The following is a 61,261-nucleotide window of genomic DNA, read 5'->3' as shown; positions in this document are numbered from 1 at the left end:
CACTTCTTCTAGTTAAAAAATCTGCCTAATTTGGAAATCTCTTTAGCTCTAATCCTAATTTTAAAATTAGAGATCTTTAGCTCTCTCTAATCCTAATTTGTCATTCTTTTGTAGTTTCCAGCCCATTCTTTTTCAATTGATAAGGGAGGTGATCACTCTCAAATTTTGAGAATTGTATTGTGTAGGAGTCTGACAGGGGTCTCAGATACAGCTATGTCTTGGCTGGGACTCTGCCTGGCAAGGAGGGGAGAGGGGACGTGCGCTGAAGTGAGCTGGACAGAGAGCTGAAAGTCCCAGTATTCTTTCCGATTTTTCTGTCTCTGATTCTGCCATCTCCTTCTGAGCTGGTTCTGCTAATACTTCTGTCCTGCCAGATCTGAAGGCCTGGCCTAACTTAAATGCCTAAAAGGCAATTCTTTAATGTTGGGAGTCTTCACTCTGCCACTTCACTCTTTTTTCCCCACTCCATTGCCTGGGAAGGGGGGAGCCTCCACTGATATTTAGAATGGAGTAAATAAATACCTTCTCCAACCTCTAGAGTTCTTGGAATTGAAACTCACATTCTGGGATCCTGGATTGATTAGTGAATACATCTCCACTTTCTGTTTACTTAGGATTTTCCCCAACACCAAGGCAGGTGTTATTAAGGAGAACAATTCTAAAGAATGCTGAGGTGGTTCCTACCAGAGTCCAGGGTAGGGTTCAATCTGATGGAAGAGGCTTTGCCTTGTTAGAAAGTTTTCAGTTCAAATTCCAGATCATTCATTCTACAAATATTTCAAGCAGCTAGGCTGTTTTGTGCCAGGCCCTCAGCCACTAGATTTCTTTCACTGAAGACAGAAAAAAAGAAAATAATTTGGAAAGGCTACAGGAGGGGTTGGGATGAGATACTGGAAATGATTTCCTGGCCCTTGTGGCGTTCTAGTTAATCAAAAGAAGATGTGACGCTGCCTGTGGATTCTGGTGGGTTCTCTCTGAAAAGCTTTAAACTTCGGAGAAACTTCCATTGCCAGGAAAAAAGTTAGAGACAGCAGGAGGAAGGCCACAGCGGTGCGGACAAGTCAGGAAGACCAAGCTAACAGAACCGAGGTAAGGAGTGGGACACCATTGCAACTCAGAGCAGACCTTGAACTTTTCCCTTCAAAGGCAAGAGCGCAAGTGTGAGGGTCTGGTCTGGGGCTAGGTTCTGATGGTTGGTGGTTTCACTCAGCCAGAGTGCCATGACTCCCAGGCGGAGAGAGGTGGACTCCTCCCTCAATCGCTCTCTCTCCCACGGGACGCTCGGCACATGTGAATACACGAAACCACACGTAGGTACACATAAACTCAAAACGCACACCAAGGGAACCCACGCAACACCCACACCAAAGACCTGCCGCCTCCGCCTGCACTGCACTCTACACACGCACTCACACCAACTCGCGCGGGGCGCGCACAGCCACTCTTCCTGGGCGCCTGGGTGCGTGTGCCCACCCTTGGGCGCTTCTGTCTGTGTGCGCCCCGGGCTTCCAATCGCTCCTCTGGGAGGGGGAGGAGTGCCTGCGAAGAGTGAGAGAGGAGCGGGCAGGCAGAGGAGAAGGGAAGGGTGGCAGGGGGAGGGGAAGCCGGCCGGGGGAGGAGGAGAGACAGAGGAGGCGGCGGCGGCGGCGCGGAGAGCTTGGACTGGGAGGCCAAAGCTCGGCTGGGCAGCGGGAGAGGAGGAGCCGGAGGAACTGCAGCTCTGCCAGCTTGGGCCAAGCCTAGAGACACCGGCTTGGCTGGTCCACGCCAGCCGCAGGTGGGAAGGGGCTGGGATGGGAGTGAGGGTCTTCCGGTTAGGATCTGAGGCTAAGCCGCAGTGCTGTCTCCTCCATAGGCAGAGATTGAGCATGGAGCTGTCCCCTCGCAGCCCTCCCGAAATGCTGGAGTCGGATTGCTCGTCGCCCCTGGAGCTGAAGTCAGCCCCCAGCAAGAAGATGTGGATTAAGCTTCGGTCGCTGTGAGTCCCCGGCCCGGAGTGGGGGGAGGGGATCTTAGGGAGCCTGGAAACGGGCAGGGGGCGGGTAACTGGAGTCGAGCTGGTGGATTCTCTCCCGCACACATGTTGGCAAGTGCGAGGGAATAAGCTGCTCTGACACGAGTGGCCAGGCCACATGTGCAAGGCATGTGCGGAACGAGCTAGCTGGTTTAGAGTAGGTTTTAAGAGTTACAAAGCTGACGATGCGCCTGTGGACCACCCGGTGACACGCAGCGTGGAGAGGAGGCACAGGATGTGCGGTGCAGTGTGGCGGGGCTGCAGGCGGACAGCGAGGACAGCATTCAGGAGGCGCCAGGCTGACTCACACGTATGCATGTGCAGTGTTGTGCAGATGTGAGACACATCACGTGTGTGTGCATGAGTGTCTGTGGGTCACAGAGGTGTTTGTAGAATGATTGCACACAACTGTCAATGTAGTGCATGGGGATATTTGTGCCAACCTGTGGGTCATATATATCTCTGATGGGGTTGATGGTTTCTGCCTCCTGCGTCCTACATGGGCTAGGGGGAGCCCCATACCTGAGCTGCTCATCTCTCTTGGAGCTTGGAACCCCACTTTGCATATTAATGGTAGGGAACCCTCCTGGGATCTGGAGAACTGGTGAAACTTCTACCTGGGAGCTGGGTGGTGAAGAATGATTGATAGGGGCAAGAGAACTGTCAAAGACTTTCTGTTGTATAGGGTCTCCCAAGGGTCTCCAAGCACATTTAGGCATCTTTTCTTATTGTTGCAGGTTGAGGGCATGTGGGGAGGAATAATGAGGAGAGGCATCCCATACTCCAGTTCCAAGGGAGGAAAGGAACTTTTCTTCCTGCTCCTTAGAGATCTGGTCAAAGCCATGCACCTTGTTTATCTCCCAGTCAGCTGCCAGCAGTAACCTCTGCAGTCCATTGATTCTTAAGCAGAGAACTAGGGAAGGTGCTCCTCTTCCTGATATGACTCCTCATGGAGCCAAGAAAGAGGAAATATAGGAAACCTCGCCCCTAAACCCAGTTCCTCTCCAGTATCCTCTCTAGTGAGCACTGAAGCTTTCCATTTCTAGGCTCTGGCAGAGAGTGATGGGGTAGGAGATGGATAGATGCATATGATTGTGTTGTTTTTATCACCTGCAGTGACAAGATGATGCCTTTTTACTGGGTGGGTGGGTCTGATTTATGTACTAGCTGCTTAGAGAGGCCTGAGGGAGTACTGAGGCATAGTGGCAACAAGGCTTGGAATCCAAATATGCTTTGCAGTTCATCCTCTTTGCTGCCTCCAGCCAATGCAATTTGCAGGCTCTCTGAGTGCAGCCTTGGAATGAGTTCTGGAATGGAGAAGTAGAAAACTGTATGGAATTGATTTTTGTTGGGAAGAGCACTGGTTGGTTGATTCTTGATAGAAAACTGATGCTCTGTTAATGGTAACTAAGCTGGGAAGAGGGGCAGGTAAGGAATTAGTTGAAAGTCAAAGAAGGGGTCTATAAATGGGAGAATTCAGGGTGTCCTGGGATGACTCCCCCATAGCTCTAGTGGTCATCATATACTCCCCTGCCTCTATTCCAGGTAACAGGTCCTACAAAAGGACAGGTTTTACCCTCTTCCACACCTTTCTAACTAAAAGTCTTTCCTGGAAGCAAATTGCTCTTTCTTCCTTTGGTGTGAGAAGTTCTCAATGGTGAGAGAGGAGAATCCTCAGAGGAGATGTGGAGATCTGGGGAAAGAAGGGAGCAGAGGCAGCTACCCTTACAAAGGGTGCTAGCTGACATGTCCTTACATGAGATGATGGCGGCCAAGGATCACTAATATTATTGATTAGATTATTCTGGTCTTCATTCATTCACTTTAGCAATCTGGACCTTAAGAGTGTTGCACACAACTGCCAATGTAGTACATGGGGATACTTGTGCTGACCTGTGGATCATATATATCTCTGATGGGGCTGATGGTTTCTGCTTCCTGCATCCTACATGGGCTAAGGGGAGCCCCATACCTGAGCTGCTCATCTCTCTTGGAGCCTGGAACCCCACTTTGCATATTAATGATAGGGAACCCTCCTGGGATCTGGAGAACTGGTGAAACTTCTACCTGGGAGCTGGGTGGTGAAGAATGATTGAGAGGGGCAAGATATATGTAATAACTGATCCAAAAAAAGTTCCATCTTCTCACTGCTAACCACCCAGCTTGATTCCCAATCTCACTTTCTCAAAGCAGAGAAAGATCTCTCAGTATCAAGGGAGATCCTAAGTTGATGGCTTACTGGATTGGCCTTGTTTGAATACTGGGGAGGGTTTGCCTATCAGATGAAGGGAAATAAAAGGACTTAAGACTTTTGTTGGGTAAGAGAGAGAAACTCCCCAACTCTCAGGGTTGAGTGGTTTCTGAAGAGGTAAACAGAAAAGGCCTTCTCTCCTTTACATGGAAATAGAATACTCCTTCCTCCAAACCCCAGACACTACCTGGTCCAAAGTGGGCTTGGGTGGGAAGGGGTTGTTTAGTCTGGAAATGAGGGGAGATATAATTATTAGAGGACTGGGTACTGAATAGATATGAAAGCAGATGGAGTGTATATATAATAAATATATAAGGGCCTTGATTCCCCTACTCAAAATATATTCCATATCCATTACCCCCTCCCCCATACTCTTATAATTTCTAGGACATCTAGACTCTTCAGGGAGGCCTGATGTTTTTGTCTCTCACTAAAGAGCTGTATAGTATAATTGTGCAGGGCAGTTTCTTTTTGGGAAGGGCATCCAGGAATTCTGTTTCCCACACTAGAACTCTGCCAAAGATAAATTCAGACTCTGGAGCATATGAGCTAGAGAGTCTCTAACTGTGGGACTCACCTTTACTTAGCAGGGTTAGCAGGAAATTTTTCCTAACTAAGCAGACTCCAGCTGGGACACGAGAGAGGCTGGGGCAAGCAGTCTGGAGATGGTGGGCTGACCAGGATGATTTCCTGTATCTCTCACCCAAAGATGAAGGTTTGGACTTACCTGCTGCACTTCTCTGAGACCAGGGGGCTTTCAGGAGTGGGGAAGAGGGTCAGGAGTAGTAACGGGTTTTGTGTGTCTTTTGGGAATCAAGAAAAACTATGAACAGAAACTGATTTGCTATCCTTAGCTCATTCATTCATTCAACAATTATTAATTGTCCCCTGTGGGCCACATGATGTGCTGGGTGTTGGGAACACGATGCTGGACAAAATGAATATAGTTCTTGCTCCTATGGAGCTTATAATTTGGTTAACTCCATCAAGTAGGGTGGAGAGTGGAGGAAGCACCTGTTCCTCATTTTGATACACCCACCCAAGTGGTAAAATTCTACCACTCTGGTTTTGGCTAAATCTTTTCCTTTAGGGGTTACACACAAAAGCATATATATATATATATATATGTGTGTGTGTGTGTGTGTGTGTGTGTGTGTGTGTGTGTGTGTGTGTATGTATATATATACAAGTTCTCTCTCTGCCAGGATAGTACAAGCATCACTCCCTTCTCTCTGCTCCAGTTTATCCTTGAATTTTTCAGATGGTATAAACACCATCTCTTTCTCTTCTTCTTTCTCCACATGGTACACACTCGGGACTCTCAAGGTCTAGGCTCAATGTCCTAAGTTGTGATTCAAGGTCATTACAGCTGAGCCGGAGCAAGGTTAGTTGAAGATTATTTTTGCCCATCTTTGTTTCCTCAGAGTCTAGTGTGGTACCTGAAACATAATAGGACTCAAAAGAATGAACAAATGATTTAATGATTATATGAGTATGTGTCCCAGAGCCCCGTACTGACTCTAATTCTGTGGTGCGTGTGTTCCTGCATGCAGAAGGGGGAATAGAAATGGGGGTGGAAGAAAGGGAGATGTTGTTGTTTTTTGAGAAAGTGATGTTTAAAAGGTGTGGGGCTTGAGTACCTCAAAACAGAGCCTGGGACTGAAGGAGTTACAGAGAGGATACATAAACGATATTGTCTGTATGTGTGAAAGAGATGTATCAGCATGATTGTGAATGCCTGACATGTATACGTACGTGTCTGGGTAAAGGTTGAAGTACATGCTGGGGACAGTTTGTAGAGTCAGAGCTCTATAACGATGTCTCTGTTTTTATGTTTATAAATGGCATACATAATCATAAATATGATGGAAAGGTATTTGGGTATGTTGAATACCTGAAATTGTTCTAAGTATGAATGAGACGTATAAGCGTATGTGAGTATGTATGTCAGTAATGGGATAATATGATGTGTGATTTTGTGTGTGTGTTTGTGACAGTCATGTTTTTGACAATCCTGAGAAAGATCAAATGGGCAGGAGGAGGAAGCTGAGGGGCCATACTGGGTGTCTCACTGATTTATTCTACCTTTTGTTTTCCTTTTGTGTATGCCTCATGAGTGTTCTTCTGTGACTCTTACCCGTTTTGCAAACTATGCTGCTGGCCTCCTTTCTCTGCATATGGCTGTGGAGCAGCTGTGAAGATTGCAGGGTATACTGTGGCTCCCTGGACCTCTGGAGAAAAAGGAGCATTCTGTCTCTTAGACCTTAGAGAGGATGATTTTTAGTCCCTTCCTCCTTAGATCAGCCCTTCCTCCTTTATTTCTAATCATAGCAAAGGGACTGGCTCTCTGTCCTTGGGTTTATACCCCACTCTCCCATCAGAAGGCTTTCATCTCTCTATTTCTCCCACCAGCTTTGTCTTGAGTGAGGCATTCCAGATGGCAGAGGGTGGGAAATTTCTACAGTAAGCTGAGGGGAGGTGCAAAGATAGGGGAAATCAAATTCATGCCAAAGGAAGAACTCCACAACCCTCTGGTCAGAGTAGGTGCTGGAGGGAATCAGGCAGGCAGGTAGTGGTCTCAGATGATCATTGTGAACATAGGAGACTAGAGCTGGTGTACATGTTTTCACTCTGCATGATCTTAAAGTCAGATAGTCTCTCTGAAGCTCAATTCTTCATTTGTTATCATCCATATGAAAGTGGCTTTTATTTTTTTATTTTTATTTTATTTATTCATTTTAGAGTAGAGAGGGAGTGAGAGAGAGAGAGAGAGCGAGAGAGAGAAAGGGGGGAGGAGCAGGAGGCATCAACTCCCATATGTGCCTTGACCAGGCAAACCCAGGGTTTCGAACTGGCGACCTCAGCATTCCAGGTCGATGCTTTATCCACTGCACCACCACAGGTCAGGCTGAAAGTGGCTTTTAGATGATACAGTCTGGAGTTCTTTCAGCATGGGAGAGCTGTGCAAAAAACCAGGGGAATAGGAATGAATGGGTGACCACTGGCTTGGATGGGGAAAAAATAAAAGAGTCAAGAAGCAAGAATATAAATTACTTAGTAGGTTTGAGTCTCAGTGTCTGGAACATGATTTGGAAGTCTTGTTGATGAATGATTGTCTGGGGCTGGTGAAGCAGGTGTCTGAGCTTAGAGAATAGAAGGCTGGGTGGGGCTGATTTAAAAAGAGTGTGGGTCACTGAAGTCAAAAGAAAGAGAGGGTCTTACTTCTTATTACCTTCTTTTCCAAGTGAAAAAACTAGAAGTGGATGGAACAATTGTAGTTCTAAGACAGGATGGGTGTGGGGAGCCCAGGGGCTGTCACTGGTGAGTTGTGTGAGCTTTGGAAGAATTTTCATGGGGCATTTTTCCTTTGGCTTGGGTGATACAACCCAAGGTATGATACAACCTATGATACAACCAGGTATGCTACATCCTATTTTAGAGAATCTCTTAAGTCCCTTAGAACCCAAATATCATTCTGCCTGCTCAGGAGCCCCAGGAGGCTGGCTGAAAAGACAGGGAGGAGATCCCACATTTTAGGTTGCATTTATCATCTTTGCCATGTGAAGAAGTAGGCTGGGGATGCTATGAGACTGGAGGCCAGGGAAAAGACCTCGTGGGAGAGGAGGCTGGATGCCCCTTTCCACCGCCCACCTGCTGCCCAGGGAGTTCCTGAAGTTAGTGAAGTGCTTGTTTTCCATCTTGCCCTGTCCTTGGGGTCACTCCATCAGACTGCGATGGAGGAGATGGAATCCTTTCTTCTCTTAAGTCTTTAAGACATCATCAAGGGTTTATTTCCAACTTCTCTGCTCCCTCTGTTTTCTTTTTCTTTGATTCTTCCTGCATGCTTTCCTCTGTCCCTTCCTTCCTTTGTTCACATCTTTCTCTGCTGAGCTCCACTTTGCTCTCTCTCTGGCCCACTTCCTCTCTTCCTATTCCTTTTGACTCACTCTCACTCTCCCCTTCAGTGCTCCTACTCCTCCCTCCCCTTGGCTAGAAGTCAGAAAACTCCTGGAGCTCCCCCTTCACCCAGGTGTTGTGATGACAGTGCAGGGTGTTTGCTGAAGGAAACCTTTGGGGCCATCTTTGGAGTCCAGCCTCAACCCCTATAGTCTGCATGGCCTTTCTTTTGCCTTCTCAGTGACCTCATCCTCCCAGCGCTTCTAGGGGGAAAGCAAGTAATTACCTTAAGATCTCGGGGGTAGGGTTTGGGGTGGTGGTGGTGTGGGGACATCTCCTGACCAGGTGGTGGTGCAGTGGATAGAACGTTGGCCTGGGATACTGAGGACCCAGGTTCGAAACCCTGAGGTTGCCTGCTTGAGCACAGACTCATCTAGCTTGAACACGGACTCACCAGTTTGAGCGTGGGGTCACTGGTTTGAGCATGGGATCATAGACATGACTGCATGGTGGCTGGCTTGAAGCCCAAGTTCACTGGCTTGAGCAAGGGGTCAGTGGCTTGGCTGTAGGCCCCCCCCCCCTGCCCTGGTCAAGGCAGATAGGAGAAAGCAATCAGTGAACAACTAAAGTGCTGCAATGAAGAATTGATGCTTTTCATCTCCCTCCCTTTCTGTCTATCCCCCCCGCCTCTAAAATAAATAAGTAAATAAATCATCTCAGGGGGCTGGTTTTTCTCAGGTATGGAAGTTAAGTAGCTATTTTCCAGCTCTCTTCAGGACAGCAACAGAAAAAGAGAGGCAAAACCAGGCAGCAGGTGAGGTGCAGGTGAGACATCCAGGAGACCGGGAGTTGTTAGATAATGAGGTTGTCTCCTAAGGCAGGAAAACTTCATGGTCTGGGAGAAGTGGGAGAGAATGCTAGGAGTACTGAGTGGGGCAAAGATGGGGATTGAGGGGGAAGAAAGGCTATTGATATTGGGAAGGAGAAAACCAAGATGTTATCTATTCAGTGCAGGGAGGCTCCCGGTGCCAGTGCTCTCGCCCCTCTGTCTCTAGTGTACCTCAAGCTAGATGAGTCTGTGCTCAAGCAGGCAACCTCAGGGTTTCGAACCTGGGTCCTCAGTATCCCAGGCCAACGTTCTAGTTTACCCCACCCCCAGTGCCTGTGGTGCTCCTTTCCCCTCAGCTCCGGCTGCCCCTATAGTGCTCATTCCTGTCCGGGAAGGAAACATCATGTTAGCCTGCTACTTCTGCATCCCAGACCTGGCAGAAATCCACTGAGGGAGTGGGAGATGCAGGATTGGTGAGAAAAGGGCCAGGGTATATCCAGGGGGGAGTCCTGGGAGCATGAACTGGGAGAAGAGCTAGAAACGAGGGTTCCAGTGCTGCTGCTGTTGGATACAGCCAGGCTACCAGGTCAGTTGATTCCACAGCTGCAATAAGAGGTCAGATTTGCAAATAATTTTGGTGGCTGCAGTGAAGTGATTAGGCTGCCAGCTGGTGTTGGCACCATTTAGGTTGAGAAGGGAGCTTGGCTTTGAGGGGGCTTAGTGATTTTCTGGCAGGCAGGACATGGGGGCTAGAGAAGCTTCCTGTTTCATTCTAATTCCTTTGTTTCCTTGCTCCCCTGTTGATCAGCTCTTGCATATCTAACTTGGCACCATCTCCTAGTTCTCTCCTTTATGCCCACCTTCTTTGGAAACTTCTGGGGCCTGGATTGAATGAGCACACATGCCAACAGTGTTGCCAAGCTTCCTAAACTTGGACTGTCTCTCTATCAAGCAGCAGCTTTAGAAATTCCAATCTGAAAGAAATAAAAGAAATAAAATTGTACCAGACTTATTCCCATAGACTTCTCCATCCCGCCTCTTCTTTTTGTTTTTCTTTGAAATGCCAAAAAAAATTACTATTGTTTTGATCGCAGCAAGATGGATTAAAGATAGACATGCAGGAGAACTTCCTGGACAGTTCATGGATGTTAGAATGTGACTTTTCTAGGACAAAGAAGGAAGCCATTCTCCTCCTTTAAGAATCAGGTTAGGGATGAGTCAGGGGAAGCACTGATGAACTTGAACCCAGGATGAATCAAGACCCGGACAGTCTACTTCCATAGTGTCTCCAACCCAGGCACTGCATCTGAGAAGTATAAAGTGTTACAGAGGAGGAAACTGATGCCCGGGATAGTTGGGCATCAGTAAGGTGAGGGGCAGGGCTGGAACCAGAAATTCCAATTTAGTGCTGTTCCTGTCACACTTGCAGTCAGTTCCTTGCCAAGTTTCCAACTCGCGTTCCCATTCCAGGCTGCCTTTTACATCTGTTAGGTCCCCTGGAAACTGGGCTTCTGATGGCAACATCTGGGATGTGGTTTGGAGGGCCAGTGGGGTCCATGTGGAGGTGGTTAATGAACAGAATTAAATAGTGCAGGGAGGGAGAAGAGGGGTGGACAACAACCAGAGAAAGAATTCTTCTGGACTGAGTCCTGGGTGCTTTTTCTCTGACTCACCTTCCTCTGACTTTCTTGATCACCCTTCCCAGTTTCTTCTTCTCTCAAAAAGAGACTCATTTGTGTGCTGGGCTGGGAGCTGGGATATGGGGTCCTTATTAGTCTGGACCAAGGCTCACGCTGCTTAGATTACCCGCCTCCTCATCTGACCTGAGCTGTGCAGGGCTGTTGGAAGGAACACCTGCTTCTGGTCCGGAGGCAGAGGGAGTCTCCTCTTCAGACACTGGCAGGAGGTGAGCTGACATTTTTCCATCTTCTTTGTGTTTCTCAGACTGTCTTCTGCAGCACCTTTCAAATTTCTCTTCCTTCCTTCCCTGACCCCTTAGTACCTTCTACTCTTCTCCCTCAACTCCCTTCTCTCACCTGGTTTCTGCCCTTCCCCCACTAACCCCCAGACTTCCATAGGCTTTGCCTTATTATCCCACCACCCTTTTTCCACCCAGCTCCTCAGGCTAGTGCTTACAGATCTCTGCCATGTCAACCTGAAGCCTGCCACCTCCCAGGATGGCACCCCAGCTCTGCCACTAGGGGGCTATTTTTATCTCCGGCGCCACCTCCGCCACTGTGCCCAGCCAGCTGTAAGAACTGTGGCTGCTTGAGTAGCAATAGGAAGCCAGGGGAGTGAGGGAGCACCAGCACTTGGATAAGGTGAAGATCTGGTTGTTCTTGGCTTCTGGAGTTCCATGCTCTGCATGTTCCCCGGCTTCTGCTTCCACTGCCTCCTGGCCCATGTTCAGTAGGGAGCTAGGGAGAGGTCCCAGACATCTGGAGTGGTGGTAGCAGGGCTTTCCCACATCAGGGGTCCTGAGTACAGGAGTGGGCCTAGGGGACTTTATTCATGGAGGACTCTTAACTAACATTTGCTGAACTAACTTAAAGGATTGGACTAAATAATCTTTTACATTCATGCATCACTTTATAGTTTCTCAGATGCTCTTCGATGAACTCATTTGATCCCTGTGAGAATTCTATGAAGCATGTACTATTTACCCATCTTACAGACAAGGAAGCTGGAGCTCAGAGTGTGTTGCCCAAGGTCACACATAGTGATAAAATCTAGGCAAAAAGCTCCTGATTTTAATAAATGTCCTCTTTCTATTGGGTTTAGAGAATTTCCTTGGTTTTTCAATTTCTGAGATTTTGAAGCCTCAAGATGAGTCACTTAATCTCTCCCCCCAGAACCCCCACTTTTACCCTACCCCCAGCTCTCCCCAACTTCTCCACCCCTCCCTTACACCCCTCTTCTCTGACAGAGGCAGTATCTCCCATCCTTTGTCCATTCTATTGCATCTCCTATCCTTCAGTGCAGGTGGGCAAAGCTGAGGACGGTTTGGGTGGGACGCATTATTGTTGGGCTCCTTGCTATTTTAAAACTGAATTTAAGGGCTAAAGGAAAATTCATGCTGATCTCTTTGCAGTAGTCATCACATCTATCACCTGCCTACCACCCAGAGGACATTCTCCGTGGCTTGGACAAAGGTAGAATGTGGCATGTGTATATACATATGTGGGTGAGTGGATATATGTAAAAAATTTTTTTTCACCAGGAAGGGATGGTTGGTTACTGATATCCTTCTTTATTAGGAATAGTTAATAATAATAAATAATAATAGGCTGGGATGAGTGATACAGCATGTATGAATATGGGGGTTAGGTGGTAAACAGTCATTTGTCCAACCAGCTTTGGTTCTACCGGGCAAGAGAGGAGAGGGATGGATATCCTCTCCAGAGCTTTTCTAGTCTAAGAAATCTCTATCTTTCAGTAAGAAGCTTGAGGTTAGTGCCTACTTGGCTAGGGTAGCAGGGCCTGAAGTAAAGACCTGGAGTCAGGGGAGGGAGGGGAGCTGGCCTGGTTTGGTGTTTGTTACTATACCAGGTTGTGTGCAGCTGCTCCCACTCCCATCTCCATCTCTAATCCTCCAAGCAGGCATGTCTGCAGACTAGGCCAAATGACTTGTCCCTCATCTGTTGGGTGGCAGTTCTTTGGGTCTAGTCCTTTCTTTATAAAACACTAAGAAGTGTGTGTGTGTGTGTGTGTGTGTGTGTGTGTGTGTGTGTGTTGGAGGGGGGAACAGGGAGAATGAGATGGACCCAGAGAGTGTGAGTTTCAATTTTTCCAAGCTCTGAAGCAGCTTTGCATCATGGCTACCAGGAGTTCACTAGAAAACGACTTGTAGATATTTAACCTCTATTCCTTTCCTTGCTGTGGAAGCCCACTTGCATTTGTCCCAGTACTCAGTGGAGCTGAGAAACAGCAGGTTCCAAAATTTCATTTGTTTATAGTCTTTCAAGGTTTTGGCACAGTGACAAGGTATATGAATTTCTGCTTTTGGGGAATGGAGGTGGGGGGTAGATTTCCTGTCATAAAATCCTGGCTCTTGGCCTGTTTCTTTTCTTTTCCCTTTTTTCTGTCATACTAACCCCCATTACTCCTCTGTCTTCATTTCCACATTACACCTGCCCTAGACCCTAGATTAAGGCAATTGTAGCAGCGCAGAACTCTCTTCCCTGGATGTGCTGGGCTTCACCCGCTGCTTTTATTTTTAGCCACGCCCAGCCCTGCAGCAGACCAATCGCAGCCCCAATGCACTTGTATTGGTGACGTCATCTCTTAGCCAATCCGAACTCGGGCTGGGCTGTATGCGGCTGGGCTGTATGCGCACTTCCATCTCGAAATGCAAAGGCTAGGGTCTCCTCCCAAACCTGAGCTAGAGCAAAGGCTGGAGACCCGAAGAGGGAGTCTCGGACCCCAGGCCTCTCCTTGGCCATCTGTCACTTTTTTTCTTCCTTTCCAGTTAATTCACACTTAGCTCCAATCCCCGTTTTACAGATGAGAAAACTGGGGTGGGAGTGTTAATATAACTTGCCCAGCCTCTTGGTTTCTGTGAGCAAGTTCTCCTGATTTTCATTCATGCGTGGGGGTGGGGACGGGGGCTTCCCTCCTCATAAAGGTCACTGGGTAAGGATCCCCTGATCCCTAGCTTCAGCAAACCCTTCCCCTGTAGTTTCTAATTCTCTTCCTGTTTTGCTTCCATTCTTTCAGGCGGGTTAAAGCTCATTTTGAAGACTGGCCATAGAAAAAGACCATGGGAGGGACCTGAGCCTTGGTCCTTCTGGTGTGCCTTTGCAGGGTCTCTTCCCCTCCCACTACAGACTTTCTCAGTAGGACAGACTCAGGATGGTTCCCTGTCCTTGCACCACTAAGTCTCCTACAAATTCCTTCTCCTCAAAGAGGAGTCCCACCTCCTCAGCAGGGGGTTGGCCTGTGCTATTTCAGTCCCTTCTGGGATTCTTCTGAGAACAGATTCTTGTTTCCAGTCTGATTCAGATGTGAAACTTTTCCCCAGGCCTCTCACCCAGTTGCTGTGGGCTGGGTTTCTGCCTCATCCCTCCCTGCTCCCTCCTTCCAGGCTCCTGTTCTTCTCTCAAAAGTTCTCCATGGTAGGTCACCCAGTTCTGCTAAGACCTGGATGAAGAAGTCAGGGGCACAAGAGCAAGTCGTTCCCCTCAGGGGCCCTGGGTTTGGGAGGCAGCATATTGATACTCCAAAGTAGGAAACTGATTCTCATGGCAAGCCCTATTCCTGTACAGAGGAGCCACCTCCAGGGCCCCATCCTCCGGTAGGCACCAGGGAGGAGGACCGAAGAGGACAGTTTGCTGTGCGTCCACCAGCTGTAATTTGGTGGAGGGGAGGGATCAAGACTTGACATTCCCCACACCCCACAGGGTGTGTGTGTGTGTGTGTGTGTGTGTGTGTACATGTGTGTGTATTTCTCCACCTTTTATGCCATTCAACTTGCCCTTTACCTTTCCCCGTCCTTATCCATCTCCCTTTCCTTTTCATCATTTCTTCTTGACTACAATAGGTGCTTTAGTAAAGTTTTCTCCTTTTCTCTCCTTCTTAACCCCTCGTATCTTTAGGACCTCACATTCCTCTGAAATCTCCTGTTAAGAACACGAAAGGGAAGTAGGATTCTTCTCACAACTCTCAGCCCCCCTGGCTTAAGGCTGCCTGTGCTGAGCCCCCTATTTACAGTGATCTTTTGGGGAGTGTGAGTTCTGAAAGTAGTGGCAGGGATATTTGAAAATCACCAGACTATCAGCCACATGGTAATCCAAAAAAATGAACTGGTGGCGTCTGAGGAAGGTGAGCTCTTCTGGGGTGTTGGGATCATTGCCGTCTGGAACCTGCCTTTCCAGCTGGCTGCCCAGTGTTGGAAGACACTGGGGCCTCCCAAGGGTCAGGATCTCAGGTTTTCCCCATGGCACAGGGAGTGAAGATAAAGGATAAAGAAGTAGTGGTGGTGAAACAGGGTTAGTATTGGAGGTGAAAGGAATGCTGGGGAAGCTTCCAGTTCTCTTTAGGTCTGGATGAGGACTGGGCAGCATTGAGCATCCTGTTTTGCAGGTTAAGGGTCTATTCTTTGCAAGATTCTCCAAGGATTAAATCAGAGGGGTGAGTTAAAACTGATGTGGGGGTCAGTAGATGAGTGAATTAAAAAAGCTGTGGTACATTTACACACTGGAATACTACACAGTCATAAAAAGAAAGAAATCTTAACCTTTTGTGATAGCATGGATGGACCTGGAGATCATTATGCTAAGTGAAATAGGCCAGTCAAAAAAAAGACAAGTACTATATGACTTCACTCATATGTGGAATCTAATGAACAAAATGAACTAACAAGCAAAATAGTAAGACTCATACACAGAGAGCAAGCTGACAGCTGTCAGGAGGTGGTAGTGTTGGGCAAGGGAGGTGGAGGGATAGGGAAAAAAGGACAAAAAAAGAGAGAAACAATTCACGGACATGGATAATAGTGTGGTGATTGCCAGGGTGGGGAGGGGAAGGAGAAGGGTATAGGGATGGATAAATAATGATGGACAAAGACTTGACTTGGGAGGGGGATGAGCACACAATATGGTGTACAGAGATGTGTTGTAGAATTGGGCACTGGAAATTTGTCTAGTTATGTTAAACCAAAGTCACCCCAATAAAGTTCAATAGAAAACTGATGTGCATGTGGGGAATAGGATTTCCTGCAGAAGAATGGTGAGGTGAAGACTTTGGTTGGATCAGGGGAGATCTTAACTCTGAAGGACTGTAAAATCAGAGAGGCCCCTGCTAGGCAAGAAAGTGCCATGTGGGGTTATGTAACTTGAGGAAGGTGAAGTTCAGCACCTGGCTCCTTCCAGCTGCCTAAGTCCAGATTTCCTTCTTGGACTCCTCATTTGTCAAATATATTCTTTAATCTTTCTGTCCTTCTCTCCTGTGGTGTCTGGATTGTTGCTGGGTTCAGATTTCAGCAGGAGCTATTAAAGAGCTCCTGGACAAGATCTAGAGGTGGAGGCAGGGGGAACTTGGAGGAACGGGTGTGTTGAAAGCCAGCCCACAATCTCACTCTTCTCCCCATGCTCTCCATTAGAGAGACACCTTGGCTCAGAGATCTCAATTGTGAGCTCTGGCAGATAGTTCCTCACTTAATTAATCTGCCTTCTTTCCCATTTATTTATTTAACGAACATCTACTGAGCACGTATTGTATGTTCTGTACACAGCAGCCAGGATAAACAAATCACTGTCAGTGCCATCAAGACACTTGCAGTCCACTACAGGTTGGGTCGACAGGCACCAACACTTCCTGAGGGATGGATAACTGAAATTGAAGAAGCTGTGATAGAACTGTTTAGCCTCTGTCCAATATAATTACATGACTGAACTCCCTCTGCCCCATGCCTTTGGAGTTTGGGGCACAATTAAAACTACAGTAGTGTGAATTGTAGGCTTGCCACCCTGACTGAGATCGACAAGTTGTGTGACCTTGAACACGTCACTCAACCTTCCTCATCAGGTGATTGTGAGACTCTAATGAAGTTTGTAATTGTAATGGAGAAGTCTGTGAACATTTTCATTCTCCCATTTCCTCTGTTTGGGGACTTTCTAATTACCAGTCTCTATCTAAACTAGACTCATTTTCTGGACTTGGGATAGAGACGGCAGGTGCTGTTGAATTTGAAGGGAGTGAGCTATGAGCTGGGTAGAGCCAGCATGGTGCTGGCCAGTTAATTCTTATTCAAATCACATTTGTAAAGACCCATTGTATGTCCCAGGCTTTTTGCATACATAATTTCATTTAATCCTTCTATTAACAGCCCTTCACAGGTAGTTCTTTTTTTTTTTTTTTATCATCCTCACTATTTTACAGATGAAGGAATTGAGGCTCTAAAATAGTAAAGCGTCTCAAACTTAAGTGTGCATGAGAATTTGAGATGTTCATTAAATGCAGATCCCTAGACCAGGGGTTGGGAACCTATGGCTCGCGAGCCAGATGTGGATCTTTTGATGGCTGCATCTGGCTCGCAGACAAATCTTTAATAAAAAATAACATTAAAAATATAAAACAGGCCCTGGCCGGTTGGCTCAGTGGTAGAGCGTCGGCCTGGCGTGCGGGGGACCCGGGTTCGATTCCCGGCCAGGGCACATAGGAGAAGCGCCCATTTGCTTCTCCATCCCCCCCTCCTTCCTCTCTGTCTCTCTCTTCCCCTCCCGCAGCCAAGGCTCCATTGGAGCAAAGATGTCCTGGGCACTGGGGATGGCTCCTTGGCCTCTGCCCCAGGCGCTAGAGTGGCTCTGATCACGGCAGAGCGACGCCCCAGAGGGGCAGAGCATCGCCCCTGGTGGGCATGCCGGGTGGATCCCGGTGGGGCGCATGCAGGAGTCTGTCTGACTGTCTCTCCCCGTTTCCAGCTTCAGAAAAATACCAAAAATTTGCAGGTGGCTGGAGCCAATCACATCTGTCCGCCAGGACAACACCAAGTTTTTATTGGATAATGCCTAACGTACATGGGTTGTTGTATCGCTCTCATGGAATTACATTTTAAAATATGTGGTGTTTATGGCTCTGTCAGCCAAAAAGTTTCCCAACCCCTGCCCTAGCATACCCTTAGATAATCTCATTCAATAGGTGTGCAGTGAGATATAGAATCTAAAATATCCTGATACCAGTAGTCTATAGGCCACATTTTGATAGATACTGATTAAGATAGTGACTTGCTCAAAGGCTCAGGGCCAGGAAAGGGATATAGGTGTGTATCCAAGATTATTGCTTCCTAGAACTGGATGGAGCTTTGATTTCTGCTTTGGAAATTGAGATAGCAATTCCTTCCCACCAGTCCCTCTCTCCCCTCCCTCCCACCTTCCCTCTAGGCCCATTGTGAGGATAAAATGAGATAATGTAAGAGAAAGCGCTTTTAAGAATGTAGAGCTCACAGCATTGTTAGCAATTATGCAAATACATGCAAATACGAGTCAATGGGCTTGACTATCTACTTTGGGAACCTGTGCTGGGATGTGTGTTTCAAGATGTGGCTTGAGGGAAAAACTTTGGTTTAGGGCATTGACCCCAAAGGGCAGTGTTTGGTTGTAAAAAGGGCTGACAAAGTGGAAGATCAGGGCTAGGATGAAAATCTGAGGGGAGAAGGGACAAAAGGCCTTTCTTCCTGGATTGTGTGTCCCCAGATTTGAGGGCCCCTGGCCACAGGGACTGACTAGAAGGAAGCCTGGTTTGAGCCTGGGCCCCAAAGGCAGAGGGAACCTCTTTGTTCTATGGTGGCTGCAGGCAGCACTCTGGGAGACGCTGGCTCAGGTCCCCCTTTCTCGCTCATTGCCTGGAAAGCCTTTTCTGTTGTCTAGCCTCTCTATTCCCCCTACCTGTGGAAGCCCCAGCTGGGTCTGAGCTTTACTGAACCCAGTGTCTGTGCAAATGGAGCGTGTGCGGCAGCAAGGCTGGAAGTCATACTTGAAGACAGCACACCAAGGAGGCTGCAGTATGGCCCTTTCATTTCCCCTTTCCCTCTGCTCCATGTGCATTCAGACATGCGGGTCTCTGAGGTGAGGGTTGGCCTATGATGCTTCTGGGGGCTGGGTATTTGGGGCACCCCTATTCTAAAGTTGCTGAAACCCGAGGATTCTAAAGATTCTGTTCAGGAATGCCACAGTCCTGTCCTGTCCCGTCCAGTCCCCCCCCCCTCCCATCCCTGGGAATTGATGCTAATTTCAGCCTCTGGTCCCTGACTCATTCTCTTCTCCTCCCTGACTCTGAAGGTGACCTTGGGTTTCTGAAGCCCCTTTCGGTGCAGAATTGTAATGGCCACCATTTCACTTCCACCTAGGTGGGGTGGGACAGGGCTGGAGGAAGGGGTGACAGGGGAATGTTTTGTCACTTTCTTTAAAATCACCATCTAAAGTTAGAAAGCATTGTTTGCTTTGTAGATGCCTGAGCTAGAATCAACAGGCTTCTAAGAGGCCTACCAGTTAATCACTTACCCCCAGAATTCATGGGCGCAAACACTGGGGGATTGTCTCTTCAGGCAACACATTCAGTAGGTGAGACCCCTGGACCCATCGCCCACCCCTTTGGCTCTGGGGGAGGCTGCTGCAGGGCTAAGGTAGGGGATGGGTACAGTCACCTTTTGCCAGAGGTTCTCTCTGGTACTGGGCAAGCAAGGGTTAATCCTGCTTTGTCCTGGTTGAAGGATTCTGGATCATAATCCATTAGCTCTGCCTGGATTGAGGGAGGCCAGGCAAAAGCTTTCAGATTGCTCTTTGTTCTGTGTCTTTGCTGTCCCTGCCAGGGACAGAGGCACTGTGAACATGTACCTCCCTCCCCATCAGGACCAGGAAACATACCTACCGAGAGAATCGTTGGCACTCTTTTGATTGCTGTTGATCCCAAAGCCCTCTCTCCTGGAGGAAATAAGCAGTTTCAGCTCTTGGTTATTCAGACTATGAAAGGGATCATCCCAAAAACATCACCCCAGGGGTTTGTACCTGCCTAATTCTGCCGAGCCCTGGGCAGTCTCAACAAGAATATTCAGGAAACACTGACAAAAGGGAGTGTTAAAAGGTCAGAGGTGGCTGGGGGCAGTGGTGTCAGGAAAAGCCTGTGATTAAACTGGGGGAGGGGTGGAGGGTAGATAAGTTTAATACAGGCCGTGGCAGTAGCCCGAGATAAAAAGCCTTAGCTGCTATTAGTCTCACTGCTAGAATGATTAATGATTTATGGAAGCCTAGAGCTGTTTCTATATGAAATAACTTAAGAGAAGGTATCCTGGTCATCCTGACAAGGTAGCAGTGCCTAAGCAAGGTGTCTGTGTCCCCACCCCACCCCTTCCCAGGCTGCGCTACATGGTGAAGCAGCTGGAGAATGGGGAGGTCAACATTGAGGAGCTGAAGAAAAGCCTGGAGTACACCGCCTCCCTGCTGGAGGCCGTCTACATAGATGAGACCCGGTGAGCACGGTGACCTGGGGAAGCTGAGCAGCAGGGAGAGACCTACCCTCAGAGGAGGAAGATACCAGTCAGCACAGTGACCCGGGAACTGGGAGTCAGACAGAAAGCGGGAGATGGAGACATGGGATGGGGCCAGAGCAGGAAGGGGGAGTGGCATGGGCAGAGAGGAAGAGTCTCAGGTAGAAATATCGGCAGAGATGAAGAGGCAGAGGCAAGCACAAGTGTCATGAAGGAGAAAAGACTATTGCCTTAAAGCTCATTGAGTCCTGGTCTTCCTCCCGGTGTGGAATCCTTCCAGATCTGCACTGCCTGGTGCTGGAGCCGCTGGTCCTATGTGATTAGGGGGCTTGAAATGTGGCAGCTGTGAATTGCGATATGTATGTATTTGTAAAATATGTGCTCGATTTTCAAGACTTAGAAAAAAGATTGTAAAATATCTCATTAATGTATTTTATAGTGGTTCACGTCGAAATGATATTTTGGGTATATTAGTTTAAAGAAAACTTATCATTAAAATGAATTTCTTCTGTTTCTTTTTTTTTTTTTTGTATTTTTCTGAAGCTGGAAACGGGGAGAGACAGTCAGACAGACTCCCGCATGCACCCGACCGGGATCCACCCAGCACGCCCACCAGGGGCAATGCTCTGCCCATCAGGGGGCGATGCTCTGCCCCTCTGGGGCGTCGCTCTGCCGTGACCAGAGCCACTCTAGCTCCTGGGGCAGAGGCCAAGGAGCCATCCCCAGCGCCCGGGCCATCTTTGCTCCAATGGAGCCTTGGCTGCGGGAGGGGAAGAGAGAGACAGAGAGGAAGGAGGGGGAGGTGAAGAAGCAAATGGGCGCTTCTCCTATATGCCCTGGCCGGGAATCGAACCCGGGTCCCCCGCACGCCAGGCCGAGGCTCTACCGCTGAGCCAACCAGCCAGGGCCTCTTCTGTTTCTTTTTACCTTTTTAATGTGGCTATTAGAAAAATTTTAAGTTACTTAAATGTGGCTGCATTTTATTTCTGCTGGACAGCGATGCTGGTATATAGCATCCCTGATAGAAGGCATGCCAGCGTCTGCTTGAACTTTCAGAGGTGGGATGCTCACTGCCTTACACGGTGACCTGTTTCACGACTGGACACATCAGATAGAGAAACAAATAAAAAGACGTAGTGAAAGAAAGGCAAGGGAAGGTCAGAGAAGGAAGAGAGTTGGCCTAGAGTTACTGAGGTGTGGGGTGTGGCTGGGCTCAGGGTGTGTATGTTGTGGAAGCATTTCCTGTCTTTCCCCTGTGACACCCCTTCTGGGGCCTCAGGCAAATCTTGGACACAGAGGATGAACTTCAGGAGCTCAGGTCAGATGCTGTGCCTTCGGAAGTGCGGGACTGGCTGGCCTCCACCTTCACCCAGCAGGCCCGTGCCAAAGGCCGCCGAGCAGAGGAGAAGCCCAAGTTCCGCAGCATCGTGCATGCTGTGCAGGCCGGGATCTTTGTGGAACGGTGAGGCGCCCCCCTCCTCCCGCTGGCCCCTGTCTAGCCCTGTCCCTTTTTCCCAGCCACCCTGACCGTCCAGGCCCCAACAGTGTATCGGCCCCACATGTCCACCTGATCAGACCCCATTCCGCTGACCTTTGCACCTGGCCTTCTTTTCATTATCTTCCCTTAGGATGTTCCGGAGAACGTACACCTCTGTGGGCCCCACCTATTCCACTGCGGTCCTCAACTGTCTCAAGGTGATGCCTGGGTTTATAGGGAAAGAGGAAAAGATTGGGGTAGGGGGGAGCTGAAAATAGTCTTTGGGACTTTCAGGCTCTGTTTTCTCATGTTCCTCAAAACAATTTTTGCTCACTCTAGAGGCAAACTCTGGCCTTTTTGTCAGTCCAATACTGAGTGAAATCTTAGAAGAAAGAAGCCTACTTCTCCAACTCTTTGTTTACCTGCTTCCCAAGACTTTGTAATCATTGGGAAGTCCTCCTTGAAGTCTAACTGCAAACCTTGCTGCTGCTGGGATGCTCGCCTCGGGAGTCTCCCTGCCTAGTCTGTTGTTTCTTCACAGAACCTGGACCTCTGGTGCTTTGACGTCTTTTCCTTAAACCGGGCAGCAGACGACCATGCTCTGAGGACCATTGTTTTTGAGTTGCTGACTCGGCATAACCTCATCAGCCGCTTTAAGGTTGGGCAGCATCCTATCCCTGCCTCTGGGCATGACAATCCACTCCCTTTGGTCCTGTTCTGGAAGATCCTAAACAAGTAGATTCCATAGGCTGCGTCACTTAGTCTCACATCAGGGGAGTCTCTGCATGCCCACCCCAGTCTAGCTTTTCTTTCACTTGCTGCAGCCCCAGCTTCTGATCTTATTTTGCTTCCTAGGCTAAGGTTCTAGGTCTGCAGCTGTCTAGCCTAGGATTCTGTTCTCTCTCCCTTTGCATTTCCTCCTAACTTGACCTCTCCAGGCTGGCTCGATGTTCACCTCCCCGTTTTAGCTGCCCTGCCTCCAGCCTGTGGACACCAGAGGCCTAGAGTCCAGATTCTATCAGCCCTTTGGAACTAGAGTCTCTTCATGTGTTTGAGGGGTAGGGAGGAAATAAAATTGGCCATTTCTCCCCCACCCACCCACCCACCCAGCACTATTCTCTGTCCAAGGAACCTTACGGAGAGGATCAGCTTTTGGAGGGGCTGGGTTGGACTATACTAGGGGAGGGAGGAGATGTGCTCTTCAGCTTGGCTGGCCAGGAGGAATATAGGATTATCGTCATCTCCAGATCCAGGAGGGAATGTCTTTTGGGAATAGAGGCTGGAAAAAACCATTTCCATGTGGAAAACCACAGCTGGAAGTAGAGGGGGGTTGAAAAGTCACAGTGGAGACGTAGGCGGGGGTGGGCAGTAGATGTAGAGTGGAAGAAACTGTTTGTTCTGAGGGGTCCATGGCAGAGGAGGGGTTCAATGCAGTCCAGTTGGAAGAGCCCCTCCCCAGAGAGCTTTGGAAGGTCACTCCACTATCCTCTGCCTCCATTTCACCATAACAGACCACTGGCGCATGTAAGCCTTTCCTCGGCCCTGACTCCCCTTCCAGTAATTCCCGGGAGAGGTTCCACATCTCTCCTGAGATGCTCAGGTGAAATTTTCTTCCCAAGGGCCATTCTGCAGTTTCACTTTCTTCCCTTCGATCCTGCCCAGAGAACAGCAGGGTCCTCTTTTTCCTGAGACTTTTCCCAGGTCATTTCTCCAAACTGGTTCTCAGACACACTCCAGGCACCAGCTTCTCCTAAACCCTGCTTTTCTAACTGGGAGGACTGCTTTTGGGGGGTTCCTAAGAGCAATTACATCAGTTTAAGATTGGCTCAGCCCCAGCCTGCTTTGCTCCAAGACAAAGGGAGAGAGGTGCTTACTGCTTCAGCTCACTCATGGTCGAGCCCCAGTGGAGCTGTCCTTCTCAAACTCCCCATTCCCTTCCTGGTCACCCAGCCCTTCCCCTGCTCCCCCCCTTTCCTTCCTCTCCCTTCCCTCCAGGGATGCCATGGCAACGCAAAAGCAAGGGCAGTTGTCATGGAAACAGTCCTTTAAAATTTCCTGAATTTGGGGCACAGCCCTGGGGGGGGGGGATGTTAGGGTCTGACTGATGAGTGGCATACCTTCCATACCTTCTGTGTCTCTTCACTGTGGTTCATCTCTACAGAAGCTTCCCCAGGTCCTGAACCTTGCTCTCCAACCAGCCTCAGGAAATCCAGGGACAGGTGCAGACACCAGCCCTGCCTTCTAGGAGCCTTGAGCTTTTGAAGGAGGCAGACATACACCATACCCCAAGGGCATATGCAGGACAGAAACAAAATTGAGTAGCTGGACAGAATTCTGGCTTCTGGTGCTTGTGTGTATGTGTGTGTGGCGGAGAAGGTAGGGGAGGATTTTCAGAGGAAGGGATGATTCACATCCGACTGGAAGGGTCCTCTCTACATCATCTTATCCTTTTCCCTGCTTCTGAGACCTTCTCCATGGTATTGGATTCGGTTGGGGTGGGGTGGATGGAAGAAGATAGGAGAGAAACTATCTTTATTTTTCTTAAAAGTCTCCTGGGAAATGATAATAATTATAGCTACTCTTTAGAGAGTACTTACTATAAGTGTCTTGTACTTATCTCATTAAATTCAAGGTAGGAGGTAGTATCTTCATTTTGCAATTAAGTATCTGAGGCACAGGGAGACATGTGACTTGCCCAAGGTCACACAGCCAGCAAGTGGTAGAGTGAGGATGTGAGCCTAGGTCCACCTGACTGCTGAGCCAGTGCTCTTTCCCTATGCCACGCTGCCTTCCAAAGAAAGACGGTGTTGCTGATCTCAGGCCTGGGCCTCCTGCCATTGCTGCAGATCCTCCATGTTTCTCTACTTCCTCCCTCCCACTGCAGATTCCCACTGTGTTTCTGATGACTTTCCTGGATGCTTTGGAGACAGGCTATGGGAAGTACAAGAACCCTTACCACAACCAGATTCATGCAGCTGACGTTACCCAGACAGTCCACTGCTTCTTGCTTCGCACGGGGATGGTGGTACGTGCCCTGAAGATTGCTCTTCTGTGATTCAGGGTTTCCTGGTTGCATAACTGGGGCATCTAGATTATACTCCCATTTCCCTCCTTCTTTCTTTGGTTCCTCTTCTTTGGCCTCCCACAGTCTGCAGAGTCCAGTTGGACTTTAGAGGATTCTTGGTGGACCATAATTATATGGCATGTGTGTGGGATGCAGGTTGGGATGCAGGAGGGTCTTTGTCCATCCCAGGAGCTAAGGACCCTGGCTACATTCACCCAAGAGCTGGCTTTGAAGAACAGAAGAGGTGGCCTGAGTGATCTAACCTGTCTGTGGAGGTGGCCGGCAGGGGGTTGGCCCCCTCTCATCCTCTGTCTCCTTCTCCCAGCACTGCCTGTCAGAGATCGAGGTCTTGGCCATCATCTTTGCTGCAGCCATCCATGACTATGAGCACACGGGCACTACCAACAGCTTCCACATCCAGACCAAGTGAGGGGTGGGATGTGGCAGGGCAGGAGGGGCCCAGTGGAGGCGGGAGGGGTGCCAGAATTTCTACTTCCAGGGGTCTGGACATGATGAGCATGGTCCTTGCAGGTCGGAATGTGCCATACTGTACAATGATCGCTCGGTGCTGGAGAATCACCACATCAGCTCGGTTTTCCGAATGATGCAGGATGACGAGATGAACATTTTGATCAACCTCACCAAGGATGAGTTTGTGTGAGCAGAAGCCAGGAGTGGGCCACTCTAAGAGAGCCCCCCTCACCCCCACCCTCTCTACTTCCTGGACTGCCTGCCAACAGCGCTGTGGGGTTGATCACTTTTTTGTTCCTGTCCATTCAGAGAGCTGCGGGCCTTGGTCATCGAGATGGTGTTGGCCACAGACATGTCCTGCCATTTCCAGCAAGTGAAATCCATGAAGACAGCCTTGCAGCAGCTGGAGAGGTGGTGTCTGTGGGCTGTGGCTGGGGCTAGGCCAGAGGCAGGAGTGTGTGAACTGGGGGCCATACCCATGGGTAATTGGTGTGCCAAGTCTTTACCTGGATATAGAAGCTCTCCTGGCTCCACATAGCTGAGTGTATCTGTGTGTGTGTGTGTGTGTGTGTGTGTGTGTGTGTGTGTGTGTGTATGTGTGTGTGTGTATGTGTGTGTGTGAGTGACGTGTGTGGCATGGCCCTGGGTTGATATGCAGTACCGGCAGCTGGTCTACTGGAGAGCACTTTGGACTGGAAGTCTGAGCTGGGTGTTTTCATCTCAGCCTCAGGACAGGGTCATTCTGGAATGTGGCAGCATCATTCACCCACTGTGGACCTGCTCCCTTATCTGTGAAACATGGGAATAATATGCCTCCTTCCTCTGCAGCTTGCCACCAGTTCCTACTCTAAGAAGGTTATTGAGATAGTCATGTGAGGTTAAAAACAAAAACACAGAACAAATGCCATAATTACATCTGATGTTGCTTAAAAGTAGGCATATCTAGCCTAACTAGGCCATGGCGCAATGGATAGAGCATGGCCTGAGCTGCTGAGGACCCAGGTTTGAAACCCCAAGATTGCTGGCTTGAGCATGGGCTCATCTAGTTTGAGTGTAGGCTCACCAGCTTGAATGTGGGGTCGCCAGCTTGAGCATGGGATCATAGACATGACCTCATGGTTGCTGGCTCTGAGCCCCAAGGTCGCTGGCTTGAAGCCCAAGGTCATTGGCTGAAGTCCAAGATCACTGGCTTGAGCAAGAGGTCACAGGCTCAGCTGGAGCCACCTCCCTGTCAAGGCACATATGAGAAAGCAATCGATGAACAACTAAGGTGCCGCAACAAAAGAACTGATGCTTCTCATCTCTCTCCCTTCCTGTCTGTCCCTGTCTGTCTCTCTCTCTTTTTTTCTCTCTCTCTAAAAAAAAAAGAAAAAGAAAAAAAAAAGTGGGAGTATCTAAATGTGTGGGAGTATCGCCTGACTTGTGGTGGCACAGTGGGTAAAATGTCAACCTGGAGCGCTGAGGTTGCCAGTTCGAAACCCCCGGCTTGCCTGGTCAAGGCACATACAAGAAACAAGTATGCTTCCTGCTTATCCTCCCAGCCTTTCTCTCTCTTCTCTCTCTAAAATCAATAAATAAAATCTTTAATGAAAATAAGAAATTCAATGTGTGGGAGTATCAAATTTGTGGGAGTAAGAGAAAACGGACCGCTTGTGCCTCTAAAGTGTGTAAACGTGTCTGTGTGTGAGGAGCGTGCAGTGTCAGAGTGTATCATCGCTGGGAAATAATAATAATTATAGATCACATCTACTGAGCACTTATTGTGTACCAGACCCTCTTCTAAATCCCTTTATGTTTTATGTCATTTAATTCTCAGAACAATTGCATGTGGCAGATTCTGTTATTTCCATTTAGGATTGAGAAAAATGAAATGTGGCAAATTTAAGTAACTTGCTCTGTGTCACACAGCTAATGTGTGATAGGTATAGGGGGAACTGAACCCAGACCCCTGGTTCTAAGAGCCTGGACTGCTTGCAGCTGTGGTGTGTGTGTGTGGCCTCAGACATTATTTGAAGTTACCCGAGAGGATCTGAGGAGGGCATGTGAAAGGCAATCAGGAATGGTTCAGGTTTCTTCCTGAAAGATCAGTCTCCCTTCTCTTGTCATTTGCCTTGATCAGGATTGACAAACCCAAGGCCCTGTCTCTGCTGCTACATGCTGCGGACATCAGCCACCCAACCAAGCAGTGGTCGGTTCACAGCCGCTGGACCAAGGCTCTCATGGAGGAATTCTTCCGCCAGGTAGGGTGGCCTCTTTGCCCACCCCCTGCCCTTGGGTCTTGTCTTCTCTCGGTTCTCCAAGTTTTCCATATTCTTACTCCGGGTCTTCATTCAGCTACCTGCAGCTTCTGACCTGACCTCACACCCACGGGCTAAAATGTCACCATTCTAAAAGCTGACGACAAGCACATCCACTCACTTCTAGGTCATGGGCACAGAAACTCCTTTTCTCCCACAACAACCCCCCCCCCCAGCTTCCCCCTGAATCTAGTAGTCTGAGGTGTCCTCCCAGCTTTCCCACCCATCTTCTCCCCCAGGGTGACAAGGAGGCAGAGCTGGGCCTGCCTTTTTCTCCGCTGTGTGACCGCACGTCCACTCTGGTGGCACAGTCCCAGATTGGTGAGTCTCCTTTCTCACGGGGAGGAGAGGATTGGGAAGGGGAAAGAGTGCTGTCTGGACCCGGGCCAGCACTGCCCCAAGTCCCCGAACCTCAAAACCATTCTTTCTGTCTATGCGGCCTACTGTCTTAGAGCATGGGGTCCCCAGGGGTGGAAGACTAGAGGGGTGTGATGGTGGGGAGGGGTTCTCTGGGGTCACAAAGACATCCCTAAGGCTGCCCCCTTGAGAACTTGTCAGGTAAAGGTTACTCTTTCCCATGCTGACCAGGGTCACAGCCATGTCAGCCATGTCCTCTACCCAACCCTCCAGGTAGGATACCTTCATGATGTTCCTCTCTTCACTGCAGGTTTCATTGACTTCATTGTGGAGCCCACCTTCTCTGTGCTGACTGATGCGGCTGAGAAGAGTGTGCAGCCCCTGGTGGACGAGGACGCCAAGTCTAAAAACCAGCCTAGGTGAGGATGACTGGCGTAGCCGGTCTCCCGGTCTGGGCAAAGGAAGAGGGCTGACTCGCGGGGAGGAGGCACAGCCATGGTGGGGGTGGTGAAGCAGGCTACTCCAAACACGGGAACCCCTCTGCTGTGTGTCATGCGCGGGGTAGGAGGATGGGACTGTGGGACCAGAAGCACGTGACCTGCACCTGTCTTCCCCTCCACCATATTTTTGTCTCTTCCATCAGCTCTGTCTTTATTGCCTTTCTTCTAATCTTGTTTTTATTTTCCTTGTAAGAGGGAAGGTATGGAGAGGGAGGTGTGAAATCTGAGAGGAGAGTGACAGGGACTTGGAGGGCATCTAGCAGAGGGAAAAGAGAAGGAAGAGGCTCCCTAAACCTCCTCTTGGTCTTCCACCCCCTCCACTCTGGGGGCTGTGAAGGCAGTTTTGAAGTAGGCTGGGTTTTACCTCTGGAGTTTGTGTGTGTGTGTGTGTGTGTGTGTGTGTGTGTGTGTGTGGCTTCTTCCAGCTTCCAATGGCGCCAGCCTTCTCTGGATGTGGAAGTAGCAGACCCTAACCCTGATGTGATCAGCTTCCGCTCTACCTGGACCAGATACATTCAAGAGAACAAGCAGAAATGGAAGGAACAGGCAGCGAGTGGTGGGTACTATTGTGGGGGTGAAACCTTGGGAGGCTGGTGGCTAGTGGAGTAGTAGCAGGTCCATTTTCCTTAAGCCCCTGGTGCAGCCCTTTGACTCCTGGAGTTGGGAATGGAGCTGGTCAGACTAAAGTTAGAGCATAGGGAAGGCTGACTAGCTGATAGGCCTGGACTGTTCTAGAATGAGGACTGGAGAGAGGATAGGGACAGTCATATTTCATAACCCAAGGGCCCTGTGTATATTGTGAATAGTGCTCCTGTAGATCTGGGTCACTTGGTGGCCCTGGCTGGGAAATCTCTTCCTCTGTGTGGGAGTTGAGGATTGTGAGTTTCAGCAAGGCTGGGGAGGCTTTCCCCAGGGGGCAGGCTGGATGCGGCTCATCTTGAAGGCAGGAGGATGCATGAGAACTCTTACTTTTCTTCACATACTCCTTGGGTTCTGGGGAAAACTACTTCTGGGTCTGGTCCCAGCTCCCTCACACCCCTCTGTAGGCATCACCAACCAGATGTCCATTGACGAGCTGTCCCCTTGTGAGGAGGAGGCCCCGCCCTCCCCTGCCAGAGGTGAACACAACCAGAATGGGAATCTGGACTAGGCTGGGGCTAGCCCAGGTGAGTCTGTCATGGTGCGGCAGGGCGCAGGCAGAGCTGGGTGTCTAGCAGGCCATTCTGAAGAGTGATCTCCTGGGTTCAATAGATGTGAGGCTCTCCCTCCTTCCTTCCAGGCAGGAAAGTGGAGGAAGTGAGCACACAGAACTGAGTCAGGGCATGAGTGGGAAGCAGAGAAGTCCTTCCAGTTCTTCTGTCAGAGTCTCTGCAGTTGGGAAGCAGGTGGCTCTTCAGAGCAGAGTGGGGCCTGAGCCAGGCTGCAACAACCCTGTATAGCACCTTTGGGAGGATGCGGGACAGGAGCCAGCCAGGGCACAAGGTTCCGTGAGGTCAGCGGGCATGACTTTGATTGCAGCTCCTGCTCACACCTTGGCTGGACCCTTCTGCAAGGCGTTTTGGGCACAACTATAAGTGGGACTGAGTGGGGATATAGGCAGGAGTTGGAGAAGGTATATCAGGCTGGAGAGAAAGGCAAAGGTCAGAGCACTGAGGCTTCTCCCTCATCCCCCAGGTCCTCACTGAATCCAAAGTGTTTGATGTCATCAGCACCATCCATCAGGACTGGCTCCCCTACCTGTTCCAAGGGAGCGTGGGGGTCAAGGAACAGACAACACACATGAATTCCAAATGCCAGAGATTGTGGGGTTGGGGGAAGGGCCCCTTGGGGTTGGGGGAAGGGCCCCTCTCCACCTGACACCCACTGGGCTGTACTTTAATTTCCCAGCAGCAAGACTGGGGAACTTCAGGCTCTCAATGGTCACTGTGCCCACCCCCCTGCCTCTGGACTCCCCCATGGCCAGATGGCTCTCTGGGAAAGGGGAGATTCCTGGAGGTTTCCCAGGGCCTTGGGGGGGGGGGGTCAGAGATTCCAGCGCCTGGACCCTCCCCCTTCCTTTATGCCTCCAAGTTTCTAAGCAATACATGTTGGGGGTTCCCTCAGTCCCCCACCCCAGATCTTAGCTGAAAGATCTGGGTCCCCCTTTTCCTCCCCTGGGTAGGGCTGGAATAGGATAAAAAGCTGGGGGGTTTCAGGGCCCTATGTGTGGGGAGGGGAGTGGGTTCCTTCAGGGCATGGCATCTTTCTAGGGTGTGGAATAGGGAGACAGCCTCTTTACCCCAAACCTGCACTGCTTCAGCACCATCCCCATCTCAGCCCCTTGTAGCCTTTCCTCTCTCCCATTCTCTAATGGCAACTGCAGAAGATGACCAGGGGCCGAGAGATCTTTCCTGGGATCCTCAAGAGCGCAGGCCTGGTCTAGGCTCCTGGAACTTCTCATCTGCCTTGGCTGATGCCGGAGCCCTCTGCCTCCTTCCGTGCCCCTGGGGTGGGGAGGCCCCCATCTGACCAATGTCTGTAAAGTGTTTTCAGTCTCCCCAGCAAAGCACCTTCAGGATGCATCTTATGAGAACAGGCAGGAGAGACCAGCCGGGTCAGGGTATAGGGTACATGGTGGGGGTGAGGTATAATCCAGTAATACTGTGTTACCAACGGAGGATCTCTTCCCTCTCCCCCTCCAACACTGGCCCAGCTGCCGGCACCAAGAGGCCCCTCCTCTGGGACATGGGGAGTGGAGGGTGGAAGGCAGATAGGGAAGGGCTCAGGGCTGCTGCTGTCACATCCTCTGAAGACAGCCCAGCAGGCCCCTGCCTCTTCCTGTCCGCAGGCTCCTCTCCCCTGCCTTGTCCCAGGAAAGGCTCAAGTCCAGGTGACTGCCCTTCTCCTTTCTTGTAAATACCAACCATACATTTGTACAGTGGGCCCTGTTCATGTGAAGTCCATATTCATGGTCTCTTAGACCCTGCCACCTTGCCACCTGTCCCTCCTACCCAGCCCCAAGTGGGGCAGAGATGCATGTGACTCCCCCTTGGTCTCCCAGCATCCTGCTAAGTCAGAGATCAATAAAGAAAGGAGACCAGGCATGGCTGTGTTTGGTGTTCACTAGGTGGAAGCCTACCGCGTATCTTCATGTACACTGTCTCTTTTAAGCTTGGTAAAATCCTGGTGTGGTCCGTGTTCTCCATTATATATAGGGGGAGAGCTGAGGCCCAGAGAGGTGGGGTCTTGCATTGGGGCACACAGTAGGCAGTGCAGAAGTGGGACCTTAAACTGCTAAGGTTCTTTATTTCTCTCCATCATATGCTTCTTAAGTAAGGAGGGGCAATTCCTTCCCTCCCTCCCTCCCTCCCTCCCTTCCTTCCTTCCCCCTTGGTGTGTAGGACAAGGGGGAGAGGTGACTTCCCCAATTCCCAGCAAGGGCCTCTTAGTTAACAGTCACTGTATTCTCAGTACATCTTTACTAACAGGTGAAAAACTGGGGTAGTGATCTTCTCACAAGTGGGGGAAGGAACACATCCTGAAGCTTTGAAATCATTGAAGTTTTGAAGGCAGGCAAGGAGGCATCTGCACAACCCCCTTTCCCATGGTACTGCCAAGGTGCAGTTGACTTTTTTGGTGCAGTTCTGACTTTTTTCCAGCAGATGGTGCTCACAGCAAAGTCACAGTTGGACCAGCCTTAGCGCTCCAAGTTACGTAGCTGATGTCTTCAATAGGAAAAGAGAACCTGGGCCTGTTCTTTTTTCTTGGTACCCAGGGAGCCAGTCCTCCCATCTGTCTGACTCCCATATCTCTCACCACAGCAAGTAAGGCAGGGTTGGAAAAGAACCCCCTTCTCAAGTCTCCTGCCTAGCTTCCCAATTTCCCCCTTCCAGAGGTAGCTGGGCAGAAGGGTAGGGGGCTGCAGAGAGGGCAGGGCCAGAAGGGAGGGAGAAAAGATTCTCTAAGTCGTTAAAGAAGTAAAATGCCAAGAACCTAACACCAAATTTATCACTTTTTAAAAACATAAGATTTTCCCCTAAAAGTGAAGAAATAAGAAACAAATCCAGTGTCCACACACTCCCAACTGCAGTCTTATATCCAGGATATCTCTCACTCTCAGACCTGTTGTGGGGCAAAGGGGCAGAAAGAGAGTGTGAGTGAGAGGCCAGAAAGGCCTGTTGTCCCTTCCCTTGCTGGCTGCTTAACCATCCCATTATTTAAGCTTCTAACTTCTGATGAGTGACACCAGCTCCTGCCCCTTGTCCAGTCTACACAGGAGAGGGTGGACTGTAAAATCAAAGCTCACGAGGTTACTGTATCAAAGCCTCCACTCCAGGCAGGACCACTGCTCACCCAGCATGGACAGAGGAGGATCTCCCTCTGGGTTCCAAATGCCTTTTATCAGAAAACCCATGGTCTATTCCCATCACCTATCGCAGGAGCCAGAAGCCCTAACACAGAGTCTAATCTCAATCCCTCCTGCTGCAGCTTCTCGTGTGTCCATCCTCTTGCCATGGAGAATAGTTCTTCATGACTAAAGCTGGTGCTTTGCTCCCCTTTCCCTGACTCCAGATCTCAGCCCTCACCGTTATCTACATGGCCTGCTCTCCTGTGGACCTGCAGCCCAGCGCTGGGGGCTTACCGAGTTGGTTCCCTGGGAATCCAATGGCGATATATGGGTTGAAGGTTCCTCTGTGCTGGGTTTCTTACTGCCTCTCTCCTGAGTGTTTTGGGTGGATTCTGCAGGCTCTAAGGAGGGAAAATGGGGGGAGGGAGGGAGAGGTGGTTCGTGAGGGCCCCACCCATGCCCCAGTGATCCCTGAGGGTAGCCATGAGCAAGCTGGGGCAATTGGGCAGGACCAACAGGGTTTTCTCTGATCGCAATTCTAACTATAGGATCACTATGTTTTTTATTTTAAAATTTATCTGCAATCAGAAATTTAAAAAATAGACCTCCAAAAAAGTTTTAAAATTTGGGTACAATCTCAATGTGTGGTTAAATCTCACTAGAACTGATACAAAACTATTTATAGTCTATTTATCCCACTTAGTGGGACAATTCATGTCACTGTAGAAATATTAATGTGTTTGCTTACAGGGTGCTTTGCTGAGGGTATTAGGTAATATACAATATATATACTGTATTACCTTCATAAAATTGGAAAAATTCTGGCTTCTGGAATAATTGGGATAAAGGCTATAGACATGTATAAACAGCATCCCCAGAAGTTCCCATTTATTACACGCTTTCTATGTCTCAGCTACTGGGCAATCTCATTTAATTTCACAAACAACCCAGTGAAATAGGCAAGGCACCCCCACAATCAGTTTATAGACTGTGGTTAAATAAGTTGCTCAAGGCCTTTTAGCTTGGAAAGGGCAGAGCAGGGATTCTAGCCTGTGAGTGCTGTTCCCATTATGATGGGTTCTCCACACAGCCACAACAGGAAGCTCTGAGGTCTAGTTGGAAGGGGTGGGGTCATTCAGTAAGGAAAGGTATAGAGATGCAAATACGTGCAGATATATCCATATTCTGAAGATGGTGTCTGGTGTCTGGTTACTACTAGATCCCTCCCCACAGCGGTAAGGCTCTCCCTTCCCGGGCTGGTCCCCCCCAGCCTGCACGTACTCTGCACTTCAGTGCCCAGCCTTGAATCCACTCCTGCGTCTGTGCTAGCAGGTGGGCAGGTCTCCTGGGTCTCCGTGCTCTCAGCGGCTCCCTCAGGCTCCTCTCCCTGCTGCTGTTGCCCCAGGTGATGTTCAACCATCATCTGGAGCTCTGAGGGGCACAGAGAAAGAGAAGGAACATTGGACATGACTGCCCAGAGCCTCCGCTGTGGACTCCCAACTTCAACAGCCCCACTAAACGGCTATCACACACAGCTGATGTGGTCTGATGTTTCTGTCCCCTTAGGTCTGAACAAGGAGGGATTTCACTAGGCAATCAGGAGGGGTTAAAGCTAGCCAATAAAATGTATTTCCTTTAAAGGTAAGAAAGGTGTAAGGAAGAGCCTTCAGGAACAAAAATCCTAACCTGCTGGGATAATTGGTCTCTCTTGGAGGCAAGAAAAAAGACTCAAATTAGAGTCAATATTTGAAATAAAAAAGGCATGGTGCTGCCTGACCAGGAGGTGGTGCAGTGGACAGAGTGTGAACCTGGGACACTGAGGACCCAGGTTTAAAACCCCCAAGGTTGCCAGCTTGAGCGTGGGCTCATCTGGCTTGAGTGTGGGCTCACCAGCTTGAGCAGGGGGTCACTGGCTTTAGCATGAGATCACAGAAATGACCCCAGGGTTGCTGGCTTGAGCCAAAAGGTTGCTGGCTTGGCTGGAGCCCCCCACTCTAACCTCAGTCAAGGCACATATAAGAGACAATGAACAACTAAAGTGCCGTAACTACAAGTTGATGCTTCTTATCTCTCTCCCTTCCTGTCTGTCTGTCCCTGTCTGTCCCCTCACACCCCGTCTCTTTTGCTTAAAGCAAAAAACCAAAACAAACAAACAAAAAAGAGGCATGGTGCTGGCATAAGAACAGTCACATAGACAAATGAAACAGAATGGAGACCCCAGAAATAAACCACATCTATATGGCCAATTAATTGACGACAAAGGAGGCAAGAACAAACATACAATGTGGTAAAGACAGACTATTTAATAAATGGTGTTGGGAAAACTGGACAAACGTGCAAAAAAAAAAAAAAAAAGAAAAGAAAAAGAAACTAGATTATCTCTTACACCACATACAAGAATAAACTCAAAATGGATTAAAGACTTAACTGTGAGACCCCAAACCATAAAACTAGAAGAAAACATATCTGTCAGTAAACTTACTGACATTGTCCTTAGTAATATTTTTTCTAATATAACTCCTTGTGTAAAAGAAACCAAAGAAAAAATAAACAAATGGGGCTACATCAAACTAAAAAGCTTTTGCACAGCAAAGAAAACCATCAACAAAGACAACCCACTGAATGGAGAAAGATATTTACCAATAATACATCCAATAAGGGGTTAATATCCAAAATATATAAAGAGCTTATACAATTAAACACCAAAAATACCCCCCAAAATCTAATTAAAAATAGGCAAAGGAGCTGAATAGACACTTCTCCAAAGAGGACATACAGATGGCCAATAGACATAGGAAAAGATGCTCAACATCACTAATCATCAGAGAAATACAAAAAAAACCACAACGAGATACCACCTCACACCTGTCAGAATGGCTATCGTCAATAAACCAACAAATAAGTGTTGGCAAGGGTGTGAAGAAAAGGGAATCTTTGTGCACTGTTGGTGGGAATGCAGACTGGTGCAGCAACTATAGAAAACAGTATAGAGGGTCCTCAAAAAAGTAAAAGTGAAACTGCTTTATGACCTAGCAATTTCACTTCTGGGAATTTATCTGAAGAAATATAAAACACTAACTTAAAAAGATATGTGCATTTCTTTTTTCACTGCAGCACCATTTACAATAGCCAAGATATGAAAGCAACTTAATTGTCCATCAATAGATGAATGGACAAAGAAGTTGTGGTTTATATATGCCACAGAACATTGCTCAGCCATAAAATGAATGAAATCTTAAAAAAAAAAAAAAGAAAAAAAGAATGAGCCTGACCAGGCAGTGGCACAGTGGATAGAGCGTCAGACTGGGACACAGAGGACCCAGGTTCGAAACCCCAAGGTTGCCGGCTTGAGCACGGGGTCACTCAGTCTGTTGTAGTCCCTTGATCAAGGCACATACGAGAAAGCAATTAATGAACAACTAAGGTGCCGCAACGAAGAGTTGATGCTTCTCATCTTTCTCCCTTTCTGTCTGTCTGTCTCTATCTGTCTCTCTCTGTCACACACATACAAAAACGAATGAAATCTTACCATTTGTGATAACATGGGTGAACTTAAAGGGTATTATGCTAAGTGAATAAGTCAGACAGATAAATACAAATATTATATTATTTCACTTATCTGTGGAATCTAAAGAATAAAATAAATGAACAAACAAAATAGAAACAGACTCATAGATACAGAAAACAAATGGATGGTTGTTAGAGGGGAAGGATATTGGGGGACTGGGTGAAAAAGGTGAAGGGATTAAGAAGTTCAAATTCGTAGTTACAAAATAGTGGTGGAATGTCAAGTGCAGTGTAGGGAATATAGTCTATAATATTGCAGTAACTATGTATGGTGCCAGGTCAGTACTGGACTTACCAGGGTCACTTTGTAAATTACATAAATGTTTAACCACTATGCTGACCACCTGAAACCAATATAAAATAATGTTGACTGTCAACTGTAATTGAAAAAAATAGTATTTGAGTACCTCCTATGTGCTATGCACTATGCTGGGTCAGTTCATGTATTTTCTTTAACCTAACTACCATAGTGAGGTAGTATTTGAGGCTCAGTAGGTTAATCTGGTTCTCCAAGACCACCAAGCTAGTCAGGAGGCTGAGCTGAAATCCAGCTCAAGTTTGTCTAGCAACAACCCACTATAGTAAAGACAGACTTCATGATTTCCCAAGGATTCCTTCCAAAGGGGTCATCAGGTCAACTGTACAACCTCAGGCACAGAGGGGAAGAAAGAAATGAGGAGGATCTTCCAGACCTTTCATTGTAGGTGTGGTCCTTGTCACCTTTTTCCGTTGCCGTGGAGACATGGCGAAAGTGGACTGTGAAGAACAGAACACAGGTGGATGCCAGCCCTCTCACCTGCCTCCCCTGCCTTGCCATGCTTTTGGGGGTAGGGGTGGATTTCAGAAAGTGAGGGAAAAAATTCTTGCTCTTCAGCCCCCAAAATGGGGAGCAAGGAGACTGTGTGTGGGGTATGTTGGGGGCTGTGCATGTGTGTTCACTCATGCACATTTGGGGGTCGCAGAGAAGAGGGGGTCACAGGTTATATAGATGGAGTGTTCTGGGGAATAATCCCCTAATGAGTCTGTGGGTCCCCAGGGCTGGGCTGAGTGGGAGGGGCCAGCTCACCTTGAGAAGGGGGTTGGGGATCCGGTCTTCATCTATCTCTGAGGGGATCCGGGAAAGGAGAAAGTGAGGAGGATGGGAAACCCAGGGGGTCCCCCAGAGCTGACTTCCAAGTCTCTGCAAGTCACCTCTGTCCTGATCTGTTCCTCACATCTGCCCCTCGGAAGTTAGCCCCGGTGGCTGCCCAGGCCACTCCATGCAGCCTCCTGCTGCTCTGCTGACTGGCTTTACCCCTGCACCTAGTTCTGTCCATGACTCTACATACAGGTTTATCTGTGTCTACATCCTTGCCTCAGACCCAGGGGTTCCAGAGTTTGGGGTTCCTTTGCTCTTTTCCTTCCTCTGAAGTATCCACAGTTCTTTCTCCTTTCATCCATTGTCCTACCCCAGGTCTAGAACTGAACCCTGTGTGGGAGGGAACATTGGTAAGAGAATAGTGAATTTATCCTGTGCAGGGGCCAGGAGGGTACAATCATTTTCAGTAGTTGGAGGAAAGTGGTAGGCTCAAGCATCCTGAATGCCCAACCTAGCTTATTAACATGACCACCTCCCTTCCACTCTCCTGTCAAGCTTCCCATGACATTCTCTGAGACCTTGTTCTTCCCCTGACCTTGATGGGGACACTGGTGACCAGAATGCCAGCTGCTCCCTGAGCTTTTTCTAACCATTCCCTCCCCTCTGGGGGCTGTGAAGATAGCTGATGGAGGCTGACCCTCCTCTTCACAGCTGTGACAGCCTCTGGGGGTGGGGGCAGCAGCATTTCAGTTGCTGGAGAAACCTGGAAGGCTGTTGCAAAGCAATCAGCACTCACTTGACCACCCCAATTCCTGGGGACTTAAGAACCAGGTGGTCTCCCTCCCCTTCATAGCATTGCTCTGTCTTCCCTGAGCAAAGGAAATCCTATTGCTAATCCAACCAGCAGTTTTCTGCGTCCAGGACTGAGGAGCTCTGACTGCTCAGATCTGCCCTTCTCTCTAGCATTCAGCCTCTCTCATGGGACCTAGCTGTCTTCAGCAGCTCCTGCTCCCTTCAGCCACCCATCCCTGGGAATTACCTGGGGATGACTGGTCACTGGTCAGCACGAGGGTGGCAGGGGTGGGGCGACGCCTCCGAATCTGAGGGGAGAGGTCAAGTACATGTGGAAGCATTAAAGCCACACCCAACACCACTCAGCAACATAATCCAGGACAGCCAGTTAACACACCTTAAAAAATGTCATTTACACTGAACCTGCTGCCCTCCCAGGGTAGACTTTCTTGGTCCCCTCTCTGCTGGGGACCCAAATGACCTCTCCCACTTCCTGCATCCCCTACCCCCTTTCTGTCTGTGCATCTCCTCCTAGTCCTGGCCCCAGCTCTCCACCTCAGCAGCTATATTTGCTCTAGTGTATTGATCTCTGGCCCTCTGTCCTTCCGTCCATCCTGATCAATGGTCAGAAATAACCTGAGAGGGTGCAAGGCTCTCCCCTCAGCCTCCCAGCCCACCCCTCAAACAGACATTAACCCTCTATGGTTCAGCACCTGCAGAGAGCACCCCTCCATCCCCACCCAGCCTGGGAGGACAGCACAGAAAAGGTAGGTCCAGATGTGCATTCCCCTGGCCTGTGCCCCTCATTCCCTAAATGTCCTCCTATCCTTGGACACACTGCTTTTCTGATTTGTTCAGAAAATATGGTCTGTGGAAATACTTGTCGCAGTAAAAATAAATGAGGACGAGTCCTAGGCAGGACCCTGGTCAGGGCCTAAAGCTTGCCCCGAAAGTCTTACTTTGGGCTTCAGGTCTCAGTGTAAGAAATTAACATATAAGAGCTGATTGTTGGGCTTCTGAGCCCCTTTCCCCATTGTTCTTTTGTCATGCTGCCAATAAAGTTGATTGTTGTTGAAGTTGGTCCAAGGACTCTTGGGTCATGTAGTATTTCCCCTTTCTTTGGAGAGTTTTAGGAGCTTGGAAGAGAGGGGAAAGGTGAGGCTGGAGCCTCTGTAGCTCCCTCCATGGCAGCAGAAGGCAGGGAAGGCTAATGGGACTGGGTGGGACAAGGATTCAAGTTATTCAGGGCTGTAAGGTGTACAGTGAGGACACTGAATAATCAAATTCTTATCTTTATGTGTCCATTATTCAGTATCATTACTACGGGGGTGAGTGAGGGTGGTAAGATGCTTGCCCTTCTCCATGTCCCAAAAATGGGTGCCAGCCATAGCAAGAAAGGCGGTGTCTGTCTGAGAGAAAGACTCTCCCCAAAGAAGAAACGGAGGCTCGGAATGGGGTTATGATGAGGTAGGGCATTGATTTCTCAGGAGAATTCAGGGGCACATGTTTTTGGCATTACCAGTCCGTGTGTGTGTGTGCAAGAGTACACGCATGCACCGCACAGACATTAGCTGAGGCCGTCTCTGGCTGTTTCTGGTGCAGCTGTGCAGTGTGCCGGCAGGCGGGCATGTGTGCTTCTTGAATGTGGGTGGGCACCATCCTTCTAGAAGGGGCCTCCTCCTCTCTATTTCTTTCCTGCCCTGTGAGGGGGGTGATTGTGGAAAGGACAGGGAGAGGGTGGGGGTGCAGATCAGTGGGAGCTGGGAACCTGGGAAGGAGGCTTCAAGTGTGACAGAAAGGGTCTTTGAAAGGGCAGTGGGACTCAGATCTCGTACAGGTTGCTTCCTCAGCCAATTTCCTTGCCTTGGAAAGATTTCTAAGGACTCGGTGTCCTTGAATTGTGAGAAGACAAAGTTAGACTTCCAAAAGCACCTCTCAGCCTGTGAACTGCTAGGAAACGAGTAGGTGCTCTCTCTTCTCCTGCTTGCACTTATCCCAAACCTTAGCTCTCAAGGAAGGGTACCTGGTGCCTCTGCCTCAGACTTATTTCCAAAGCCGCCATGCCAAGGACCTGGTAGTTGTGGGCACCCCCAGACCATGCCACTCTGTGCTCCCTAATTCAGACCTTCCAACTGTTTTTTGCCCTCACATTTAGTCTGGGTTAGGAGTTCCTGCCAAAACTGGACCTTTTTTCCTACACTCTGGATAACACAGCTGAGGTCAGACTGCAGGTAAAATTTCAGGCTTGGCAGACAGATTTCTGAAGATTAGAGAAAAGCAGGTTCAAGCCCCAGCTTTATTTTTCCCTCTGGCTTCTTAGCACTGCCTCCCCCCACCCCCCATCCCTGACCAGCTGACCTACTCCTCACTCCATCACACACCTACACCTGCCTCCTCTAACACGAAAGGTGTCAGGCAGTGATACCTGTTTGTGCCAATGGAAGGCAGTTCTGCTTGAAATCTCACCCCTAACCCCAACAGTCCACACTCATGGGTCCTTTTTCCTAGATCTGAGCTTACCTTTGCCAGGCTCCTGCCTCCAGGCAGGGCAGCCTTTCCCCTGACCCCTGGGAATGCTTCCCAGACTCCCGCTCCGGGCTCTCCACCCTCCTCATCCTCAGGAGCTTTGCAGTCTCACCGCAGTCCCTCTACTGTCCTACATCAGAGGTCTGGAGATGCAGCTCCCCCAGGCCAGGGGGAGGATGGAGGCAGGTACCTAACCCCTACTCACACCTGGGAAGCTGAAGTTATAGGGAGAGAGTGTGAACCTTCCTTCTCCCTTCCCATCCAGACCTTATTCTACCAAACAGCTGGATCAACAGAAAAACACTCTCAGCTCATCCTGAGAGGTCACAGTGTTTCCTCAGGTGGGGGAGGCCCAGCAGAGCCCTGGTTGCCATTGGGGGAACTGGAGCACTGACCTTGTGGGAAGGGGGATGATCAGGTAAATGACCAGAGAACATAAAGAAGATGGAGAAATAAGCAAATGAGCAAACATTTGGCAAACAGGCTGTAGTAGTGACCACGGATGGTCACCCTCTCCACTCACACTCACTCTCCCTGAGACACACACTGGCTCGCACACTCTCATGGGCTCTTGTGGCTCTGCCAGGCTGCTGAGCTAAAAATAGCCCAGGCCAGGAGGCTGGGCCTGGCCTTGGACTCCCACCCCTTGAGCCACGGCCAGTACAGTGCTTCTCCCCTGCTTGTCACTGAACTTGAACCCAAGCCTCTCCGAAGCCCCTGTCTGTGGTTTCCCAGTGTCATTTTCTCCATGCCGTCCTACTCCCCACTCCGAAGGGCAGTAGTTGGGAAAAAGGACCCACGTGTCCAGACTTGCAGAGAAGGGAGCCTCAGTCTGCAGACTGGAACACCCTTCGCCCCAAAGCTCCAGCCCTCTCATTGTTCCCCAGCCCTTTCTAGTTCTCATTCCCTGGGACCCAGCAGGGTCGCCCCCAGTTAGGAGAGGACTGGGAGGGCTACTTCTCTTCTTTCCACTGCTACAACACTAGGTTCCCTCCATTACCTACCCTCTCCTCTCACCCCTCCCGAGCTGCTGTAGGTACCCGTTAGCGCCCCCGCCGAGCTCAGAAACTCTGGCGGGGTTGACTGGGTGGAGGACGCAAGATTGGCGAAGGCGGGAGAAGTCGTGTCCTCAGGCAACCCCCTCCCCCAGGGCTGGGGAGGCAGGGAGCGACTCCCGCGGGGACAAGCTTCGAGTGGAAGCTCTTGTCCTTCTGTCTGTCTCGAAGATGCAAAGATAGGGACGCGTGGCTCCGATAGTGGGGGAGGGGATAGAAGACCCCCAAACTGAGCGGATCGGTCCTCAGAGGCACGCGGCTAAGGGAGGACGTAGCGGGGATCTAGGCTCCTCTAGTCCAGGGATCCCTCGTCCTTGGCTGGGCGAGTCCCTTGCCGCCCCGCCTTGCTCCGCACCTGCTCCGCCGCCTCCGGGTCAAGGTGCGGCTCCAGCAGCGGGACCGTGAACTGGATCTTCCGGGGGCTGTTGTCCGGCTCCATGGTTGGGTGGCGGCCGCTGGCCCGCGCTGCCGAGGGCGGGAAGGCAGCGGGACTCCGGGCTGGGGCGGGTGCGCTCCCTCTCCGCTCCGCTCCGCTCCGGCCCCAGCCCAGCGCGCTCAGCTCGCGGCCCCGGAGCCTCTGCGGCCGCCTATTGGCTCCGCACCCGCCCCTCACCCTTCCCCCGCCTCCCCCAACCCCGAGCCTTAACCCCGTCGTGGCTGCGCTGCGGGCTGTGGGGGTCCCCACCCTGCGGGCGGGCGAGCAGGCAAGCGGGGTGTGGCTGGTCGTAGTGGACAGCCCAGGCGGGTATGCAGGTGTCCTCGGAGTTCTGGGCAGGGAAGGGGTGGGGAGCGGCTACCTAGAACTTCTCCTAGCCGAGCCAGGTTTCAGGGATTGGGAGGGTGGAGGGACACTGAGAGAGGAGGCAGCAAACGCGAGAGGAAGGTTTTATTTATGATCTTAAAGGGATTTGTCTCACAGAGAAAAGAAGGAAAGGGGATTTAGGCATGCAGCAGGAAAGAATAAAGCTAGACATGAAGGAGGGACTTTCCCTTGAGAATAAGACACTAGAAAGGAGGTGGAAACTTGGAGGGGAGGTTGGCGCGCGGGAGGGGGGGGGGACGGGTGCGGGGCGGGGTTGGTGTCTGGGCACTGGTCCTGGGCTCCCTGGGCAGCAGGGAGGGGAACTGAAGACCGAGGGTATCCAGAAGCCAGAGCCTCTTAAAAAAATTTTTTTTTAAAAATATTTATTGATTTTTAGAGAGAGAAAGGCAGAGTCGGAGAGAGACAGGAATATCTATCTGTTCCTGTACGCATCCTGACCCGGGAGCATTCCTGGATGACGCTGTAACCAACTGAGCAATCTGGCCAGGGCCAGAACCTCTTTTTGAAGTGCTGGTGACAATGGGTAGAGGGCTCAGGGAGAGAGGACCATCTGGGACTTAGCAGAAGGAGTAATGGGGGTGGGGAGCCAATAATGCTTGTGAAATAGATTTCTGTTTCTGCTTGCTAAATTATGGGGATGGGAAAGCAGGAGAAAGGCCTGCAGGAGGATGATGCTGTGGAACAAAGAGGGAAACTCCTTTGGTGGGGTGTTTTGTTTGCAGATGGCCTGGGTTTCCAATTTTATTACTGGCAGAATAATGAGGTGACCTCCTGTAACTGAAGGATGGAGGATAGACTATGTGAAGAAACTTACATTTGGTGTAGGACCAAAATATCAATCAATACTGGAGAGTAAAGGAGATAGAATATTCCTAGGAGCTGTGGGCACTATGGCAGGGGCTGTGGACCACTGGAGAGATGGAGGAGAGGTGCTGGGGCACTGGAGAGATAGAGGAGAAGTGCTGAGGCTCTGTAGAGATAGAGGAGAGGTGCTGGGGCCCTGGAGAGATAGAGGAGAGGTGCTGGGGGCACTGGAGAGATAGAGGAGTGGTGCTGGGGGCCCTGGAGAGATAGAGGAGAGGTGCTGGGGCCCTGGAGAGATAGAGGAGAGGTGCTGGGGGCACTGGAGAGATAGAGGAGAGGTGCTGGGGCCCTGGAGAGATAGAGGAGAGGTGCTGGGGGCACTGGAGAGATAGAGGAGAGGTGCTGGGGGCACTAGAGAGATAGAGGAGAGGTGCTGGGGGCACTGGAGAGATAGAGGAGAGGTGCTGGGGGCACTAGAGAGATAGAGGAGTGGTGCTGGGGGCCCTGGAGAGATAGAGGAGAGGTGCTGGGGCCCTGGAGAGATAGAGGAGAGGTGCTGGGGCCCTGGAAAAGGGCAGGTATGGACATTCTTTGGGGGGGGGGAAGGACTTGGGGGAGGGAAGGGCACAGAAGGGATCAGAGCCAGAGATGTTTCTTTTGCTTTAAACTGAGCAACTGGAAAGTTCCATACAGTTCAATGCCTGCTTCTCTGGGCATCCTATGGTCATTCTCTCCTGTAAGGGGTCAGCTTCAATCCTTAGTTGCCTCCTCTCCCGGGCAGCTCTTCCTTGGTCTGGATTTCTCATGGTCCTTTCCCCTGTTACCTCCCAAAATAACCTCTTTGCCCTCCTCTCAGCCATATCATTTTACACATGCTAGACCCAGCTCAGTTTTCTCAGGGCAGTGCTGGAGTTGTAGGGACCCAGTGGGCCAGCCAGACCTGCATTTGCTGTTCATTGGTCCCGGTTTTGCTATCATTTGGGCACCAGGACCCCCTGCACCTATCGCCTGCATTTGCAGGGTTCCCTCGTTCTGTTTTTGAGGTAGCAAGGCCTGGTTTCCCAGCCGAGGAGACAGCTGATTGGAGTTCTTAAACCCCCTTCAGGTCAATTTCTACCTGCCCCTTAGAAATGACAGCAGAAGGTGGGGGGTTTGAGGGCAAGAAGCCAAGAGAAGGATGGGTTGGGGATACAGGGCACGACGGGACAGGTCTTTGCTCTGACTTCTCCACTCATCCACGACCTAAGCGCACACACACAGAGCAGAGTCCACAGTAGCCTTTAAATAAATGAGTTGTCTATCCCCTGGAACTTGAAGCCAGAATTCTCACAGCCTTATATCTGGGGCCTCAGACTCTCCTTACTGAACCTCGGTTTTCTCATTTATACAGTGGACAGAAGAGCCTCTCTACCTGATAGGGTACCTGGCACACAGAGCCCCCTGAACGGATAGCTGCTATTTTTCTTTATGTCGCTTTGTCAAGCTCCAGTGTCTCACACTCTTTGTCTTGCAAACTATAGGTCAGGAGAGGGGTCCAGAGAGTTCAGGCTTTGGAGAGATGGCTGATAAGGGGCTGAGTGATAGGAGAGGTCCCTGGAGCAGCGGGTGCTGGGGTGGAAGCAGAGGAGGCGAGAGCAGGGAGAAGGTGGAGGGACAGCTCCTGGTACTGACTTCTGGAGGAGGCTGGAGGTGGGTAGCAAAGCTTTTATGGGTAGTGGGGAGGTGGTGTGTGACTGACTTGCAGCCTTTGCTGGGGTCTCCACGTGAGCTGGCGTGGGTCTGTCTGTGAAGGTGTTGTGTTTTTTTTTTTATGCCCAGAGCTGAGTGACTGAATGTCTGTTGGGCTTGTGGGTGGACAAATGTGTGGGTTGCTCATCCACAGGGCTGGAGGGTTGTGGAGCACCTCATGCCTGCTCTTAGAGCTCTTCCTAGAATGAGTAAGAGTTGGAGCCCACCTTCCCAGCCTCTTCCCCCAGCTTGCACGTATCTGTGCAAGGTGTGCTCCTGTGGGCAAGCATTCACATCCCCGCTGCAGTCACAGTTCCCGCTGTGTGGTGCACTTCTGGATCCATGAAATATTTAAGGTTACAGGGATGTGACTTAGTGATGCAGTTACTTAGCAGCTCCCACGGGCCCTCTCTTTGAGTTGGACTCCGGCTAATGGGATGTTCTTTGTTCTCTCCGCACTCTTTGTTTTATTTATCTGCCCTCCTTGCCCCCTTCTCATGCATTGTCACTAATCCTCACCACCAACCAGAAAGGAGGGCAGGTAGTATGACCTTGATTTTGCTTTCCAAGGGCATAGTCTTATAGGGAGATTATGCTGGGGTGGGCCACCTGGATTGGGATTTGAGAGGTCAGAGTTCAGTTTCTCCCTCTGCTACCAGCTGCCTGGGCACTCTGGGCAGTTGCTTCCTCTCATCCCCATCACACACACGCTGGTCTCAGTCTCCTCATCTGTAGAAAGGGGACCAGGGGACTGCACGGGTTCCTTCCTGTTCTAATATTTTGTCATTCTGAGTTGGGGTGCTCCGGTCACACAGGCAGGTAGTCTCAGAACCAGGGTGAGAACCCTAAGAGGCTGGGCCCTTACCTCTACCCTTGCATTTCTGCCTGCCTGGCCCATGTGGCAGGGGTAAATTCCTGCTTGTTGAATACAAGCTGCATGCCCATTTCCCACACACAAAGCTCTGAGGAGTGGAGGCTGGTTTTATACACCCATCCAAGTGGTCCCCCTGAGAAGCTCTATGCTCAGACCAATTCGCCGCAGTTACTCCAACATTCTTGGAAACTGTTGGAATCATCTCAGAGCTTGTGGCATATGCTCTAAGAATCCTCATGAGGGAGCAAATCTGTCTTTCGGCGTGGCTTGGTTCTTCTGGAAATGAGTGAGAGAGTGTAGGGGCCATGCTATGTGAAGAAGGAAGGAGGTGGAGGGGGGAGCAGAACCTGATCTGGAAGAGGCATGGGTACCCTGTGAGTCTCTGTGTCCCCTGAGGCTCCAAAGCCTGTTTAGAAGGCCTCTCTGCAGGAGAATTTTCAAGAGCTTCTTGTGAGCCTTGGCAGTATACCATTAGAGTAGATGTGTGGACTCTCGCGGATTGACTGGGAAGGCCCAGTCTCTGCTGCCCGTGGAAGCCCTGGATTGCCTGTGAAATCACGGCAATCCTGCCAGGCTTGGGTGCACACCCCCCTGCAGCTGGCACTCTCAGGAATGGGTCCAGAGCTAGTGATTCAAACAGAAGGGATGCTCATTTCCCACCGGCTTTGCCTCTTTTTGAACCACAAACTGGTGGAGGTGGAAGAGACTTAAAAATCAGCCGTCCAGACCCCTCAAGAGGGAAAACTGAGGCCAAGAGAGATTAAAGCAGCTCTCCCAAGGACTAGAACTCATGTTAACACTTTCCCCAATAAAACCAGATTTGGTGGCTATGGCAGGGCAGTGGCTGATCTGAAGCAGGGGCATGGACCAGATGACCTCTTGAGATGCACGTTTAACCCTCTGATCATCACCAGTCTAGAAGACCCAATCCCTAGTTAGCCTCTAGCTAGCCCCTTCCCCTCTAATTCTCTAAGAGGTTGAATTTTTTCTTCCAACCAGTACTTGTGAAGTCACAGTACTAAGCACTGAGGATACAGTGGAGCCCAGACAGGGACAGTCTGCCTACTTGCATCTTACAGCCTAGCAGGGGTCAGTGTGGAATAAGATGACCATGTAATTATAAATGATGACTAAGTAATGATAAATTCTTTTTAAAAGCAGAAATATAAGAATGAAGCACACTGAGGAAGGAGGAAGGTCAACACGACCTCTGAGCTCAGACGCACTCTGCCTGTCCCCCCAGCTCCTTCTGGCATGGCGATTGAACACCCGGCCTCTGGGACAGTCTGCCTGGGTTCAAATTCTAGCTCTGCCACTTAATAGCTCTGTGACCTGGGACAAGTCACTAAACCTCTCGGAACCTCAGTTTCCTCACCTGTAAATAACAGGCATGTCTATTATTATCGCGAGGGTGGCTGAGGTGATGTCCATAAAGAATCTAGCTCAGTGCCTAGCACCCATTAAATACTTGAGAAATGGACCTGAATAGGGAGGAATTCATCTTAACAAATGTTTCCTTTGACCCTGGAAAAATCAGGGATGAAAGAATGGGAGATTTCAAAGTTTTCAGAATTGGGGACAGACACTCCTGCCCCCTTTTAGCTATATCTGCTCCTCTCCACCCTTGTCAAAGCAGCTGTTCTTGATGTCCAGCTGTGTCCTCATCAGCATGGATGATCACACTGCCCTGCTCATTAACACCCGCCCTGTTAATGATTAAATCTAATGACTTTGACTTGGGGTGGGATGGAAAATTCCCCAGTCACAGAACAGGATGAGGGCAGGTTACCAGGAGTAGGAGGGAAGGGCCCCCTGGGCTCTGGACATGTTGCTGATGGTAGGCGGCTGGGGGAGCAGATGCCTGGTCTCCGAGGCTGCTTAGTAGGGGAGTGTGGGTGGAGGGGGGTCATTTGAAAGTTAAATTATACCCTCCTCCCCCACTCCTCCCAGGCTTGGCAGAGAGCACTAGGCCCCAGCCCAGGCATTGGCATTCCTTTTGCCAAGGGTCAGCCATTGATTGCTGCTGGGGCTGGAAGGACGAGGGTGAGATGGTGTATTAGCTTCCTAGGGTTGCTGTAACAAAGGATGATGAACTGGGTGGCTTAAACAACAAAGATTTATTCTCACAGCTCTGGAGTCTAAGAGTGTGACATGAAGATGTCAGCAGGGCTGTGCTCCCTAAAGGTTCTAGGGAAGAAATCCTCCTTGCCTCTTTCAGCCCCTGGTGGCCCCAGAGGTTCTTTGGCGTGTGGCAGATCACTCCAATCTCTGCCTCTGTCTTCACACCATCTTCTTTCTGTGTGTACTCTGTGTCTTTGCTTCTTCTTAGAAAGACATCAATCATTGGATTTAGGGCTCACTCTAAATCCGGGATAATTTCAGCTCAAGATCCTTAATTGATTACATTGACAAAGACCCTATATCCAAATAAGGTCATGTATTTGAGGTTCCAGATGGACATGACATTTTGGGGGAGACTATTGAACCCACTACAGACTGTGAGAATGCCTGAGAGGGCTGGGAGCTGATGAGTACTGGAGCAGCCGTGCTGGCGCTGGCACGGAGACCAAAGCCAGGAGTGGAGGGAGTGCTCGGGACCCTGGGCTGTGGTCGGACCGCATCTCAGGAGGCCTATAAAGGGAAGCTACTGATGGTAAAGAGACTAAGGAATAGGAGCAGGGGTGTTCCAGGTTGGGAGAAGGAAGGCCAAGGGAACTTGGAAGGAAAAATACTGAGTTCTTGTAATTTCATCAGGTTGGAGGGAAAAGTATAACCTGCATTATATTATATATTATACATAGTATTGTATATGCTATATATTGTATATTATAAGACAACCACAGTTTAACATGTAATAAAAAATAAAGGAGCATTTTGATTACACAATGATTCGGTGTCATGAGAAGATCTTTTATACTTTATTGGGCCAGTGGGCAGGGGTCATTTTTTCCTTTGCTTTTGGATGAAAACCCAGGAAAGCCTTTTAACTACTCTGCTCCTTCTCAGGTGAGACACTGGCTCAATTCAGAAGTTAGAATGACCAAGTCAATGTACCAATGTACTAATCAAAACCTTAAACTATCTGATGTCACTCTTTTGCAGCTTGGGGGCTCCTGTTGCAGCTGGAGCCGTGGAAATGGGTGGCTGGCTCCTGTGCTGTTTATTTGTCTTGTCCTCCCTCTCTTTTCCCTCCCACTCCCCCAGCCCTAGCCTTCACCCACTTTCGTTAGATGCAGTTTCTGAGTGAGGTATGTTGGTGAAGACATTAGGTGGTGTAGAGCAGACAGGAAGGGGTAGGAGAGTTTTTACATCAGTTGGCACTCAGCCTTCTCCTCCATCAGCTGGTAGTGTCTTTGTTCCTTCTTCTCTGATATCTTCTGGTCACTATCTTTTCATGGGCATGTCCTGGCCTCTCAGAACTTTGCTGTCAGCTCCATTCACCAGTCTTCCTTCCTTCTTTCCTTCCTTCCTTCCTTCCTTCCTTCCTTCCTTCCTTCCTTCCTTCCTTCCTTCCTTCCTTCCTCATATAGCTAGGATTAAATTTTTTTTAATTTATTGTTTTTAGGGAGAAAGGAAGGTAGAGAAAAACAGACAGAAACATAGATATGTTCCTGTATGTGCCCTGATAGGGGATTGAACCTACAACTCTATCAGGACAACACTCCAACCAACCAATCTACTCAGCCAGAGCTCACCTGTGTTTCTTTATCCCAGAAACTTGAGCCTCCTCCCTCTGCCACTGAGGCCCCTTTGTCCCTTGAGTTAGCCCTGTTGGATAATACCCACAATGGATGCATGGGTGTTGAGAGAGAGAAAATGGGGCTCACAATACAGCTTTATCTATTCATTTCTTCTTCCCTTCTCCCCATACTATGCCTTTTGATACCCTCAATCTGCCTGAGGGGTCAAAAACTAGTTCTTAAAAATTTCCTTTGAAATTCTTTTCTTTTTAAATTTTCCTCCTTCTTTTTCCACATTGAGAAGAGGGGAAATAGAGAGACAGATTCCTGCATGCACCCTGATGGGGATCCACCCAGCAACCCCCATCTGGGGCCCTACTCGCAACTGAGACTTTTTTTTTTTCTACAGGGATAGAGAGAGAGTCAGAGAGAGGGATAGATAGGGATAGACAGACAGGAACAAAGAGAGATGAGAAGCATCAATCATCAGTTTTTTGTTTTGACACCTTAGCTGTTCATTGATTGCTTTCTCATATGTGCCTTGACCCTGGGCCTTCAGCAGACCGAGTAATCCCTTGCTCGAGCCAGCGACCTTGGGTCCAAGCTGATGAGCTTTTGCTCAAGCCAGATGAGCCTGCGCTCAAGCTGGCGACCTCAGGATCTCGAACCTGGGTCCTCCGTATTCCAGTCGAACACTCTATCCACTGCACCACTGCCTGGTCAGGCGCAACCAAGACATTTTTAACACCTGAGGTAGAGGCTCCACAGAGTCATCCTCAACACAAGGGGCTAATGTGCTCGAACCAACTGAGCCATGGCTGTGGGATGGAAAGAGAGAGAAAAGAGAGAGGGGAGGGGGAAGGGTAGAGAAGCAGATGGTTGTTTCTCCTGTGTGACCTGACTGGGAATTGAACCCAGGACATCCACAAGCCAGGCTGACGGTCTACCACTGATTCAACTGGCCAGGGCCTTGAAATTTTTCATAGGATGAATTGACACCTTTGAAATTTCATCTATTGTACTTTGGTGCTTAGTTGAAATTCTCATTTTAGTATTCTGCTATTATAAGCATCTGTGACAGGTAAATTGTGCCAGGTTCTACATCCATATGGTAGACTTCTCTGTGTCAGGGAAGAGGACATCAAACAAAAGGCCCTGAAGCAGAATGGCCACCAGAGGGCAGCAGATCCTGCTTCAAACTCTCCTTCCTTGGAGTCACTGGACCTAGATTATATCATATTTCATTCAGCTCCCAGAAACCAGGTGGTGCCCAGGTGCTGGGCCATGAGGAGGACCTCAACTCTTCCTGTATGTCATCTGGTTTCCCAATGTTTTGCCCTGCTTTCTGACTTTCTGAAGTCTAGCCACTGTTCTCCCAGTTGCAGTATCAAAATATGTCTGCCTGCATTCAACACTAACAGCCATTTACTAAACACCTACATTGTAATGGGTCTGGGAATTAATGCTTTCTTCCCCAGACAAGCCCAGCCAGGGAGGGAGGTCTGTGGACAGACACAATGAATGCAAAATAGCAACAGCTGTTGTAGAAGCAAAAGTAAGGGCTTTGTACTGGACCCTTGGTACTAGAAACAGAGCAGGTTGGGGGTTGTCAGGGAACCAAGCGGGGGCGCAAGGGAGGGGAAAGTTGGGAAATAGGTGAAGGTGTTCAAAAGGTACACACCTGCAGTTATAAGTTAAATAAGTCCTGGGGTATAATATATAGTATGGTGACTACAGTCAACGATATTTATATTGCATATTTGAAAGTGTCTAAGAAAGTTTATCTTAAATGTCATCACACACCCACAAATTTGTAACTATGTGAGGTGATGGATGCGCTAACTAAACTAACTGTCATAATCATTTCACAATATATATGTATATCCAATCATTATGTTGTGTACTTTAAACTTATACCTTGTTATATTCTCTTATAGCTTCACAAAGCTGAAAAAAAAAAGAAATAAGGACTTTGGGAGCACTGAGGAAGGAGCAGGAGCTGGAGAAAGTTTCATTTTTTTCATTTTTATTTATTGATTTCATTTTTATTTATTGATTTTAGTGAGAGAGGAAGGGGGAGAGAGGGAGAGGGAGAGAGAGAGAGAGAGAGAGAGAGAGAGAGGTACATCAATCTGTTCCTGTATGTGCCCTGACTGAGAATCGATCCAGCTACCTCTACACTTTGGAACCAGGCTCTAACCAACTGAGCTATCTGGCTAGAGCTGGAATTAGTTGTTTAAAGGATGAGTAGGCTTTGGGGGAAGAAGAAGTGTGAGAATAAGGGGGAGGTAAATGGACAAATCCTGGGGGGACAGGAGAGTTGACAGATGACAAGGAAGGTGGAGGGTAGCAGAAAGTGGTGGGTTGTCAAGGAGACGGGGGCCTAGTGGGGGAACTTTGGGAAGACTCTATTTTCTGCTGTTAGCAGAAGCAGAGCTCCCATTAGACTCCAGGAAGAGGATCTGAGGCTAAATGATAGCAAAGATTTTATTGAATTTAGAGGTTCTAGGAGAAAGTGGGGAGTGGGGCCTTCAAGCTTTGCAGGGGAGAAACACTTAAAAGGCTTTGATGTTGTTTATCCAGGATTTAGGAGGGCTCAGTCAGGGGTGGGGTGATCTGGGCACAACAGGGGAGGTAAGGGCCTGGAGTCAGACCGGCCTCGCACCAAATCCTGATTCTTCTAGTACCCAAGTGAGCCTGGGCTGATTGTTTTACTTCTCCATCTTATTTCCTAATCTACAGATTGGGAATAATAATTCCTATATGCCAGGAGTGTTGCAATAGAATGAGACAATATACATAAAACTCTTAGCACAGTGCCTGATAAGCCTTCAGTAAATGGTACCATTTATCATTAAAATGATAATTGCCTTCAGATGTTTCAAAGATTGTCACATGCAAACCACCAACTTCCCTGTTCTGCTCCACCAGGCTGAGCTAGTGATGCAAGTGCGAGGGAGACCGCTGCCTGCTGGCTGTGAGGAAGCGACTCCGAGAGCCAGAGCCCCCATGCCTGCACTATGTGTAGGAAGTACCCAGAAAGCTGTCTGAGGGATCCTCACATTGGATCCAAAGCTGGACCTTTAAGGGTCCTTTCTACTTCAATAATTCTACCTGCAAGGAAGCCTGGAATGTAGTCATTAGCTACATGGAAAAAATGGGAGTCTGTAGATTGGAGGTTTGGATAGGGTCAAGGTCAAAGAGTTGTTGCAACTGAACTTCTAGAGTAAGGGTGATGGAAGGTTAGGAGATTGTAGACAGGATGAGATTCTTGAACTGGAGATTTTGGAGGTTACTGTAGCCAGGATATAACAAAGACTGAGATACAGAAATCAAGGATCAAGAGCCAGAGTGTTGAAAAGGTCATCAGTGTGAATGTTGAACATTATCAAGAATGATGATAGGAGCAAGTGGGGAGAGGGAGGCCAGGAGCTGAGTTCATGAGTGAATCAGGGTGTGGGGCTGGGAGGAGGAACATCCTCCATCCTGAGCTTCAAATTAGGGGAGCTTTTGAAGTTGGAAGGAAGAGGAGTGGTGTAGAGGCAGCAATGGGGAACAGGAGGATTCCTCTTCCCGGTGTTTGGCTCTGAGGTAATTGGTGGCAATGAAAAAAGCAGCTTTCACTTGAGAGCCTTGTAGAGGCTGTGGAATTCCTAGGAAAATTTAAAATGTCATTTAAGAATAGGCAATAGAGAGAACATTCAAAACAACTCACTCACAACATCAAGAAGTTTACTGATCACAGAATAGGAATTCTACAGGCTACAATAAATGGACTGAGGAGAAAGAGGCTGGGCAGAGGACTGGGTTGGGTTAGGGATGGACAGAGGTGCATGAGGATGGGAGTCCTGGAGACTTTGGGATGGCCCTGGCGATGACTGAGGAAAATAGAACAGGCGTGACAGGAGGGCTTGGGTTGTCCACCTTCTTCTCAGAGTAATTGAGACAGGGTCCAGACCTCAGTACCAAGTGAGATAGTTTGGGGCCTCTGTCAACCGATTCCTGTGTTACCAAGGCCTGACGGGGTGTGAATAGTGGCTGATCCCATGAAAGCAGGAGGTGTTGGTAGCGGAATAATGGCCCCCAAAGATGTCCATGTTCTAATCTCCAGAACCTGTGGATGTGTTAGATTACCCAAGGGGAAATAAGGTTGCAGATGGAATTGCGGTTGCTCATCACCTGGCTTTAAAACAAGGAGACTATCCTAGATTATCCAGGTGGATCCAGTAAACCCCAAGGGTCCTCAAATTTTGAGGAGGGATTTGGAAGAGAAAACCAGATTGATGGCAAAGGGGGAAGAACTTGACTAGATGTTGCTGGCTTTGAAAATAGGAGAATGGGGCCATGAGCCAAGGAATGTGGACAGCTTCTAGAAGCTGGAAAGAGCACAGAAATGGATTCTCCCATAGAGCTTCCAGAAAGAATTGTGGCCCTGCTGACACTTTGACTTTAGCTTAGTGAGACCCATCTTGGACTTCTGACCTCCAGGATTATAAAGTAATAAATTTGTGTTTTTTTAAGCCAGTACATTTGGGGTGATTTGTAATTAGAAATTATAATTAGGAAACTAATATAAGATGAAAAGAACTCCTCTCCTGGATGTCTGCTGCCTCCTGCAGGAGGAGATACTATGGCAGCTGGAGGAACAAGATTTATTGGATATGTTTCAACAGCAGTGGAGTTGATGCATTAACAGGAATTTAACAGACTAACACTGCCTCTTTTTCTGATGCAAACACACACACTTGGAGAGGGCTTCCTGGCCCCTCCTTCCCTGGTGATGTCTGCTGCTCCCTCTGTTTAGTGACTCACGCAGGGAGGACGCAGAGGAGGCTCCCCTTGGACTTGGGTCTCGATTGCATTCTTTAGCCCAGCTTGCCAGAGAGGTCAATGTGACAACTTAGGACAAGCAGTGCAGGCCACCAGCCATGAAAACGGAGTACATCCAGTACATGGCTGGAGGAAAAAAGATAAACAATCGTTAGAAATGCAGCAATATTTTCCACAGAACTCTATATACCCAACATCCAGGAAGCCCTACCCTAGAGATTTAGCCAAGAATAAGGTCAACTAATTGCACCTCTCCCACCCTTGTAAAAGCTGCTTGCTTGCTCAGCCTAGATAGCCACCCTATAAAAAGGAGCCATTTTAGAAGCTTGGGGCTGCAGTGTTCCCTTGCGTGGGTTGCCTGCAGTCCCTGCGCAGGTTTGCAATAAAACTTATAAAATTCACTTTGGGTTTGCTGTGGTCTGTCTCCTGGAATGTAACAGTCAGAGTGCTGTGGGTTGCATGACACTTGTCTGGCCATTGATAAAATAAATACTTTTGTCTCTTTTTGCCCTCTGCTGGAGGGGCCGTCTTGACTGGCTGGATTCAGAAGGGCAGAGGGATAACATGCTGGCAGGCGGCCTCGACGGTAAAATCAGGACAGGCTTGGGGGGACTCCAGTACCGTGGATTTTAACAGGCAAGATCATTCTAACCTGCAGCTTTATAGGTTCCAGCAACTGGAGGGGTAACAAAATTGCCTCGATTTCATGTGGGTACAGAACAAAAGAATATTAAAATTTGTATCCAGATTCTTTGTGCTAATCTTTAGTGTCCTGGATCCTGATGGTCTACTTGAGTTTAGAGTCGCAGAAAGAGCGACAGGGGGATGTTATTGATGGCCAGTCCACAGGCTTCGAGAATTATTTCCTACCACATATTTAAGCCCTGATAGGGGTTTTGGATTTGAGACGCCCACTGTGGGGTTAACCACAGAGATGTGGTGACTTTCACAGATCAAAGGGACCAGAACTCTTATAGGAGGAAACGCCAATGTGGTGAAAGCGCGCAGAAGCACTCAGTGCAATTGTTACAAACTTGAAGGATAAAAGGAACATGAACATGTCTTCTACCTGGAACACTCTGTGTCTAGAATTCAGATGTATTCAGGGAGACGGGATCCATGTGAGACACAAGCCTTAGTTTTATAGTGAGAAAAGTCAGCAAAAGGGAAAGAAAGCACAAAGGAAGTTTTGTTGATTGAGCTGGGAGAAGAGATGATTCTCTTGGGAGAAATGTTGAGTTCTTAGAGGCCACGCTTGAGAGATATTAATAGTGAAAGAAAATGTTTCTATACCTAAATGCCTTGAAGAATGGAACTAGAAAAGAGCAGAATATTTACTCATTTCTGGATCTGGGAGGATGAGCGAGTCTAGAGATTTAATAACACTGCAAAGTGGGGTGAGGCCGCTAGAGGGAGCGTGGAGCCAGGTAACTAGTGTAGACGGTGGCTTGCTCAGCAGGAGGGAAGAACAGAAGGTTTTAGTGGTGAACACTGCAAGTATTGTTAGGTAAGTTTGATAGGAACAATTATTTGGGGTTGGGGGGAGGTATTTTCTGTGCCCTGAGGGGACACACCTAGGAATCTGTGGTCAGGAATCTCCATGAAATTACTGAGAAAATGAAATGCACACCAATGGGACTCATGCAAAAAGGAAATAGATCCAAATACAGCTGAATTAAATTGGAAGTATTATTTTAAATTTCCAAATATCACAAGGTGAGAGAAATGTTTTCAGTGCCCCACTTTGAGAGAAGAGACATGTAAAGCCAGAAGCCACGGCTGCCAGGGCCACCATCACAGCCGCCTGGCCCATGCAGGTTCTCATTGGATTCTGACAGTCGGTAAAGAAACAACGGAGCCAAGAACTGATGGGCTGTCATCTTTAATCCTAGCTTGCACCCGGCGGGCAAGTAAAACATACACTGGGCTCCAAAACCCACTCACATTCAGTGCTCACAAAGCTACTGACTTATCTGAGTTTCCTAGAATCAAAGGTTTCTAGCTCACCAGCCTTATTCTCCTCAGTTCCCCATCTCCTTCCTTATCCCAGATACAAACACTGCACAAACTGGCTTCTCATCCAGCACTCCGCCATCTTGGCTGCTTCTCCTGGCCACATGGCCTCTTTCTGCTCTCTGCTCTGCTCCCTCTGCTCTCTCATGCTAATCATCCCAGGAACCAAGATAGCAAGCTCCTGTTCTGCCCCTATTTTATAGTGTAGAAATCCAAACCTTTAATCCAATATACAAAATAGGGAAGTCTCTAATACAAAGACACTTCTCTGAGGCATGATTGGATTGTACCACCCCACATCAAAATGGGTGGGAAAGGCTTAATCCCAAAACCAAGCCCCAGGCTATAAAGATTCTACCTGCCCACAGAGATGCACATTAATATCACCTGGGCGACGGTCTCACGTGGGCAGCGCCATTTTTAACAAGGTGAGCATAATACATTTTATCTGCCCAACAAGACAATAGGCATGACCTCCAACCTCTACTGGGAAACTTAATGCCCAAGTTAACCCCTCCATGGAACATGCCAACGAAAGAATGTCCAAAGCTAGAGAAAAAAATTTTTTTTAATTTTTTAATTTTTTTAGGATTTTATTGATTTAGAAAGAAGAGAGAGGAGAAAGGCAGGGAGAAGGAAGAACAGGAAGCACCAACTCACAATTGCTTCTCGTATGTGCAACCTCAGCATTCCAGGTCAACACTTTATCCACTGTGCCACCACAGGTCAGACTTTTTTCTTTTTTCTTTTTTTGTCTTTTGTAAGGATTAAATGAGTAAATATGCATAAAGCATTTGGAAACCTATTTCCACATTTCTTATTTGGAAATAGATTTCTTTTCTTTTCCTGCCACATAGTAGAAGCTATAAAAATCAGTGGGCCGTATGATATGGCCACTTTTGTAGGTCACAAATGGCCAAATTTCTGCAAAGGGGGAGATGTCTGATGCACGCTGGTCTCGTTTCAGCCATCCCTGCGGCTGCACCTGTGGTTGATCACAGACTGAGAGACAGCCTTTTAAAGCCAAAGTGTTGAGCAAAAAGAAGGCTTCTCTGTGTTCGGGGCTCTTCCTCTTGGATGTTCCCTCTTCATAAGAGGGTGGAAGGAATACTTTTCAGCTTCCCTTTCATCCCTTGCTTACTCTGCTCTGGGGGAAGAGTGGATGACCTGACGGGTGACAGCCTGACCCAGCCCTGTCTTTGTTTAGACAGGGTGAGGGTGGGAGATAAAGCAAGAGTAGAAGGCCCCTTTGTCCTGCGATTTCCAATCTGGCTTTAACAGAGAGCCCTGACTTTGGGTTTACAGCACATCTGTCCAGCCATTAGGAAGAGATGGATATTTTGCTTTGATCTCCATTAGGTAATGAGTCAGTCTCATGTCATTTTCTGAATTGGTCTGAACTTGATGGTCAGAAGGCTGAGGGTTGAAATTTTCCTAATCTAATCTCAGGAAACTACCCCTCCAATTTCTTCCTGAATCCCATAATCTTCCACCACCCTGTCTCTGTCACTTGGGAAGAATTTCTGCCTTGCCTGGAGGTATAGCTTGAGAAAGACCCATAAGAGAAAGCTCCAGTAGGTTGGTGAGTGTGTGGACTGTATTGGATGGCAGGGTGGGTAAATCAGGGAAAGTGGACAGTTGGCAAGTTTCCATACCAGGAGAAAGCAAAGGAAGGAAGGGGAGTATTTTGTCTGTTTCCAGCTCTGAACACACTTCCAGACTGCATTGTCAGTAGACCAGTCACTCTGTTGATCTTCTGAACACTTATTTTGTATGTCTTGAGGGTAGGGCAGCAGAAACCAGAGGTGGCTCTTAGGTTGGAAAAACTCAGTTTTTCACCAATGAGTTGTTCTTCACTCTCACACAGAATAGTTCTGACACTTCTGGTCGCCGAGTATGTGAGTTTTCCCCACACAGACCATTCTGCAACACCACAAGGTGTCCTACAATTTAACTCAATTTTGACCCTGTCTACAGAGAGATGGTGCCAGATCCCACAGATTAATGGTTCATTTCCACAAAACGACCCCCATATTCAGATGCCAATTGCAAGTAGTAGGTCCCCACATTACCTATAACCTCTGATTTGTAGCCAAATCGGAGGTTCATACCACATCCTCCTTGGGTTCACAGAACTCAGAGAAACACGGTTACCAGTTTATTAAAGGATGTGGTAAAGCATGCAGATGAACATTCAGATGGGAGGGTCCCAAGAGCACCAGCTTCTGTCCCTGTGGAGTGAGGGTGCGTCGCTCTCCTGGCATAGGGGTATGTTCACCAAACTGGAGGGTGTCTGAACTCCACATTACTGGGATTTTATGGAGGTTTCCTCACATAGGCATCACCAGTTATTAGCTCCATTGTCAACCCATCTTTCCTCTCTAAAGATGTGTGTGTTGGGGGTGACGCTGAAAATTCCATGCTTTTATTCATGGCTTAGTGTAAAGCCAGGAGCCGCCATCGGGGCCATTCACATGCAGGTTCACATTGGATTCGGACAGTCGGTAAAGAAACAACGGAGCCACAAACTGGTGGGCCATAGTCTTTAATCCTAGCTTGCACTCAGCGGGCAAGTAAAAACACACACTGGGCTCCAAAACCCAATCACATTCAGTGCTCACAAAGCTGCTGATTTATCCGAGTTTCCTAGAATCAAAGGTTTCTAGCTCACCAGCCTTATTCTCCTCAGTTCCCCATCTCCTTCCTTATCCCAGATACAAACTCTACACAAACTGGCATCTCACTCAGCACTCCACCATCTTGGCTGCTTCTCATGGCCTACTCCACGTGGCCTCCTTCCGCTGCTGGCTCTACTTTCTCTGCTCTCTCATGCTAATCTCAGGAACCAAGAGAGCAAACTCCGGTTTTGCCCCCACTTTATACTGTAGCTTCACAACCTCTAATCCAATATACAAAGTAGGGAAGTCTCTAATACAAAGTCACCTCTGAGGCATGATTGGATTGTACCACCCTACATCAAAAAAGGGTGGGAAAGGCTTAATCCCAAAACCAAGCCCTAGGCTACAATTCTCAACACACATTAATATCACCTGGGCAACGGCCTCTTTAACAAAGTGAGCATAATACATTTTATCTGCCCAACACTTAGTCTTCCTGATGACCAGTCCCCATCCAGGAGCCCACTCAGAGTTTCCTCAGTAGGAAAAAAGAGATGTTCTTACCACTTAGGAAATTACAAAGATTTTAGGAGCTGTGTGCCAGGAACTGGGGGCAGAGACCAATTCATATATTTTCTATTATCTCATAGCTTCCTTCCTGCCATCCTGTCTGTCCTTGGCTGCACAAGCTTCCCTCCACTTGTAAGAAAGAAAGACCTTATTATTTTCTCATGTTCTTCCCCTAACTGAGTCCGTTTACCCTGAAGACAGGCCAGAGTTGCGGGGAGGCTGGCATGTATCAGGTAGATGAGTCTGGCACAGAGTGAGCTGTTGGGGGAGGTTTGTTGAGTGGGTAAATGGGAGTCCCCCACCCTGACGTGAAGCTGAGTTCTGGCAGATGAGGGCGTAGATAAAGAAAGGTGGCTAGAACCCTGAGAGCCAGAGAGTGTGCAAGGAAAGGAAGGGGGATCTTGGAGATCCGGGAGAGTGCAGCATCATGGAAGGTCAGTGAAGAGAAAGTTTCCAGAGGGAGTGTGTAAAGCCAGTAGCCACGGCCACCATCACAGCTGCCTGGCTCATGTGGGTTCACATTGGATTCGGACAGACAGTAATGAAACAATGGAGCCAAGAACTGGTGGACCATTAGCTTTAATCCTAGCTTGCACCCGGCGGGCAAGTAAAAAACACACAGTGGGAAAACACTTCCCTTTCCATTCAGGGCTCCTAAAGCCACTGACTTATCTGAGTTTCCTAGAATCAAAGGTTTCTATCTCACTAGTCTTATTCACCTCTGTTCCCCATCTCCTTCTTTCTGCACAAACTCTGCACTAACTGGCTTCTCACTCAGCACTCCACCATCCTGGCTGCTTCTCCTGGCCTCCTCCACATGGCCTTTTTCTGCTCTTCTCTCTGCTCTCCTCTCTAATGCTAATCTCAGGAACTGAGAGAGAGCAAGCTCCCCGGTCTGCCCCACTTTATAGTGTAGAAACCAAAACCTTTAATCCGATATACGAACAAGGAAGTCTCTAATCCAAAGTCACTTATCTGAAGCATGATGGGATTGTGCCAGGGCACATCAAAAAGGGTGGGAAAGGCTTAGTCCTAAAACCAAGCCCCAGGCTACAAGGATCTTGCCTGCCCACAGCCCACCCCCAACACACATTAATATAATCACACCCATCCCAAGCAAGAAGGGCAACTAATACCATCACCTGGGCGATGGGCTTCCATGTGGGCAGCGCCATCTTTAACAAAGTGAGCATAATGTATTTTATCTGCCCAACAGAGTGACTCTGTCCAGTTCTACAGAGAGAGTGAAGAGTCAGAACTGGGGAATAGTCACGGGGCCGGCTGTTGTGAAGGATTTGGGGGAGACAGTTGCAGCAGGCTAGTGGACATGAAGAGGCAGACTGCAGGGCACTGAGGAGTGCACGGGGGTGAGGGAGTGTGGAAGCAGTGGGCATCGATGAGGCAGAGGGGCAGCCTGAGGAGGGCCAAGACTCACAGAGAACATTTTGAGACATTGTGACTTGAATAGGTTTGTAAACTGAAAGGAGGAGAAGTTTAAAATCAAAGGGATGGGGTAACTAAAGGAGAATCTTAGTACAGTGGGGGCTTCTAGCCTTCTTTCCTGGATCAACAGAGAACACGGAGCCAGACTTGGGATGCTACACTTTAATAAAGAATGTGAGTCCTGACCAGGCAGTGGCACAGTGGATTGAGCATCTGTTGGGAGCCGATCCACAACTGCTGGCTGACAAGGTCACAGCAGGAGAAGACCCACAACTGCTGGTTGACAAAGTCACAGCAGAGAAGACCAACGGCTGCTGGTTGACAGAGTCACCCAAAGGAGAGGCACAACAATACTTCCCCCTTTGACTTTTTTAATTAATCTGGCCTTATATCCC

The 61,261-nt window shown here is 49.0% G+C and overlaps 2 protein-coding genes across 2 annotated transcripts; one reads left to right on the top strand and one right to left on the bottom strand.

Annotated features, from left to right (window-relative positions):
* The first annotated feature begins 937 nt into the window (after positions 1-937).
* Positions 938-29,957, top strand: PDE1B (phosphodiesterase 1B). Its single transcript, XM_066258505.1, has 16 exons — positions 938-1,089; positions 1,856-1,978; positions 19,841-19,954; positions 21,252-21,434; positions 21,601-21,667; positions 21,991-22,107; positions 24,334-24,474; positions 24,839-24,939; positions 25,045-25,170; positions 25,294-25,395; positions 27,104-27,224; positions 27,521-27,602; positions 27,949-28,057; positions 28,564-28,694; positions 29,185-29,304; positions 29,813-29,957. The coding sequence occupies exons 2-15, from the start codon at positions 1,869-1,871 to the stop codon at positions 29,286-29,288; spliced, it is 1,608 nt and encodes a 535-aa protein (XP_066114602.1). The 5' UTR covers positions 938-1,089; positions 1,856-1,868; the 3' UTR covers positions 29,289-29,304; positions 29,813-29,957.
* Positions 29,958-31,759: 1,802 nt separating this feature from the next.
* On the bottom strand, positions 31,760-42,092 carry PPP1R1A (protein phosphatase 1 regulatory inhibitor subunit 1A). Its single transcript, XM_066258504.1, has 7 exons — positions 41,839-42,092; positions 38,150-38,210; positions 37,099-37,136; positions 36,725-36,788; positions 33,747-33,896; positions 32,760-32,866; positions 31,760-32,239 (listed from the first exon to the last, which is right to left on the bottom strand). Exons 1-7 carry the CDS (start codon positions 41,920-41,922, stop codon positions 32,234-32,236), a joined length of 510 nt encoding a protein of 169 aa, XP_066114601.1. The 5' UTR covers positions 41,923-42,092; the 3' UTR covers positions 31,760-32,233.
* Between the last annotated feature and the right edge of the window lie 19,169 nt (positions 42,093-61,261).

The sequence above is a fragment of the Saccopteryx bilineata genome, chromosome 2 (assembly GCF_036850765.1).
Source record: "Saccopteryx bilineata isolate mSacBil1 chromosome 2, mSacBil1_pri_phased_curated, whole genome shotgun sequence".
In the NCBI taxonomy this organism is placed as follows: domain Eukaryota; kingdom Metazoa; phylum Chordata; class Mammalia; order Chiroptera; family Emballonuridae; genus Saccopteryx; species Saccopteryx bilineata.
The sequence above is the reverse complement of the archived record's forward strand: the minus strand, read 5'-3'. Positions and strand labels throughout refer to the sequence as shown.

What these genes read in the sequence shown, in the direction of transcription:
- PDE1B (XM_066258505.1), top strand. Translation starts at nt 1,869, where the DNA reads ATGGAGCTGTCCCCTCGCAGCCCTCCCGAAATGCTGGAGTCGGATTGC. An exon ending in AGCTTCCACATCCAGACCAA is followed by an intron (nt 24,940 to 25,044) that starts GTGAGGGGTGGG and finishes TGGTCCTTGCAG; the next exon opens with GTCGGAATGTGCCATACTGT. An exon ending in GCCTTGCAGCAGCTGGAGAG is followed by an intron (nt 25,396 to 27,103) that starts GTGGTGTCTGTG and finishes TGCCTTGATCAG; the next exon opens with GATTGACAAACCCAAGGCCC.
- PPP1R1A (XM_066258504.1), bottom strand. Translation starts at nt 41,922, where the DNA reads ATGGAGCCGGACAACAGCCCCCGGAAGATCCAGTTCACGGTCCCGCTG. An exon ending in TCCCCAACCCCCTTCTCAAG is followed by an intron (nt 36,789 to 37,098) that starts GTGAGCTGGCCC and finishes TGTTCTTCACAG; the next exon opens with TCCACTTTCGCCATGTCTCC. An exon ending in GACCACACCTACAATGAAAG is followed by an intron (nt 33,897 to 36,724) that starts GTCTGGAAGATC and finishes TGTGCCCCTCAG; the next exon opens with AGCTCCAGATGATGGTTGAA.